Source organism: Carcharhinus amblyrhynchos, chromosome 7 (assembly GCF_965287045.1).
Source record: "Carcharhinus amblyrhynchos chromosome 7, sCarAmb.v2.hapA, whole genome shotgun sequence".
NCBI lineage: Eukaryota > Metazoa > Chordata > Chondrichthyes > Carcharhiniformes > Carcharhinidae > Carcharhinus > Carcharhinus amblyrhynchos.
The window spans coordinates 85,496,028-85,568,116 of NC_137330.1; the positions used below are offsets into that span (position 1 = coordinate 85,496,028).

At 42.6% G+C, this 72,089-nt stretch overlaps 1 protein-coding gene across 2 annotated transcripts; it reads left to right on the forward strand.

Annotated features, from left to right (window-relative positions):
* Nucleotides 1-7,003: 7,003 nt before the first annotated feature.
* Nucleotides 7,004-58,611, forward strand: LOC145345096 (interferon gamma receptor 1-like). Of its 2 annotated transcripts, XM_080192697.1 has the most exons (8): nt 7,004-7,318; nt 31,460-31,586; nt 31,673-31,851; nt 33,018-33,175; nt 34,575-34,731; nt 48,366-48,668; nt 55,771-55,883; nt 58,041-58,611. In XM_080192697.1, exons 1-8 carry the CDS (start codon nt 7,228-7,230, stop codon nt 58,455-58,457), a joined length of 1,545 nt encoding a protein of 514 aa, XP_080048823.1. In that variant the 5' UTR covers nt 7,004-7,227; the 3' UTR covers nt 58,458-58,611. The 2 variants fall into 2 exon arrangements, with proteins under 2 accessions (XP_080048823.1, XP_080048824.1); XM_080192698.1 differs by lacking the exon at nt 48,366-48,668 and having other exon boundaries at nt 7,007-7,318.
* The last annotated feature ends 13,478 nt before the right edge of the window (nt 58,612-72,089 follow it).

Genomic DNA, 72,089 nt, shown 5'->3' on the forward strand with positions numbered 1-72,089 from the left:
TGAGAACAAGAGAAGTAATGATGTGGCTGGAGTTGGACAAGAGTCAGAATCACAAGAACAGGGGTGAATTTTCAAGCATGCTGTAGCCAGGAATAGAGTTTGTGTTGACTGACTTACTGGTTTCCTCATTCCCAGAGCTGGCTGTTTTTCCCCTGTCAGCTTGTGGTAGGCAGGAGCATCCACCCCCATGAGGCAACAGCCAGTTAGGTTGATTAAGGACTTTGTTAATCACAGATTGACTAGGCTTTTTCAGTTGACTTCTAGATCCTCGACACAATGGTGGAGGTAGTTTACCCGCCTGTAAGTGGGAATCTAGACTTTCATCTTTGAGGCAGCTAGCGGGAGTCAGGTAATCTCCCGGCTCAGTGCGCCCACTTCAGGAAAAAATGACTGGAGAGGTGAGATTTTCATTGTGGGATTGCAGGTGGAGGCTGCAGCCACCTCACCTAAGAAAAGAGTTTGGAAGCAGCCACAGTGGCTGCCAAGTGCCAAGGTGGGCACTGGAAAAGGCCCACGTCGGTTCCATGCGACTTTGTCCCAATTTTAATAAAACTGAGGTTAATACTGGGGTGTAAAATAGAGGGTGCTCTACTCACACCTCCTTAACCCTCACACATTCCTCATGCCCCATCCATGCCACCTCATTTCACTCCATCCACCCTAATGACCCCTAATATCCCCGTACCAAGCTATGCCCACCACCTACTCCCAAAGTTCTTCAGCTCACCATGCCACTTCCATACCCATTCACCCAATTTATTCATATCAATTTTATAATTTTCTTTAATTCACTTATGGGATGTGGGCATCATTGATTTGACTAGCATGTGTTGTCCTTCAAAAAGTGGTGGTGGGCTGCTTTCTTGGATGCTGCACTTCCTGAGGTGTAGATATATCCACAGTAGTGAGGAGTTCCAGGATTTTGACCCAGCGCCAGTGAAGGAACAGTGATATATTTCCAAGTCAGAATGGTGAGTAACTTGGAGGGAAATCTCCAGGTGGTGGAATTCCAAGATATTTGCTGCTCTTGTCCTTCTAGTTAGTATTGTTCATGGTTTTGGAAGGTGCTGCCTCAGGAACCTTGGTGAATTCCTGCAGTGTATCTTGTAGATAGTACACACTACTGCCACTGATCATCAACGTGAAGGGATTGCATGTTTGTGGAAGGGGTAACAATCAAACTGCTTTGTCCTGGATGGTGTCAAAACTCTTGAGTTGTTGGAGTTACACTCACCCAGTCAAGTGGGGAGTATTCCATTTCATTCCTGACTTGTGCGCTGTAGGTAGTGCACAGGCTTTGAGGAGTCAGGAGATGAGTTACTCGCCGCAGGATCTCCAATCTGATTTGGTAGTCACAGTATTTATATGGCCAGTCCAGTTCAATCCCTGGTCAATGGTAACCCCTAGGATGTTGATAGTGGCGGATTCAGCAATGGTCATGCCATTCAATATTAAGGGATGATGGTTAGACCAGCTTTTATTGGAGATAGTACTTGCCTGACATTTATGTAACATAGCATAAAGTTGAGGAGCGCCTGTACTCTGGATTTTGAAAGCTCCAGGATGAACTGCAATGAGTTTTTTCAGTTCTGTCGTTCTCTCAGTTTTTAAAAATAAAACAATGTTCACTGAATTCCCCTTCTGATTCTAATGGTTCAGAGTAAACACACCAAAGGTGTGACTTTCGCTTTGTGTAATAGTGTGAATCATTGAAGTGAAAGGAGATTTGAAGAACGTTGGGAGATCAGTTGAATTGATATCACCCAATTTAAACTACTAGCCAAAGACAAATTAGAACATAAGAACATAAGAAATAGGAGCAGGAGTAGGCCATCTAGCCCCTCGAGCCTGCCCCGCCATTCAATAAGATCATGGCTGATCTGAAGTGGCTCAGTTCCACTTTCCTGCTTTCTCCCCATAACCCTTAATTCCCTTGCCTACCAAAAACCTATCTACCCGTGTCTTAAATATATTTAGCAAGGTAGCCTCCGCCACTTCAACGGGCAGAGAATTCCAGAAATTCACCACCCTTTGAGTGAAGAAGTTCCTCTTCAACTCCGTTCTAAACTGTGCCCCCCCCCGCCTTATCTTGAGGCTGTGCCCTCTAGTCCTGCTGTCCTTTCTGAGTGGGAAGAATCTCTCTACCTCTACCCTATCTATCCCCTTCATTATCTTATACAAATTATCTGCTAGCCTTCATTAATTTAACTTAACAAGTAATGTTGTTTAATTTGAATAGATAACCACATATTAGTCCAGAAAATATGGGTTGATGATGTGATTTTGCTGTCCAGTGCACTAAGATTGCCGGAGTTGCGGATCATGATGAAGATTGTCAGAGAATAGAGCAGGATAAAGATAGGCTGGAAAATTGGGCAGAGAAATGGCGGATGGAATTTAATCTGAATTAAATGCGAGGTGATGCATTTTGGTAGACCCAATTCACGTGGGAGTATAAAATAAATGGCAGAACTATCAGGCTTATAGACACACAGAAAGATCTGGGAGTATAGGCCCACAGATCCTTAAAAGTGGCAGCACGGGTGGAAAAGGTGGTGAAGAAAGCATATGGCATGCTTGCCTTCATTGGCTGGGGCATAGAGTATAAAAGTTGACAAATTATGTTACAGTTACATAAAATATTGGTTAGGCCACATTTGGAATAATGTGTCCAATTCTGGTCACTACACTACCAGAAGGATGTGATGGCTTTGGAGGGAATACAAAAAGGTTTACCAGGATGTTGCCTGGGATGGAGAGTATTTGTTAAGAGGAGAAATTGAATCAACTGGGATTGTTCTCCCTAGAAAGACGGAGGCTGAGGGGCGACCTGATAGAAGTTTATAAAATTATGAGGGGCATAGGTAAGGTGAACAGTTGGAAGCTTATTCACGGGGCAGAAATGACAATCACAAGGGGTCACAAGTTCAAGTTAAGGGCAGAAATGTTCAGTAGAGATGTGTGGGGGAAGAATTTTACACGGAAGGGCTGGGACCTGGTATGCGCTGCCAAGTGAGGTGGTTGAGGCAGATATGTTAGCGACATTTAAGACTTACCTGTGTAGGCACATGAACAGACTGAGTATAGAGGGATACATGCGGTTGATCTACGTAGACTGTGATCAGTGCAGTCTTGATGGGTTGAAGGGCCTGTTCCTGTGCTGTATTGTTCTTTGTTGTTCATGTTCATTGACTGTTGATTCTGTGTATATATTCAGCCTCCGATCTTTGTGTAAGCGTTCTCCAAGTTTCAGTCTTCACGGAGGAGGACGTGAATAATTTGCCGGGTGTTAGCGATGGAAAGGTGGTAGGACTGGAGGGTCTCAATGACATTATTGTTACTAGAGAGGCGGTGCTCGACAGACTGGAGGGGCTGATTGTGGACAAGTCCCCAGGACCGGATGGAATGCATTCGAGGGTTCTGAAAGAAATGGCGGAGGTGATAGTGGATGCCTTGGTGGTTATTTTCCAGACGTCGCTGGATTCCGGGGAAGTGCCGGAAGATTGGAAAGCGGCTAATGTTACACCGTTGTTTAAGAAGGGTGCCAGGCAAAATGCGGGGAATTATAGGCCAGTTAGTTTAACGTCTGTTGTAGGTAAAATGTTAGAATCCGTCATCAAGGAGGAAATAGCGAGACATCTTGAGGGGAATTGCTTGATAGAACAGACGCAGCACGGTTTCGTTAAGGGGAAGTCGTGTCTGACAAATTTACTGGAGTTCTATGAGGATGTGTCTAGGGCGGTGGATAGAGGAGAGCCGGTGGATGTGGTCTTTCTTGATTTTCAGAAGGCATTTGACAAGGTACCTCACAAGAGGTTATTGCAGAAGGTCAGGGGACATGGAGTTGGGAGTAGGGTGTTAGCGTGGATAGAGGACTGGTTGTCAAAAAGGAGGCAGAGAGTGGGGGTCAATGGGTGCTATTCGGATTGGCGGTTGGTGACTAGTGGAGTGCCTCAGGGGTCAGTGCTGGGGCCTCAGCTATTTACCATTTATATAGATGATCTGGAGGAAGGAACCGAGTGTATGGTGTCGAAATTTGCTGATGACACCAAGATTGGTGGAACGGCAAATTGCGCGAAGGGTGTGGAGAGTCTGCAGAAGGATCTAGATAGGCTGGGCGAATGGGCCAGGAACTGGCAAATGGAATTTAATGTTGGCAAGTGCGAGGTGGTCCACTTTGGTAGGAATAATGGTAGGAAGGATTATTACTTACATGGCGAAAAACTGCAGCAGGCGACAGTGCAGAGGGACCTCGGGGTCCTTGTGCATGAGTCGCAAAAACCCAGCTTGCAGGTGCAGCAGGTGGTCAGGAAGGCGAATGGGATGCTGGCCTTCATAGCGAGGGGGATTGAATATAAAAGTAGGGAGGTCTTGCTGCGGCTGTATAGGGCATTGGTGAGGCCGCAGCTGGAGTACTGTGTGCAGTTTTGGGCGCCGTACTTACACAAGGATATTTTGGCCTTGGAGGGAGTGCAGAGGAGGTTTACTAGGCTGATGCCGGAGTTGAGGGGGTTGAGCTATGAGGAGAGGCTGAATAAACTAGGCTTGTACTCGTTAGAGTTTAGAAGAATGAAGGGAGATCTCATTGAGACGTATAAGATGATGAATGGAATGGATAGGATAGAGGTGGAGAGACTCTTCCCGCTCAGAAAGGACAGTAGGACTAGGGGGCACAGCCTCAAGATAAAGGGGGGGCGGTTTAGAACGGAGTTGAGGAAAAACTTCTTCACTCAAAGGGTGGTGAATCTCTGGAATTCTCTGCCCGTTGAAGTGGTGGAGGCTACCTCGCTAAATATTTTTAAGACGCGGGTTGATAGGTTTTTGATAAGCGAGGGGATTGAGGGTTATGGGGAGAGGGCGGGAATGTGGAACTGAGCCACGACAGATCAGCCATGATCTTATTGAATGGCGGGGCAGGCTCGAGGGGCCAGATGGTCTACTCCTGCTCCTATTTCTTATGTTCTTATGTTCTTATGTTCTAAGACGGCCTTCAAGACACACGACAACACAGAATAGCCCAGCAGAAACTGATAGCTAACTTCCGCACACATGAGGATGGCTTCAATCAGGATCTTGGGTTCATGCTGCACTACCAGTAACCTCCATGATCTACCTGGGCTTCCAAAATCTTACTAACTGTCCTGGCTTGAAACAATTCACATCTCTTTAACCTATGCTTAACCCTCTTTCCACTCATATCATCTGCACCTGTAAAGACTTGATTATTTGTTAAGACTCACATTCCAACCATTATCTTGTAATTGAGTTTGTGTCTATATATGCCCTGCTTATGAACCCCCCCTTTCCACTCACCTGATAAAGGAGCAGCGCTCTGAAAGCTTGCGCTACCAAATAAAACTTTTGGGCTTTAATCTCATGTTGTGAGGCTTCTTACTGTGTCTACCTCAGTCCAACACTGGCATCTCCACATATGGGTCTGAGGTCTTCTCAGTTCTTTCACCTAGGATTTTGCTACGTGTTCTCAAAGACTACTTTCACATTCAAATGTAGTAACCTCCTGTGAAGCATATTCATTAAGATGCAGGTTTGACGTAAATGAGGAAGCATCCCCGGAATGCAGGTGGAGCAGCTGTGCAACACTCTGACATCAACAAAACTTACCCTCACTGCCCCAAGGCGTTTCACTAGACTGTTACGAAACAAAATTTGCCACAGTTGGGACACGCAAGCAGGTTTAAGAGAGACTATCTTGCTGATTTAATAAATAAAAGTTAACATCTCTGTAGAGCTTTCTCTTACATCTTTGATAGCTTTGTCCTCCAAAGATAAACTAAATGAATCCTTTTGATCCAATTGTTTAACATGGAAAAAGTAATAATCCTATATAGCCCTTTCATTTTCACTAACGCTGAAGAGGTAGTGGTATTGTAGTAAGCCAGCGGCCCGGCCTAATCCTGTGGGGACACCGGTTCAAATCCCATCTTGGCTGCTGATGTAACTTAAATCACTTAATAAATCTGGATTTAACAAGCCAAACTCACTAATGGTGATTCTAAAATAATTGTTGGAAAAACCCATCTGCTCCTCTCAGTGAGACAAGACCATCTGAAATGGTGGTTCCCTCACAACCCCAGAGCTTGGGGTGGTGTCAAAGCCATGGCAGCCAAGATTCAACCCCACCTCATTCCCAACCGAGGGAAAACAGGACCCTGGGTGTCTGGATTTAGAATCTGTAAAAAATAGGGTTGCCACCAAGGATTGTGGCCAAATTGAAAATCAATTTTTCCCTTCACAGGTGCAAAGTGACCTCACGTTTGCTACATATCTTAAACCAAATGTTTGGCCGCCTGCCCTAAATAGCACTTTATGTGCATTGTGTTCGATCTTACTTCATAAGCTGCTGTGAAATGTCTTGGGACGTTGGATTACACATTAAATGGGCTATCTAAAGACAAACTGTTGTTGTATTGGCTATTTCGTAAAACTATTAAAATTTTAATCTCAAATCTAGAGAGTGTCTAAACTGCTGGTTAGGCAAGGTGGCAAAGAAGGTTCTGAAGAGTGTAACGGGTGGAACGATGGCAGAATGGTTAGCCACTGCTACCTCACAGCACCAGGGACCTGGGTTTGATTCCTGGCTTGAGCCATTGTTGGTGCGGAGCCTGCATGTTCTCCGGGTGCTCCGGTTTCCTCCCACAGTCTGAAAGACGTGCTGATTAAGTGCATTGGACATGCTAAATTCTCCCTCTGTTTATCCCAAAAGATGCCGGAGGGCGTGGACTAGGGGATTTTCACAGTAAAATCATTGTGGTGTTAACGTAAGCCTTCTTGTGACAATAAAAAAAATTTAAATTTGATCCCAAATATTAACTCCTGTTTCTCTATCTCTCTCTCCACAAACCTGCTGAGAACTTCCAGCACTTGTAATTTTTATTTCAGGTTTCCAGCATTGGTAGTATTTTGCTTTTACTATGCAAATAGTCATGACGTGCTGTGGAAAGTCCACCCACTAGATCCAGTGCTCTGAATTGCTCCCGAGCCGCGGTTGGTTTCGTGTTGTGAGAGGGACTGTTGGCTTGCGGAATCATATTCAGGGGCGGCGCTGGGCAGAGGGCTGCGTCTAGGGGGTTGCTGCTGCCAGGGAGAGCGGGTCTGGACAGGACATGCTGCCGCTGCAGCTTCGGGGCGGTGGCTGAGGCTGATTCGAGTTAAGGAGCTGTGTGACCCATGAAGCGGCGGAGAGACTGAAGGAGCCCGTTGGTTACAATGTGGCGGAGCAGAACTCCAGTATCGAGCCTGCCCTTATTCTGCGCTTTTCTTCTCTATTGCTGCGACAGAAGCCCGCTCCCTGCACTGGGTAAGTGTTTCCAAACATAGCGACAGGCTGGACGGGGGTCGCTGTATACAAAAACTAACACTGATCTCTCAGCAGAGAAACAAAAACAAAGGTAGACGAATAGAACTGGAGGAAAAAAAAGTCCCTGGTGCGAGTTGGGGATTTCCAATTCCTATTTACAGTGTGTGCCTTTCTTGCTGTGGGGTGGGGGAGAGGGCGGATTGGATCTCAGGGTTAAGGGTTAAAATCCATATTGTCAAAATGACCAGTTCACCTCCACAGGGGGAGATTTTCTGGGGGACTCCAGTTGCTTTTCATATTGGAAGTCAGGCTATGCTGTTTGTCCCTTGCCTGCCAAGCCCATGTTGGCCCTGGTCACTGTCTTTGTTCAGGGAGCTACTTATTCACATCACGTCATGTACAGTAACCTGCCCAGCCTCCACATCCCCCCCGCTTCGGCTATTTACCAGCGTTTCCTTGTTCTGGTTAGTCGGTGCATTTTTCTTTTGTCTGACTGCACTAATCATTTCCAAATCTTCTCCCCAAATGCTGGAGGATTTCAGTCTTTTTTTTGCATTTTATTTTAGGGCTGCGTCTTCCCTTTTATTTAAGAGTTACAGCTTTTCAATTAAAAAAAATGTAATATCGTTTCTCGCAGCATAACCTCAGCAATCTTAGCAACAATTTCAGAAAATTGTAGTCACAAACAAAATATTTTAAAACAGCAATGCTGTTGCCCAAATGACAGCAATAATAAAAAACAAGACGGAGGAATATTACAACTACGTTTTAAAAAGGTATTGTTTTAGTAAAAAATCGTGGATAATCGAGCGCTAGTTTCTCACAAGTATAATGTTAATCAAAGCATTTAGCAAGCCATCTAATTACTATCAAGATGTCTTTGATCAGTCAAAGTCAGAAGCTGCACCAGTCGATAATGGCATGCAAGTCCTGAGCTGCAGTTTACAGACCCCGCCCTGCTCTTTGGAAAGACAAAGATATAGGCCCAAATCTCCTGGCCTGGATCATTGGAGATGGGAAGTGTGTACGTGCAAAGTAGTCAGCACTGCGGAAGTTGGAAACAGTGGGCTGATTTCCATTTCTCGGGACCCTCAGTAAAGTTTCCAGACCGTGTAATAGAACAGAGTATGGAAGGTGGCAGGAATCTAACCTCAAGCAGAGCAAAAAAGGTGACAAGTGTGAGAAGGGAGGTGGTCAATGCAGGATAGAGGGTGTTGTACCTAAATGCGCGCAGTGTAAGGAACAAGGTAAATGAACAATGTTGCGGGCATCACAGAGACATGGCTGCCAAGGGGATCAGGGCTGGGATCTAAACATCCAAGGATATGTGTCCTATCAGAAGGACAGGCAGATGGGCAAAGAGGATGGGGTTGATAAGGAATGAAGTTAAATCAATAACAAGGAGTGATACAGGATCAGAAGGTATTGAATCTTGGTGGATAGAGTTGAGGAAAAGCAAACATAAAAAGACCCTGATGAGAGTTATGTACAGCCCCCTCTAGCAGCAGTCAGGATGTGGGGCAGAAAATAAATCGGGAGATAGAAAAGACATATTTAAAAAAAGCAATATTACAGTAATCATGAGGGACTTCAATATGCAGGTGGACTGGGGAAATCAGGTAGGTAGTGGATCCCAAGGAAAGGAATTCGTGGACTGTGTAAGAGATGTTTTTTTTTGAGCAGCTTGTGACAGACCCTACTAGGGAACAGGCAATTCTGGATTTGTTGATGTATGATGAGGCAGACTTGATTAGGGAACTTAAGGTGAAGGAACCCTAGGGAGCAGTGACCACAATATGATAGAATTTACCCTGCAGTTTGAGAGGGAGAAGCTGGAATCAGATGTAATGGTATTACAATTAAATAAAAGTAACTACAAAGAAATGAGGGAGGAGTTGGCCAGAGTTGATTGGAAAGGGAGCCTAGCAGGGAAGACTGTGGAACATCATGGCAGGGTTTTTCGAGAGTTATTCAAGAGGCACAACAGAAATTCATCCCAAGGAGGAGGAAACATGCTAAGGGGAGGACAAGGCATGCATGGCTGACAAGGGAAGTCAAGGACAGCGTAAAAGCATGCAAAGTGGCAAAGATTAGTCGGAAGCCAGAGGATTGGGAAACCTTTAAAAGCAGGGATAACTAAAAAAGCAATAAAGAAGGAGAAGATGAAATATGAGTGTAAGCTAGCTGGCAATATAAAAGAAAATAGATTTTTTTTAATATGTAAAGGTAAGAGAGACAAAAATAGCCATTGGGCCACTGGAAAATGAGGCTGGAGAAGTAATTATAGGAAACAGAAATGGCAGAGGAACTGAATAGTTACTTTGCATCAGTCTTCATGGTGGAAGACACCAGTGGGGTGCCAGAGTGCTGAAGTGGAAATTTTCTTGCTTCTTGACTGTGTTAGACTCAACAAAACTACTTCTGACAAAATAACTAGTCTTTATTTACGAAAGACTGTATGCAGTATTGGCAAAAACTTGAGTTTGGAGGGCAGTCGTTATGACTTGCTAATTCCTTCTCAAGTCCATGCTTACATAAAGAATAGTTCAGTATTTGTACATAATCATTATCGGTTTGCGTGACCAGAGCTTATTCAGAAATTCGATCAATAGTAGTGTCATAAGCAATATCATAAATCATGGTACAACCTGCTGACCTCCTAGAACTCTTTGTCTCATCAGTCATACCTTTATCTTGTCCATTGATAGAACAGAAGAAGGTCGGTGACTCTTCCATCCCTGACTTTATCTTGTCGTACTCACATAGCCCTAGGTTATGCGGAGTCAGCCTTATCAGTCTTGACCTTCTCTGATCTTATTCATGTCTTAGGTTACGCAGAGTCAGTTTTCCTTATTTTGTACCAAATAGTTGACCAATTTTCCCATCATGCCATTACTTCATTCGTACAATTTCACATTCCCTCCTTTTGTCATATCTTGACAACTAATTAAATAGATATATCCATGACCCTATTAAAGATGCATTTACACAAGCAACACAGAGGTGTTGTTGTCTATCCTTACTAATTGTGGTCTGTGGGTTGGGAAGTTCAGGATCCAGGCGCAGTGGGGGGAGCCAAGGATAATGTTGTTGAAGGCTGAGCTGTAGACAGTGAATACGAGTCTGGGATAGGTGCCTTTTGTTATCTTGGTGTTCTAGGGTAGAGTGCAGGGCCAGGGAGATGGTGTCTGCTATGGACCTGCTGCGGCAGTAAGCAAACTGTAGTGGATCCAGGCAGTCCGGGAGGCTGGAATTGATTTGTGGCAGCTAGGAGAGATTGCAACAAAGGTGTAGTTGAGAAGGTGAAACTGTTCCCATTGGTGGAAGGATCAAGAACCAGAGAGCACAGACTTAAGGTCGTTGGTAAAATGGCAATACTACGAAAATCTTCAACAAGTAATTACGATGTGGAATGCACTGCCTGATAGTAAGATGGAAGTAGGTTCACTCGAGGGATCATTGTTGCGAAAGGAAAAATGTATCATGCAACTGGGAAAGGATGGGGAGTGGCTCCTGCAGAGAAGAGCCAGTTCAGACACGCTAGGTTAAATAGGGATGGGCAACAAATGCTGGCATTGTCAGCGATACCCACACTCCATGAAGGATGAAATTAAAGAAAACAATGTCCTCCTCCTGTGTTGTGAAAGGTTTATTCTATAATCATAGAATTGCTTCAGTGCAGAAGAAGGCCATTCAGCCCATTGAGTCTGCATTGACAGAGTATCCCTCCCCTGCCCCTATCCGTGTAACCCTGTGTAGTTACCATGGCTAATCCTGGTGCTGTGAGACAGCAGTGCTAACCACTGTGCAGCATTAATTTTTATGCCTTTGACTCAAGCTGAAATGTTAATTGTTTCAATTGTTTATTTTGTAAGACATATTTTACTGAGCTAGGCATTGTGATAGAATCTTACTCCAAAGTGAATAATTAAATTATGCAACATCAAAATCTCTAAAGAGGCTTCATCAGCAGTACAACTGACACTTATGTTATACAATAATGTGGAGTACCAGTAAGATGCTGTCTCCTCAAAGGAATGAGAAATACGTTTGCCAGGTTTATTCTCGTACTTTCACATATCTATTATTTCCCCATTCTGCTAACCTGATTTCTTTCATAGGATCCAAATATTTTTTTCTAGTTCTTCCTCCTACCATCTTAGCTTTAATGAAAGGTCACAAATCTGAAATACTTGACTGCATGTTGGGCTTGGCAAATGAGAGTTGGGTCATTTTCTCCAAATTTAGCCACGCATTACATACATACTTTTGACTGCGGGATATTTAGTCAAGCAGTGTCTTGGTTTCCCAACTCCTGAGATAACATCACAAGAGTTTGGGTGTCAGTAATGACAGAGAACTGCTGGATAGCTGATACCTATCTCCTTAAAAAAAGATACACACACCCAGGGAGTTACAGACCTCTCAGCTCAACTTCAGTTGTAGGGAAAGTATCAATGTCCCCACTGAAAAAAAAATAGAAAAAGGTTTAAAAGCCAAAAGTCAAAAACAAAACTAAGTAGGCAACATGAAAAATTGTAAAGGCTTATTTGACCAATCTTGGTGAATTCTTTAAGGTCATAGCAGATACAGTAAATGTACAGCACATAAACAATACTTTTCACTGTATGTTAATACATGTTGCAATAATAAATCAAATCAAAGAAATAAAAGCCAAGGGAACACAGGAGCAGGCCATTTAGACCTGTGAGGCTATTCCTCAATTCATTGAGATCATGGCTGATCTACAACATAATTCCATTTGCCCATTTTTACCTCAGTTCCTTTATTATCTTCGGTTAACAAAAATCGATCAATCTCAATTTAAAAACTTACTACTGATTTAGCATAAATTGTTATTTGTGGAAAACAGTTCCACAATTCTAGTTGAAGCATAAGATCTACTCCCTTGTATTCTAGTCTCTAGGTATAAAGACCAGAATTCTTTTAGCCTTTTTGATTCTTTTCTGAATCTTTTCATGACATTTTAGTGATCTGTGTACTTGTGCCTCCACTGTTTATAACTTTTCAACATTTAGTATATTGTTTTAGCCTTTTTTGGTCCAAAGTGATTAATCTCACATTTGCCCATTCATTTGTCACAGTTTGGCTTTTTTTTTGCAACTTTTGCTTCTATCTACACAGCTTAAAGTGTCATCTATCTGGGAATCAAATTAAAAAGCAGAACAGACAAGGTGGTTATCTCTGGATTACTACCTGAACCGCATGCAGATGGGCGTAGGGTAAATAGGATTAAGAGATGAATGGGTTGCTCAGGGATTGGTGTGGGAGGAATGGGTTTGAATTTATGGGGTATTGGGGCAGGTGGGACTTGTTCAGATGGGATGGTCTTCGTCTAAACCGTGCTGGCACCAGTGTCCTGGCGAATCGTATAACTAGGACTGTAGATGGGGCTTTAAACTAATTGGGGGGAGGAGGGTGCAGGGGTGGGAGAAATTACAATATCTAAAGTAAAAGAGAGGCTACGGGCACAGGAAAATGTTGAGGATGTCCCAATAATAAAGGGAGTAGGGGGCATGAGAAAGGTGGGTAGCGTTCCTTCAAATAGGGTACAGATAAAGGCTGAGATAAAGACACTTTACCTGAATGCACGTAGCATTCGGAACAAAGTGAATGAGCTGGTGGTGCAGATCAGCACAAATGGATGTGATCTGGTGGCCATTACAGAAATGTGGTTGCAGGGTGACAGCGACTGGGAGCTGAATGTCCAGGGGTATCAAGTGTTCAGGAAGGATAGACGGGAGGTAAAAGGGGGAGGGGTAGCTCTGCTGATTAAGGATAGCATCAGGGCGGTAGTAAGGGAAGATATAGGCTCCAAAGAGCAAAACATGGAATCGTGGGTGGAGATAAGGAACAGTAAGGGGAGGAAGATGCTGGTGGGTGTGGCCTATAGGCCCCCAAATAATAACTTGGAGATGGGGCAGGCTGTGAACAAGCAAATAAATGATGAGTGCAGAAATGGAGCGGCGATAATTCTGGGGGATTTTAATCTGCATTTTCATTGGTTGACCCAAGTCGGAGGCAGTGGGCTTGAGGAAGAGTTCTTGGAATGCTGTAGGGATACTTTCCTTGAACAGTGTGTGATGGAACCAACGAGGGAGGGAGCGAGCTATCTTAGATCTGATCTTGTTTAACGAGGCAGGTAGAATTAGGGATCTTGTTGTGAGGGATCCTCTTGGGACGAGCGATCGTTGTATGGTTGAGTTTTTGATGCAGATGGAGGATGAGAAAGTAGGATCCCGAACCTGTGTCCTCTGTTTGAGCAGAGGGGAGTACCATAGGATGAGAGAGGAATTGGCAAATGTAGATTGGGGGCACAGATTAGTTGGTAGGACTGCTGAGGAACAGTGGAGGATCTTTAAGGAGATCTTTTTCGGTGCTCAGAAGAAATATATTCCAGTGGTGGAGAAGGGATAACCAGCCGTGGTTATCGAAGGAAATAAAGGAGAGTATTAAATTAAAAGCTGATGCGTTCAGAGTGGCTAAAAGTAGTGGGCGATTAGAAGATTGGGAGAGGTTTAAAAATCAACAAAGAATGACTAAGAAGTTGATAAAGAAAGGAAAGATAGACTATGAAGCTAAACTAACACTAAATATAAAAAAAAAGACAGTAAGAGTTTTTACAGATATATAAAGAGGAGGAGGCTGGCTAGAGTGAATGTTGGACCCTTAGAGGATGAGAGGGGAGATTTAGTGGTGGGAGATGAGGAAATGGCGGAGGCCTGAAATAAGTTTTTTGCCTCAGTCTTCATGGAGGAGGACGTGCACAGTTTGCCAGATATTAAAGATAGAAGGATGGTAGGAGTTGAAGGCCTGAATGAGATTACTGTCACTAGAGAGGTAGTGCTTGATAGACTAACGGGACTGATGGTGGACAAGTCCCCAGGACCGGATGGAATGCATCCCAGGGTTCTGAAGGAAATGGCAGAGGTGATAGTGGATGCCATAGCGATTATTCACCAAACTTCGCTGGATTCCAGGGAAGTGCTGGAAGATTGGAAAATGGCTAATGTTACTCCGCAGTTTAAAAAAGGTAGCAGGCAAAAGGCAGGGAATTATAGGCCGGTTAGTTTAACGTCTGTAGTTGGAAAAATGCTTGAATACATCATCAAAGAAGAAATAGCAAGGCACCTAGAAAAGAATGGTTTGATAGAGCAGACGCAGCACAGATTCGTTAAGGGGAAGTTGTGTTTGACGAATTTATTGGAATTCTATGAGGATGTGACTAGTGTGGTAGACAGAGGGGAACCGGTGGATGTGGTGTTTCTTGATTTTTCAAAAGGCGTTTGATAAGGTGCCGCACAAAAGGTTGCTTCAGAAGGTTAGGGGGCATGGAGTTGGGGATAAGGTGTTAGCGTGGATAGAGGATTGGTTGTCTAATAGGAGGCAGAGAGTTGGTATCAATGGGTGCTATTCTGATTGGCGGTTGGTGACTAGTGGAGTGCCGCAGGGATCAGTGCTGGGGCCTCAGCTATTTACCATTTACGTAGATGATCTGGAGGAGGGGGCTGAGTGTAGGGTGACGAAATTTGCTGATGACACGAAGATGAGTGGAAAAGCAAGTTGTGTGGAGGGTGTGGAAAGACTGCAGAGGAATCTGGATAGGCTGAGCGAGTGGGCGAGGACCTGGCAAATGGAGTACAACGTTAGCAAGTGTGAGGTTATCCACTGTGGCAGAAATAATAGTCGGAGGGATTACTATTTAAAGGGCGAAAAGCTGCAGCATGCTACGGTGCAGAGGGACCTGGGGGTCCTTGTGCATGAGTCGCAAAAACCCAGTCTGCAGGTGCAGCAGGTGATCAAGAAGGCGAATGGGATGCTGGCCTTTATAGTGAGGGGGATAGAATATAAAAGCAGGGAGGTCTTGCTGCAACTATACAGGGTACTGGTGAGGCCACAGCTGGAGTTCTGTGTGCAGTTTTGGTCGCCGCACTTATGCAAGGATATTTTGGCCTTCGAGGGAGTGCAGAGGAGGTTCACTAGGCTGATACCGGAGATGAGGGGGTTAGACTATGAAGAGAGACTGAATAGACTGGGTCTGTACTCGTTGGAGTTTAGAAGGATGAGGGAGGATCTTGTAGAGACCTATAAGATAATGAAAGGGATGGATAGGGTAGAGGTAGAGAGATTCTTCCCGCTCAGAAAGGACAACAGGACTAGAAGGCACAGCCTCAAGATAAGCGGGGGGGGCGGTTTAGAACGGAGTTGAGGAGGAACTTCTTCACTCAAAGGCTGGTGAATCTCTGGAATTCTCTGTCCGTTGAAGTGGTGGAGGCTACCTCGCTAAATATGTTTAAGTCACGGGTAGGTAGGTTTTTGACAGACAAGGGAATTAAGGGTTATGGGGAGAGAGCGGGAAAGTGGATCTGATCCACTTCAGGTCAGCCATGATCTTCGTGAATGGCAGGGCAGGCTCCAAGGGCTAGATGGCCTACTCCTGCTCCTATTTCTTATGTTCTTATGCTCTATCTTTGGGTCATCAGCAAACTGAGAAAGATGGCTTCCCATTCTATCAGCTAAATCATTAGCAAATGTGCTGATTAAATTTTTTTTATCAGGGAGAGCACAAACGCAACCCCCAACTACCACACATTTTGCAATCGAGTATTCCACACTTGGCGACATTGCAGGCATGAGCAATGCCCGAAATGCATTGGGTAAGCCTTGTCCTAGGTGAACTATTTAAACATTTTTAATTCCATCCAAAAAACCAAATTCAAATTGAATCCAATTCGTGGTCTTCACGAGAGTGACAAACAAGATCCAAGCTGACAATACGTGTTCTTTCTGGATGTATCACAGCTTGGTATGGTTCCTGCTTTGTCCAAGACTACAAGAAACTACAAAGGGCCGTGAACAAGGCCCAGCCCATCATTCAAACCAGCCTCCCATCCATTGATACTGTCTACACTTCCTGCTGCCTCAGGAAAGCAGCCAGCCATAATTAGGGACCCCATGCACCCTGGACATTCTCTCTTCCACCTTCCGTTGGGAAAAAAAGTACAAAAGTCTGAGGACACGTACCAACCAACTCGAACAGCTTCTGTTCTGCTGCTGTCAGACTTATGAATGGATGTACCTTGCATTTACGTAATCTTTCTCTACACCCTAGCTATGACTGTAACACTACATTCTGCACTGCCTCCTTTCTGTCTCTATGTACAGTATGCTTTGTATAACATGCAAGAATCAATACTTGTCACTGTATATTAATACACGTGACAATAATAAATCAAATCAATAAAGGGCTCAACTGTCAACACAAAACTTTGCAACTGCAAGCCTGGGAGCCCATAGGAACTGGAAATGCCAGGCTAGGCTTTCTCTTTGGCCTTTCAATCAAAGTAGTCAGGAAAGGTGCCTTTTTTTTTCTCTAAGAGCTGCAGACTTTTAAAATCTAATTTGAAAGCACGCTGAACATTTAAGTCACTTCACATCATGACAATAGATTTCATAAACAAACTTTTCTTCAGATTTGAATGCATCACAAAACTTTTCCAAGTGAGTATAGAACTTTATATGTCACACACCACTCACGGAGCCAATTTTGGCACAGGAAGCCACCACAAACGGCTATGTGCTGTTGATTTGAGGGATGAAACCCAGAATAATGTGCTGCACTTTTCAGGTGCAACTGCTGCCTGAACTCCACTTTCCTGCCTGTCCCTTAAACCCTCGACATCCTTGCAAGATGCTAATATGTCATCCCAATGCCATGAACTCTTGACTCATCAAATGCCCTTTGAAAAACCAATTGCTGGTTCCTCTTTATCCATTGTAAGGCACTCCAATAAATTTGTCAAACACAATTTCCATTTCATCAAACCATGTTGATTTTGCTTGATTGCCATTACAATTTTCTAAATGTCATGCTGCTACCTCCTTATTGATGTACTCTCGCGTTTTCCCAATGATGGACTAATTGGGCTATCATTGTTTTTTATTTATTCGTGGGACATAGGCGTCGCTGGCTGTCATGATGTAGAGATGTTGATGTTGGACTGGGGTAAACACAGTAAGAAGTCTCACAACACCAGGTTAAAGTCCAATAGGTTTATTTGATAGTAATCCCACAAGCTTTCGGACACACACCTGATGAAGGAACAGCGTTCCGAAAGCTTGTGGGATTACTATCAAATAAACCTGTTGGACTTTAACCTGGTGTTGTGAGACTTCTTACTGTGTCGCTGGCTGGCCAGCATTTATTGCCCATTCCTAGTTGCTCTTGAGAACGTGGTGGTGAGCTGTGTTCTTGAAACGCTGCAGTCCACAATGCCATGAGGGAGGGAATTCCAGGATTTTGACCCAGCAACTGTGAAGGAATGGCAATATATTTCCAAGTCAGGTTGGTGGGTGGCTTGTAGGGCAACTTGCAAGTGGTGATGTTTCCATGTATCTGCTGCCTTTGTCCTTCAGATGGAAGTGGTCATGGGTTTGGAAGGTGCTGTCTAAGGATCTTTGGTGAATTGCTGCAGTGCATCTTGTAGATAGCACACACTGCTGCTACTGAGCGTCAGTGGTAGAAGGAGAGGGTGTTTGTAGATGTGATGTCAATCAAGTGGACTGCTTTGTCCTGGATGGTGTCAAGCTTCTTGAGTGTTGGAGCTGCACCCATCCAGGCAAGTGGGGAGTATTCCATCACACTCCTGATTTGTGCCTTGTAGAGGGTAGGTTGGCTTTGGGGAGTCAGGAGGTGAGTTACTTGCTGCAGAATTCCTAGCCTCTGGCCTGCTCTTGTAGCCACTGCATTTATAGTTCAGTTGAGATTCTGATCAATGGTAACCTCAAGGATGTTGACAGTGGGGGATTCAGTTATGGTAACACTATTGAATATCAAGGGGCAGTGGATAGAGTGTCTCTTATCGGTGATGGTCATTTCCTGGCAATTGTGTGGCACAGGTGTTAATTGCCACTTGTCAGCCCAAGCCTGGATATTGTGCAGATCTTGTTGCGTTTGAACATGAACTGCTTCAGTATCTGAGGAGTGACAAATTGTGCTGAATGTTGTACAATCATCGGCAATCATTCCCACTTCTGACTGTATGACTTTATAATCCCCTGCTTTTTGTTGCCCTCCTTTCTTGAATAGTGGTATGATATTTGAAGCATTCCCTTCTCCTGAGACCTTTTCAAAATCAAAAGAATTTTGGTAGATTACAACCAATGTATCAGCAATCTCTGCAGCCTCATTCTTTTATCAAGGATGTGGATCATTAGTTCCAGGGTACTTATTGACTTTAATCCCATTAGTTTTCCTAATACTTTATTCTCTAATAGTTTTTTAAGTTGCTTTTTTTCACTATGCTTGGAATGCTTCTTGTCTTCTACTGTGAAGACGGATACAAAATACTTTCTCCAAAGTATCTGCCATTCTCCCTTTTCCCTCTAATACTTCCCAGTCTCACTCTAAGGAATTGGCCCTTTTTTTGGCCACTCTTTTTTTCTTTTCTATAACTTGTAAAAGTTTTACTGCTTGTTTTTATATTTCTTGCTAGTTTTTTCTCTTTTTCCCTCTTTTATTGTTGAAGATTAGGGTCATTTACTTTAACAGTACATGTTACCTGTTGCATGTTGCTTATTAGCAAATATTCAGCTGGACTAGAGAAAGGAGATTAAAAGCCTCAAAATGCCACCTTCTGCAGTTAGCACACAGATGCTGTATGAGAGAATAAAATTGCTATATCCTAGCCTAAAATATCCACCCAATTGGATGTGCAGAATGCTCCTAAAATGTGGTTGCTGGGTCAAAACCCTGGAGTTCCCTCCCCAACAGCACTGTGAGCATATCTACACCTCCGGGACTGCAGTGTTTCAAGAAGTTTTTTTTAATAAGTTTTTATAAGTTTTTTTTCACTTTTTCCTCTGGGTTGCTAAAAGGGGCAAGTATGGGTGTGAGACCTGTATGTTGTTGCCAATGCAACATGTGGGAGGTCTTGGAAGCTCCTGGTCTACCAGACATCCACATCTGTGCTCGGTGTGTGGAGCTGCAGACCCTACGGAACCAGGTTAAGGAGCTGCAAATGCAGCTCGAGGACCTTCGGCTCATTCGGGAGAGTGAGGAGGTTATAGATAGGAGCTATCAGCAAGTAGTCACACCAGGGCAACGGGAAGAGGGCACTTGGGTAACTATTAGGAAGGGGAAACCTCGGGTGATGGAGAGCACACCGGTGGATGTCCCCCTTCAAAATAAGTACTCCGGCTGAGTACTACTTGGGGGGACAGCTCATCTGAGGGAGGAAGCGGTGGCCAGGTCTCTGGAGCTGAGCCAGTAAGTCAAAAAATCAAAAAAGAGAGCAGAAAGGTAGTGCTAATAGGGGACTCCACAGTGAGGGGGGCGGACAGGCGTTTTTGTGGACGTAGACGGGAGTCGCGGATGGTGGTTTGTCTCCCTGGAGCTGGGATTCGGGATGTCTCTGGGCGTGTCCCAGACATCCTGAAAGGGGAGGGTGAGGAACCAGAGGTTGTAGTGCATATAGGTACTACTGACGTAGGCAAGAAGAGGGAGGCACTCGTGAAAAGGGACTATAGGGAACTGGGTAGGCAGCTGAGGAAGAGAAAAGCGAAGGTAGTAATCTCAGGATTGCTGCCTGTGCCACAGGAGAATGAGGGCAGGAATGGAATGAGGTGGAGGCTGAAAGCGTGGCTGAGGGACTGGTGTAGAGGGCAGGGATTTTGGTTCCTAGATCACTGGGACCTCTTTAGGGGTAGGTGGGACCTGTACAGTAAGGACAGGTGGCACTTAAATCCCAGGGGGACTAATATCTTGGCGGGAAGACTGGCTAAGGCTACCGGGAGGACTTTAAACCAGAAAGGATGGGGGGAGGGAATTGTGATGGGGAGACTGGGACAGAGGAGGTTAGCTCCCAGGTAGGGGAGGACCGCAGGCAGTATGAGAGGGAGGTTAGACAGGGGGTGGAGAAGGGAAATGCCCAGACTGAGGGGCTGAAGTGTATATATTTTAATGCAAGGAGTGTAGTGAATAAGGTAGATGAGCTTAGGGCGTGGATCGCTGCTTGGGAATGTGATATGGTGGCCATTACGGAGACTTGGATGTCTCAGGGACAGGACTGGGTACTTCAGGTGCCAGGTTTCAGATGCTTCAGGAAGGACAGGGAGGGTGGCAGAAGAGGTGGTGGAGTGGCACAGTTGATCAGGGACAGTGTCATGGCTGCAGAGAAAGAGGATGCCGCGGAGGGACTATCTACAGAGTCTCTGTGGGTGGAAGTTACGAACAGCAAAGGGTCGAAAACTTTGCTGGGTGTATTCTATAGGCCGTCCAATAGTGACAGGGAAGTTGAAGTGCAGATAGGGAAACAGATTCTGGAGAGATGTATTAATAACAGAGTTGTCGTGATGGGAGACTTCAATTTCCCAAACATCGACTGGAATATCCCTAGGGTAAGGGGTTTGGATGGGGAGGAGTTTGTTAGGTGTGTTCAGGAAGGTTTCCTGACACAGTACGTGGATAAGCCTACGAGGGGAGAGGCTGTACTTGACCTGGTACTGGCGAATGAACCAGGGCAGGTGATGGATCTCTCGGTAGGAGAGCATCTTGGGAATGGTGATCATAATTCTATCTCCTTCACAATTGCATTGGAACGAGATAGGATCAGGCAGGCTAGGAAGGTGTTTGTCTGGAGTAAGGGGAGATACGAAGAAGTCAGGAAGTTACTTGGACAAATAAACTGGAAGGAGGCGTTCTTAGGGAAAAGTACCGAAGGAAGGTGGCGGATATTCAAGGAATGTTTGTCTGGAGCTCTGCATGACAACGTTCCGATGAGACAAGGGGGTTTTGGTAGGTCACGGGAACCGTGGTGCACGAAGGCTGTGTTGAACCTAGTCAGGAGGAAAGGGAAGGTGTACAAAAGGTTCAGGGAACTAGGAGAGGTTAAGGATCTTGAGGAGTATAAGGACTGTAGAAAGGTGCTTAAAAGGGAAGTTAGGAGAGCCAGAAGGGGTCATGAGAAGACCTTGGCGGGTAAGATTAAGGAGAATCCCAAGGCCTTCTATAAATATGTGAAAGGTAAAAGGATGAGAAGAGAAGGGATAGGACCTGTAAAAGGTGAAGGGGGAAAGGTCTGTGTGGAACCAGAAGAAATGGCTGAGGTGCTTAATGAGTACTTTGCCTCAGTATTCACAGTGGAAGCTGATCTGGGAGATTTTGCTACGGATTTGCAGCAGATGGAAAAGATTGAGTTTGTGGATATTAAGGTGGAGGATGTGTTAGAACTTTTGAATTCTATCAAGATAGATAAGTTGCCGGGACCAGATGGGATGTACCCCAGGATACTGTGGGAGGCGAGGGAAGTGATTGCAGAGCCCCTGGCGATGATCTTTGCGTCGTCAGTGGAGACGGGAGAGGTTCCGGAAGATTGGAGGATTGCGGATGTGGTTCCTATTTTCAAGAAAGGGAACAGAGATAGCCCGGGAAATTACCGACCGGTGAGTCTGACCTCAGTGGTTGGTAAGCTGATGGAGAGGCTTCTGAGGGACAAGATTTACGAGCATTTGGAGAGGTTTGACATGATCAGGAATAGTCAGCATGGATTTGTCAAGGGCAGGTCGTGCCTTATGAGCCTAGTTGAGTTCTTCGATAATGTGACTGAACACATTGACGAAGGAAGTGCCGTGGACGTGGTGTACATGGACTTCAGCAAGGCATTTGATAAGGTCCCCCATGCAAGACTTCTTGAGAAGGTGAGAGGGCATGGGATCCAAGGGCCTTTGGCCTTGTGGATCCAGAACTGGCTTGCCTGCAGAAGGCAGAGAGTGGTTGTGGATGGGTCTTTTTCTGAATGGAGGTCAGTCACCAGTGGAGTGCCCCAGGGATCTGTTCTAGGACCCTTGCTGTTTGTCATTTTCATAAATGACCTGGATGAGGAAGTGGAGGGATGGGTAAGTAAGTTCGCTGATGACACAAAGGTCAGTGGTGTTGTGGATGGTCTGGAAGGATGTCAAAAGTTGCAGCAGGACATAAATAGGATGCAGGACTGGGCGGAGAAGTGGCAGATGGACTTCAACGCGGATAAATGTGTAGTCGTCCATTTTGGCAGAACCAACGGGATGAACGAGTACACTATCAAGGGCAGGAGTCTTAGTAGTGTTGAAGAGCAGAAGGATCTTGGGGTCCGGGTCCACAGGACTCTTAAATCGGCCTCGCAGGTGGAGGAGGTGGTCAAGAAGGCATATGGTGTACTGGCCTTCATTAATCGAGGGATTGAGTTTAGGAGTCGGGAGGTAATGCTGCAACTTTATAAGACCCTTGTCAGGCCTCATTTGGAGTACTGTGCGCAGTTCTGGTCGCCTCACTATAGGAAAGACGTAGAAGCTATTGAGAGGGTACAGAGGAGATTTACAAGGATGTTGCCTGGACTGGGAGGCATGCCTTATGAAGTTAGGTTGAGGGAGCTGGGTCTCTTTTCCCTGGAGAGACGAAGGTTGAGAGGCGACCTGATAGAAGTTTATAAAATGTTGAGAGGAATAGATAGGGTGGACTCTCAGAGGCTATTTCCCCGGGTTGAAATGGTCGCTACGAGAGGACACAGATTTAAGGTGCAGGGAGGAAAGTACAGAAGTGATGTTAGGGGTAAGTTTTTCACTCAGAGGGTGGTGAGTGAATGGAATCGGCTGCCGTCAGTGGTGGTGGAGGCGAACTCGCTGGGGTCTTTTAAAAGACTTCTGAATGAGTATATGGGGTTTAATGGGATTGGGGGTTATAGATAGGTCCAGAGATTGGTAGGTGTTGATGTGATCGGCGCAACTCGTGGGCCGAAGGGCCTGTTTGTGCTGTAGTGTTCTATGTTCTAAGGCAGCTCACCACCACCTTCTAAAGGGCAGCTAGGCATGGGTAATAAATACTGGCCCAACCAGTAACACCCACCTCCTGCAAATTATTTTTTTAAAAAATTAAATATGTGTCTTGGCCTCAGCAGTGACAAACACTCCCCGTCCATGCCCCAAATGGGAGAATTCTGCCAGCATTTCAGGTCAATGACCTTTCACCAGAAATGATTTTGTGCCCAAGTCTCTAGGATGAGACTTGAACCCACAAGCTTGTGACTCATAGGCAAAAGTATCTGAGCCACAGCTGTTACCAAATGAGTATTACAGTAATGATTGGAAAGTAGTTGCTTTCTTCCTGTAGGTGTTTTACGGTTAAAGTGAACACATGGCAGTGAAAGATAACAATCTATACAAACATTGTGGTTATTAAAAAAATGACCTACTTAACAAAACTTAAGTAACTCAGAGAAAGAACTGAAAATTATATGTATCTCATGTTAGTTATCTTTCACGACAGGAACTGGTTTGACAAAAATATAATTCTTCAGTGAGTATGACTAAAACTATGAGCAAATTCATTACGGGTTTACTAATTCCTAACCTGAGAAATCTGAGCACTTTGCACATGTATAAATGTGCAAAGTTGCTGGTAAAGTGATCAATTCTTTTACTTGGAAGTTTTCAAAACTTAGATTTACACATAACAGCATACAGATATTGCAACATGAGAGGAAATTTACAGCACTCTCTGAAAAGAGACGTGTTGCCAAATCTTTTTGTCTCGCAGTCACCAGGGCAACTGCAAGCTTGCCACATTTCAAAGAATCACAATTTATGCTGTAGGCGAAAGGGTGCTGTGCAGTTGGCAAGTCAACTCAGTTGCCTTGGAGAAAGCAACAGAGAACAATTGGCTCCCGAATTTCTGGGTAGTTCAGAAAAAGACATGCAGCTTGAACATATTCCTTTTCGTTTGCAAAGAATGGATCCCTACAAGTGAATAAATTTCACTTCTAGCAAACGTAAATGAGTCACGTTATTAGTTAATTTCAATCAGTGCTATTAACACGCTCTGGATTAGCACTTCTGCTTTAACGTGCTTTCTTTGAGTCACAAATCTGAGAGAAACAAAGAGCTTATCTATCATTAGGTTTATTATTATTTTTCACTAATTTCATTTCCATCATTTATCCATCTCCGGTTCTAACATAGTTAATAATATTCTCTGAATATAACTCATTCCTCTCCTTGTATTTGAGTTCTTTTCTTCCTTGTTCGTTAATGAGCAGTCTAAACGTAACATCTTGCAATCCTGACTTTACCTGAAATGTGAACCTCTATCCTCTCTCTACAAATGTTGCCTGGGCTGCTGAACATTTCCAGCATTTGCTTGTTCAGCTTGCAAAGTCTTAGAAAATAAGGATGAATTTAACCACGTGTTTGTGTTGGGTTTAGTGTCAATTTAAAGCGGTGCCATTTGATCATGAGTAACCTAAAACTTACTATGCGTTCTTTAAAAGGGGGTGCAATTTTTGCAGTATAGCTCATGGTTTCTGAGGAGGAAGTAGGATTTATTTTCCACTCTTCCCATAAGCAGCAAAGTCAGTCTACCATTGTTTACTGTGTTATCTTTAAGAAAACATTTATTGTTAAAGGACGTAGAATGGCCATATATTTTTGTGTTACACACTTTAATGTTTCATATAAGCATATCCAAATTGTTTGCAGTATCATTCTAGGGATGAAGTTCCTTGTAGATGTTTCCACACCTGCAGAGATGTGGAGCAGCTCTCAAATGATTCTGATGGAAATCAGCAGTATTCGAGATGGAGAGGATATGGAGTTGAAAGCTCAATTCTGAATCATATAATGGTTACTGTGCAGGTGGTGGTTATTCGGCCCATCATATCCATGCTAGCTCCCTACAAAAGCAACTCAGGACAGTGAAGAAAGACCCAGTTTTTAACTGAAGTATGCCATGCTTATATCCAGATTTGCTTGTCTCGTTAAAACTAACCTAGCAGTGTGTGGCCATTAATTTTTCTGTCATGGGATGTGGATGTCACTGACAAAGCCAACACTTAATGGTCACCCTCTTTTTTGAACTGCTGCAACCCTTGTAGCATAGGTACACCTACAGTGCTTATAGGAAGGGAGTTTTGGATTTTCATGCAGCAAAGATGAAGGATTGGCAATCTTTTTGCAAGTCAGGTTGGTGTGTGACTTAGAAAGGAGTTTGCAATTGGCGTTGTTCCCAAATGCTTGTTTCCTTGTGCCTCAAAGCAGCAGAGGTCACTAGCTCTGTCAGAGAGGACATTTTTGAGCTGCTGGACTCATCTTTATAGTTGCTACACTCGCAGTGTACCAGTTACGGAAGGAGTAAAGGTAATAGATAAGATGCTAGTCAGATGGGATGCATTGTCCTGGATTGGGCTTTTTGTCCCGCATAGAGTTGGGCTGTTTTTTGGCTGTTGTTGGCACTCATCCAAGCAAGTGGAGAGTATTCCATCACACTTCTCACATGTGCTGTGTAGATGGTTGGCAGTTTTTGGGAAATCAGAAGATGAATGAGTCACTGCAGAACTTCCAGCACTTGGCCTGCTCTTGTAAACAGAGTACTTACGTGACTGGTTGAGTTCAGTTTCTGGTCATTGGTAACCACACCCCCTCGATGTTGATTCACAGGGATTGTGGTGCTGCTTCAATGTCTGTGGGAAACTATGAGCTGAATTTTCTTAATTTTTTTTCAGTGTTGTCATGTTTGGGAAAGCTGCCTTACCTGCTTTTCCCTCCTTATTTTTAGACTTTCTGAAAGAAAAGAGTGGTCCTACAATGTCACACAACTTAGACTTTTAAAGATCAAAAGGCCACCGTGATTTAAACAAAATAAAACCACAAACATCCCACCGGCCCCTCCCTGCTTGGCTATGCCTCAGCTCAGCACCCCCCTCCCCATCCCCACCCCCGACCTCTGCCCACTGACAGACTGTGGGGGTTTTCAAAAATCTATGCCACAAGGGCTGCAGCAGTTCAAAAAAGAGGGTGACCATTAAGTATTGGCTTTGTCAGTGACATCCACATCCCATGACAGAAAAATAAATGGCCACACACTGCTAGGTTAGTTTTAATGAGACAAGCAAATCTGACATCACATCGGGGGTGGAGATTCCCTTGGTTCTTGGTGGAGGAATGATACATATTAATGTATTTAAATGTGGTTCATATCATTGCATTGCGGGGAGCCTGTTACAAGATCGATAGGGAGAGACTAGGACAATCAAGAGGGGAAATCCCGCCAGCTTCAGTGAAACTCCTACTCGGTTCTCCATTCTGCCCACCAGAAACGGTGGAGGGGGTGCAGAAAATCTTGTTGGAGTTGTTTATTGCCTGACATTTGTGCGATATGAATGTTGTGTATTAGCTCAAGTCTGCTGCATTCAGGCACGTCACCATCTGAGGAGTGGCAATTTTTTTTATTCGTCCATGGGATGTAGGCATTGCCTGCAAAATCAGCATTTGTTGCCCATCTCTAATTGCCCTAGAATTGAGTGCCCTGCTAGGCCATTGCAGAGGGCACTTAAGATTCAAACACTTTGCTGTGGGTCTGGAATCACATGTAAACAAGACCAGGCAAGGTTGGCAGATTTCCTTCCCTGTGGAAGAAATGTTATGAAACAGATGGGTTTTACCACAATCGATGATAGTTGTCACAGTCACCATTACTGATTTCAATTCCAGATGTTGTACTAGAATTTGAACCGATGTCCCCCGAACATCATTACTCGTCCAGTGACATTACCACTCACCCTTCACCTACCACCTCTTATGGAACAAGTGGTTAGCACTGCTGTCTCACAGCGCCAGAGACCCGAGTTCGATTCCAGCCTTGGGCCACTGTCTGTGAGGAGTTTGCACATTCTCCATGTGTCTGCATGGGTTTCCTCTGGCTGCTCCGGCTTTCTCTCTCAGTCTGAAGATGTGCAGGTTAGGTTGATTGGCCGTGCCAAATTGACCCTAGTGTTGGGGATTAGCACAGTAAATATGTGGAGTTACAGGAATAGGGCCTGGGTGGGATTATGGTCGGTGCAAACTTGATGGACCAAATGGCCACCTCCTGCACTGTAGGGATTCTGACGAAACATACTGCAATCAGCAGTCAGCCCTAATTCTGACATTTTAACATAGAAGAAAGGTAATTGATGAAACAGGTAAAGATGGTTGGGCCTTGGACACTACCCTGTGGAACTCTTGCAGCGATGATTAGTGATCTTTGTGCTGGGTATGAATCTTGCCAGTGACAGGTTCCCCTCCCCTTGATTCCAACTGATTTTAAATATGATATCCCAATTGGTGAATAAGTACCACTTGATGATGATGCTTTTCTGATGATTAAGGCCAGACTGAAGGGGGCCATAAGAACATAAGAACATAAGAAATAGGAGCAGGAGTAGGCCAACTAGCCCTTCGAGCCTGCCCCGCCATTCAATAAGATCATGGCTGATCTGTCGTGGCTCAGTTCCACATTCCCGCCCTCTCCCCATAACCCTTAATCCCCTCTCTTATCAAAAACCCATCAACCCGCGTCTTAAAAATATTTAGCGAGGCAGCCTCCACCACTTCAACGGGCAGAGAATTCCAGAGATTCACCACCCTTTGAGTGAAGAAGTTCCTCCTCAACTCTGTTCTAAACCGCCCCCCCTTTATCTTGAGGCTATGCCCCCAGTCCTACTATCCTATCTGAGCGGGAAGAGCCTCTCCACCTCTATCCTATCCATCCCATTCATCATCTTATACGTCTCAATGAGATCTCCCCTCATTCTTCTAAACTCTAACGAGTACAAGCCTAATCTATTCAGCCTCTCCTCATAGCTCAACCCCCTCAACTCCGGCATCAGCCTAGTAAACCTCCTCTGCACTCCCTCCAAGGCCAAAATATCCTTGCATAAGTGCGGCGACCAAAACTGCACACAGTACTCCAGCTGCGGCCTCACCAATGCCCTATACAGCCGCAGCAAGACCTCCCTACTTTTATATTCAATCCCCCTCGCTATGAAGGCCAGCATCCCATTCGCCTTCCTGACCACCTGCTGTACCTGCAAGCTGGGTTTTTGCGACTCATGCACAAGGACCCCGAGGTCCCTCTGCACCATTGCATTTGTTCTGCGTCCTGGAATAATATGCAAATACGGACAGGTGAAAACTCAGGAACCCATGTAAATTGTTCCCATCAATTTTGTGCGCTTCTCAAGATTCATCACACTGTGGAAGAAAAGGCACAAGTATACCCATTCTCATTGCTGGTTCCAGTTCTACATGTACACTCAAAATGAAAGACATTCTAGAAAAAAAATGTGTTATCTGTTTTTACAAATTACAAATCAATGTTACTCCTGGTTCAAGTGCAGAATGGCGGGAGTGGACCATTTCCACCAGTCGGTGGAAATATGCCTGATCTGTATCCTAACTTCACCTATCAACTTTGGCTCCTTATCCTTTAATATCCTGGCTTGCTTAAAATTAGTAATTGGGCCAGCATCTACTGCTTTTGCTGATGCAGAGTTTCACACTTATTGTACCCTCTTTGAATGTCTCAGCTCTGATTTTTAAGGTTATAACTCCTTGTCCTAGACTCCAATACCAGTGAGAAAGGTTTCTTTGAAATGAATTAGTAAGATTCAGTCTGGAAAACAGCACACTCAAATCATCCCTTAACCTTTATACTCCAGATACAAGCGCAGTTTATCTCATTTCTCCTTATAACATAACCTTTGGAACCGTGATAAAGCGATGATGGATCTTCACTGCACTCCCACTCGTTCCAGTATACCATGTCTAAAACTGTGTGCAGTACCTTAGCTGCAGCCTCAATAGAGCTTATATTTATCACAAAGATCCTCCTTTTTATATTCTCGTCCTCTTGTTATAAAGGCTAAGATTCCATTAGTCTTTTTGACTGGCTTTTGGATCTAACCACTTTATGTTTATGGTCTGTGCACATGGAGCCCTGAAACTTTATGGGGTGCCACTCTTCTGAGCTTTTCAATGACTTTTTGTCATTATTATTATAAATCAGCTTACTGCATTACTCAGCACTAGGAGAGGCAAAGGTACATCAAAAGCTGGTAATAAAGGAATGGATAGGGTAATTGGTTGGCACTTGTATGCAATTTGCCATGGTTTGATTGATTAATTGGTTTGGAATGTTTGTTTTATGAAAGCTTTTATTTTTGCATTGATGCTAAGCAAAATGGTCACGGTCAGGGATGGGGTGGGGGAGGAAATGGAATGTGGGAGTGTTGGTGAATGGAAAATTACTGTGATGTTTATATAAGTGCAGTATAAGGAAATAGTTATTTTAGATTGAGCTGGGAAAGTGCTTCACTAAAGAGGGCTCCGAACTTCTTGAATTCTTTACCCAAGGGGCTGTGGATTCTCAGTCAGTGATTAAATTCAGGGTTGAGTGCGATAAGATTTTGGCAGGGTGGCACAGTGCTTAGTACTGCTGCCTCTCAGCACCAGGGATCCAGGTTCGATTCCCAGATTGGGTCACTGTGCGCAGTATGCACATTCTCCCTGTGTCTGCATGGATTTCCTTCGGGTGCCCCTGTTCCCTCCCACAGTTCAAAAGACGAGCTGGTTCGGTGCACTGGCCATGCTAAATTCTCCCTCAGCATACCCAAACAGGTGTCAGAGTGTGGAGACTAGGGGATTTTCAACAGTAACTTCATTGCAGTAAGCCTACTTGTGATACTAATAAATAAAGGTTTAAACGCTAAGGGAAATGAGCAATATGGATATTGGGTGGGAAAATAAAGCTGAGGTTTTGTAAGATCAGCCATGATCTTATTAAATGGCAGAGACATGAAGGGTGGAATCTTACTAAGATTTTTCTGAGTGTCAGACTCGGACAGAAAACTAAATTCTAGCTCTCTAGCTGGACCGACTAGATTTCTCGCCTGATCTTGAGCTTCTCTGACTATATTAAAAGAGTAGGTGGGGTTTACTCCACCATTCTGAAGGAGCGGGACCTGATGGAGCCAGCAAGGCTGACTCCAGGGAGATCGGGGCCCCATGTTTAAAGGATGCCCAAATCACAACTAAAAATAAACCACGTTTCCGTGCTCCACACACACACACACACACACACACACACACACACACACACACACACACACACACACACACACACACCAGGCCCCTCGCTGGTCCCTGTGCCTGCCAGCTCACTGTCACTGCCGCTCTCCCCACAACCCCATAATATAAAATTGGATCCCACTCCCCACTGGTCTCCCACCCCTGGCACATGCACTTGGAGACAATGCTAGGGCACTGCCTGAGCATCTCCCTCTTCCCCCAGGGGATAAGCTTTCCACCCCCAGGGGGATCCCCTTGTCTGAATCTAAATTTTTTGAAATGTTGTTTGTAAACCTCGCAGTGTGATGTCACATTGGTGAGGTTTGAATATTCGATGAGGCGGGGAATCACCTGGTCGGGATGCTGGATAATAACATTAAAATTTATGCTAATCAATTAAAATGACGTTCCCTCCCTTTGTGAGCGAAAACTCTGTGATGTCACCATTGAAAGGTGTGGAAAATCTGGAATCACAATAGCTGGAGTTTTACTGCTTTGCCTGCCCCAGAATCGGGGTGGGCGAGGCTCGCAGAACAGCATCCTCTGTTGGCCTCAGGTGGGATCTTACGAGCCTCAGGTGGGCGAAGCGGTAAAATTACGGCAGCAGTCTTTTCACAGAGAATCATGTGTCTGAGTCTCCCTGGACTTTCCGCCCACATCGCTTTTCTTTTAGGTGGCAAACGCAAGCTGAAAATTTCTCCCACCACAGCCCACCACCCCCCCCCCCCCCCCCCCCAGTCTGCCACACCCAATAGCCAAAGCAAACCATTGAGGTACAGAAACAATGCTTTCATTGCCCAGACTACTCTGAAGGAGCCCTGACATGTTCAGCGGAGTGCATACCCTCCTCACCATGGGGGCACAGCCCTTACTACCAGCTAGATGATGCCTGCAGGGCAATAGACAGAGAGAGGAAGAGGAACAGGAAAAAGGGGAAAGAAGAATTAGTGCAAGGAAACTAAAACTTCTTTCTGACTGCAAACAGGAAAGTGCTAGAAGCAGCAATAGGTCATACACACTCTGGAGCTATCCTTGCCAAAATGACATCAGGTGCATCTAGCACCAGAAACGTTTGCACATGTGCCACAAACGCCCTTTCAGTGGAAAATTGGCATTGTGCCTAAATCTTGGGAGCTACAGAACTGAATTTTGCAGCCTTTGTTCTTATTCAAAGCAAGTAATTTTTTCAAAATTATTTTTGACCAGGGCACTCTGAACTCCATCCTCCAGAGAACGTCTCTATAGTGTCCCATGATTTCCACACGGTTTTGACATGGGATGTCCCTGCTACATCTAGATCGTCATTGTTTAATGTAGAAATTTGTAACTACAGGTAAGTTTCTATTGTGCTTGTCACATGTATTTTAATTCAGAGGATTAAGGTGTACTATGAATTAGCAAAAACTCCTTGTTTTACAGTTCTGGAAAATGGAAGCCTTTATTGCCTTGTTCAAATATTTCCAAGCATCAGTGTGATCTCAGTGCGGTTTTTATACCTGACAAATGTGGGATTGGTTGTTATGCCAAAGTTAATGCAGTTGCGAGATCGCGAAAGTCAAACTTTTCTTACACTTCCCGATTCACTTTTGGCTATAATGGTAAGTTAGAATTTTTTTAAAAACTTAAATCTTTTAACCTGAATTTGCTACCATGGCTAAGTGTGGGTTTCTTTTGAGATAATGCTGTGTATATTCATTTATTTTTAAGCTCCAAAACACAATGCCAGAAATGGTTGTTAGCTTTGACTGCTTTAAAAAAAAATCCCTTTCCATTCTCAATGTTTATAATTATCTTAGGTTCTGTACTTTTTTTTCCTTAAGGTATTTATAAAACAGTGGTCTATTGAGCTATTCTGCATTTAGCAATCCAAATGTGTTCCTAAATAAAGCATGCCAAATAAAAAGTACTTACCCTGTAATCAGGACAGATAACAACATTCTGGGCCTATCATTTTTACATTAAAAACCTGTTGACTGCTTTGAACCTAAATGACCCAAAAATCATCTTATTAACTTGTCCACTTGTTTCCCTGGCCCTCCTACTCACCATTTCCATCCCCAAGCATCCTGCCCACCATGTACTCTGCTACTCCTTCTCACTCCAACCTTCACAATCAATTTCTTTTATGCTAGCTATTGCTTGAATCATGGAGGGTTTTCTCCCTGGATTCCCATTGCCTTGAGTTTCCCAAGGACTCCTTTGTGTTTGTGGTGTTATCATGCTATATAAACATTGCAATTAGGGCATAGGCAAGATGTGTTAAAGGGCAATAACCATCTCCATCAAGTCAAGAGCATATAGACAAGCCCCAAATCTTATACCAATTGGTAACATAAATCTTGCTCACTGAAACTATGGACTGGTTGTTAAAGAGAATAGAAAGTTCCACTTTCAGATAAGAAAACTTTTCCAAGGAAGGATTAAAACGTGCAAAGGCCAGAATAAAGCAAAATTTAGCTGCATCTTCCTTGTTTATGTCTGAGTGATTTTCCACTGCTGAAATTCTTCCAAAAATCTAACTTCATGTATGTTGTTCATTTATTTTAACTCTTAAAATGTATTGACTAATGAAGTTGCAATTCAATCTGAATTTGGGAGACTTCTACAAAATCAGCCAAACCTTTAACGCAGTTATCCTACTCCTCAAAACACTGTGTAATTGTCTCATTGTTCTTATAAAACATGTAGTGATACTTGTTGTTTAGTATTTATTAAATATATCATGAGGGTGTGCTTTTAATTATAAATTTGATGTCTCATACAGCCACTTTAGGTCCTCCTACTGTGCACCTTATGGCTGATAATGATGAATTAACAGTGGAACTAAATTACACAGTCCGTCCTTCCGCAAAAAACAAGATACAAAAGATTTTGAAGAGTTTATCGTACAATATTTACCTCAGGAATCCTAAAACCTCTGAGGTAAGTTTGTTAATGCTAGTTTTTTCCCTTCCCCAATATTGCTACAAAAGTATAGTTTTCTTCAAAGTAACTCTTGTGTATTGGATAGATGGGTATATATTATTTTAATGTGCTTTTAGTGAAGAAAATCAATTGATCTACAAAAAACAATACAGCACAGGAACAGGCCCTTTGGTCCTCCAAGCCTGCACCTATCGTGCGTTCCCAACTAGACCATTTGTTTGTATCCCTCTATTCCCAGTCTGCTCATGTGGCTATCTTGATAAGTCTTAAACAATCCCAGCCTGGTCTAGTCTATAAGGTGACTTCAACCCCGCATCGATATGGTTGATTTAAATGCCTTTTAGCAAACCACTCAAAAAATCATGCTTGATAAATCTACTGGAATTCTTTGAGGATGTAACTAGTAGAGTTGACCGAGGAAAAGCGGTGGATGTGGACTGCTTAGACTTTCAGAAGGCTTTTGACAAGGTCACACATAGCAGCCTGCTGTGTAAAGTTAAAGCGCTTGGGATTGTGGTTCGTCTCTTGAGATGATCGGAAAGCTGGTTTGCAGACAGGAAGCAAAGAATTCATGGAATCCCTATAACGCAGAGGGAGGCCATCGGCCCATCGAGCCTGCACCCACACCCAGACCCTATTCCCATAATCCCACATTTTTACCCTGCTAGTTCTCCTGATAGTAAGGGGCAATTTAGCAAGGCCAGTCCACCTAACCTGCACGTCTTGGGAGGAGACCATAGCACCAGGAGGAAACCCATGCAGATAAGGGAGAATGTGCAGACTCCACATGGACAGTCACCCAAGGCTGGTATTGAACATGAATCCCTGGCACTGTGAGGCAGCAGTGCAAACCACTGTGCCACCATGCTGACATAATCCACTAATTCGCGTAAATGGGCCTTTTTCCGATTGACAGGCAGTAACTATTGGGGTTCCGCAGGGATCTGTGCAATGATCTCAAATGTTCACAATATATATTAGTGATTTGGAAGAGAGAACCAAATGCATTTTTTCTAAATTTGCCGATGATACAAACTTGTGTGGGAGGGTGAGCTGTAAGGAGGATGCAGAGATGCCTCAGCATGATCTGGACAGGCTGAATGAGTGGGCATATGCATGGCAGATACAGTATGATGTGGATAAATGAACCCATACACTTCTTGAACATTGCTAGAAAATCTCAGCAGATCTGCCAGTATCTGTGGGAAGAGAACAGATCTGTACAAAGAGTCTTTCTAGCTCTGTTATGTAGCTAGAGTCATGCAATTTAAAATTAAATGGCTACACCCGGTAGCTTATTTATAGTACACTAGATTCAGTGCTGTTAAATCGGAAGCTCTTGCCAGAAAGATACATTACTATTTGACTATCTGATCATGTATTTCATTTGTTACAGATATGGAAGAAGTGCGAAAATCAGGATCCGATTATAACAATGAAAGTGCCAGTGGGAGACATTTGCGTATCTGCTGAAGTACATATAAACACCTTAAAACTAAAGGGAAAAAGATCGCAAGAAACTTGTTTGCTAATTCAATCAAATGATTCATCAGGTAATCCTTCTGATCTGAAATGGTTACTTGCTCAAATCCAAAAAGTATGCCTCTAATATGTGTGATTATAGAAATTGGCAGATGCTGCTTTGTGAAAACTTGCTGTAAACAATTTATGGGATTTATTAAACATATTAATCCTACAGCAAATGTACTGAATGGGCCCTATTTTACCATTTTGATTCTAAGTGCTGAGCGGACTTGAAACTAAGAGTGTTTCAGATCCAATTTTTAGACCCTGCTCACAGCTACCCCCGTACGCACTCTGCCTGAAAGAATCGCAGCAAGTTCCAATATCTCTCTTCAATTAGTTCTATTCAACAGTGCTGGTTTTCTTGAATAGTGTTGGTACTTTTCAAGGAATAATTATACCTAACTCTAGGGACTAAAGGAATCAAACGGTATGGAGGAAAGCAGGAACAAGTCATTGATTTGAATGATCATAATGAAAGGCGGAGCCAACTCAAAGGGCCGAATGGCCTACTGCTTTTAGCTTCTTTGTTTACTCAAGTAACTGTTCCTGCCTTTTGTTCTTGTAATATTCCTACTAAGTTGATATTTTAATCAAATTTAATTGTTGCTGCTTGCTGACCGTTGTTCCGAAAAGCCTGCCAGAAGCCTCTCTGTGCCAATAGTCACTTTTCATTGTGCCTTCTCAATATCTTTTCCAAAGATTGTTGTTTGTGTGCTGATTGTAACTCTTAAAATGTTGTAGCTTTGCCACCTTTCTTACCATTGATATCAAGGGGCAGCTGTGGTGATTCAAGCAGAGTTAGTTTTTAATGGGATTTGATCAAACTTCAAATTAGGTTGACATCTTAAACGTGTATGCCATACGTGTTGTAGTTCACTTACAATGCTTGATGTACGGCAAGCTTCTTAATTATGGCATTGAAATCTGAAAGCAGGAAATGCTTCTACACTCAAAATGTTATCAGTGTACGGAATAGACTTCCAGGATGGAATTTTCTGGCTCTCCCAGGGCCAGAAAATGTGGTGGCAGTTTATATGTGCGTTGACTGCGGCGAGTTGGGAAGGTCCAACTAGCTAATTGGATGTTGGAATTTAAGAGCTTTCTGGTACTAAGAGGATGCGGTAAGATAGTGAATGGCAATTTCAGAGACATTAAAATCACCCTGCATTATTACCAACCTTTTCTATCTCATGACAGAGAGGTTGGTTAATTTCCAAGTAAATTATCTCAGCATATTATTACAAATTCCATTATTGTTCAGAAAATATTGCTAATCTTAGCAGCTAATTACTTGGCTAGCCAATAGAGAAAATGCAGAAAAATTCAATTCTGCACAAATGATTGTGACAATTCCCACCAGAAATCTTTGTGTGGACTGAAGCACCCCAGCAAATTGGCCAGTTTATACTGGCGTGGATGGATTCAAGCTGTGAGCGGATCACCCAGGCAGAATTTCTGTGCTAGCGATGCTCTGCGCCCTCCTGCCAGCACTTCAATGCTTCACCCATCATCTTCAGAGGGATGTGGTTATCTTGCCTCAGCAGAGGAAGCTGCACCATCACTGCAAGTTGTAAATGCCAGATCAGCTCGTCATAGCATTAAGTGGAAATTAGAGCACAAGAAATATGGCATTCCTTCTATGCCTCCTCCTCCGCCGTTTTATCCAACCATGTTCTTCTATTCCTTTCTCGTGGAAGCCTGCAGCATAGGACTGGTTGGCATATGCTGCTATGTTAACAGACAGCCGTGACCTAAAGCAGTGCGACCTGGACTTAAACTTCCTCCAAAGGAAGTCATAACTTGTATAAATATGTGCCTAAGTTTCCCTTTAACTTCATCCTTTCTTCCTGCCACCTCTTAATACCTCATTCTTGTAGCCTTGATGCAGGCAAGAGTTGAGGTCTCTTTTCAATTGCTCCAGATTTTTAGGAATGTTGTTTCTTCTTTATCAAATTATCCTTATCCTTTTCAAGTTTAACTTGTAGAATCATGGAATGATTGGCTCATTGCGCCTGTGGGGTTTTTTGAGCTTCCTAAAATGCACCAGTAATAGCAAGACAATAACACAGTGACAGTTGAGGGAGTTGAAACAATCTTGTGGACTAAATTGCAATAAAGGATATTTGTCAACAATGTGTTTCTATTCCACATGTGGACCTGGTGTGCAATCGCAAAAAGATATTTCTGTATGTGTGCGCCAGATTCCTGGGAAGCTGCCTGTGTTTTGCTAACTAAATTTAAAGAGGGGATTTAAGTCTAAGAATTTTGTTTGAATTGGAATTCAGCAATAGGTTAGCAATTAAGAAATGTATCTTGTCATGTTTTTTGTCATGCAGTTGTAAATGCGCCTAGTTTGGGGGCGTTTAAGAGATTGGTGGATAGGTTTATGGACGAAAAGGGATTGGTTTAGATTAGTGGGTCAATGTTTTTTTTTAAAAAATAAGACTGGTCAGCGCAACATTGTGGGCCGAAGGGCCTGTTCCGCGCTGTAATGTTCTATGTTCTATGTTCTATGTTTATGTGCTGCTCAATTATTAAAAGTTCAGCAAATTAATTTATTATTGTTAACTGTGTTGCTAAAAAGTTCTGTTTGCTAAAAGCTCCCCAGTGTGTCAGTAGAATAGCGTCTGGAGTGAAACAACTTAATCTCACGCTAATGCCAAGATAGAAAAATGTTGGGCTGTGGTCTAGCTTCTTTAATACACCTTGGGGTTTCTGATCTGGTACCCTAATGATAGTTGCCTGTTTGCTGCTTCCATTCCTGAGATTTCAGCATTTCTTTATCTTTTACAGATGGCCGCTTCCATTTGGGGGTCTTCAGTCTTCAGTTTATCCACAGTTTATGCAGTGTGTTTCCACATCTCCATCTGCACTTTTTTTTACCCAAGAGAGGCTTAGGCTTTGCATCTTGAGCATCCTCTGAGTTACAGCCACTTTGCTTCTGACTTCTATATGTCTTTTACTAGTAAAGACCCCTGCACAGAGCTGATGGCCGTGACACAAAACAATTGCTCCAAACTGTATCCTCTTCCTTGTACATTTCCACATTTCTAGTTCAAATTCCCGTTTGACTTTTCTGCTAAAGTTTGGAGTTTGCACTTTATTCTGCTTAGCTACACCTGGCTTGTAATTCAGTTCCACGTGTTCCTCTGCTTTTCTGCCATTGTGGCCAAGACAAAATGTGTTTGATATTGACTATTAATACAACTCTTGCTTGGATTGCTTCACCCTTTCCCGGTCTGCACCTTGCAGTGCTTCAATATACGTTATCTTGGAAAGTTTTTCATTTTCCTTTAACTTGGGGTTTTCACCCATAAGCCCTTCTCCCTGCAAGAACCTTTTGCAAGAGTTAGTTAACTTCTCCCAGCAGCTGGTTTATGACTATTTCTGTATGGTGCTGATACCCAGTAATCTCCATGGAGACCTTTCCATTGGAACCTTGTTGGTTTCACAGAGCGGAATGGTAATTCACCGCTGGTGTAGCTGTTCTCTGGGAGTCTCTTGAATTTCCACAGCTGATGGTGTCAAAAGCAGATGGAGAAGGTAGTTAAGAAGGTATATGGCATACTTACCTTCATCAGCAGGGGCATTGAGTTTAAAAATTGGCAAGCCATGTTACAGCTTTATAGAATCTTAGTTAGGCTGCACTTGGAATATAGTGTTCAATTCTGGTCGCCACATTATCAGAAAGATGTGGAGTCTTTGGAGAGGGTACAGAAAAGATTTACCAGGATGGTGCCTGGTATGGAGGGCATTAGCTATGAAGAGAAACTTTGTTTGTTCCCACTGGAGTGATGGAGTTTGAAGGGCGATCTGATAGAAGCCCACAAGATTATGAAAGGCATGGACAGATTGGATAGTAAGAAGCTTTTTCCCAGGGTAGAAGAGTCAATTACTAGGGGGCACAGGTTTAAGGTGCAAGGGACAAGGTTTAAAGGAGATGTAGGAGGCAAGCTTTTTTTACATAGAGGATGATGGTGCCTGGATTCCACTGTCAGGGGAGGTAGTCGAAGCAGATATGATGGTGAATTTTAAGGGGCATCTGGACAAATACATGAATAGGATGAGAATAGAAGAATATGGTTCCATTTAGGGTAGGGGGTTTTAGTTCAGTCAGGCAGCATGGTCTAGCTGATTAGTTCTTCACAGTGGGCCTTTCTTCTGTGACCAGTCCCTTTTCAGATGTTCCCTGGAAAGATGGCCTATTTTCTTCTTGCACCAACACCCTAAAGATGATCCAGCTTGGGTTTCAACACACATGTTTATCACTCCAATACATTTGTCAACATGCCTCAGGATTGATTCCCTTTACAGCAGTTTTCTGGTCTTCCAGTTGCTGCTTAAGAACACTGTAAAGCACTCAGTTTATCAGTTTTATTTTGATATTGTTCCACCAATTTCTCTTCCATTTCCACTCAAACTGCTTCAGCTTTCTGATTTTTAATTGTAGCCTGTATATAAAATAGTGATTCAGATGGAAACTGGCTTTTTGTTTTCCTTAATTTCTCAACCTCAACGCACCCTGTCCTTGTTCATCACTGTCTTTGCTTCTTTTCTTCAAAATCGTGAGGGGGCTGGACAGGGTAGATAAAGGGAAAATGTGACATAAAAGCAGAGCACAGATTGAAGGTGATTTTCAAAAGAAGTCAATGTGATGTGAGGGGAAGAAACATTTCCTCACAACGAGTAATTCAGGTCTGGAAGTGTGGTGGAGGCAGGTCCGATTGAGGCATTCAAGAGGGCATTAGATGGTCATTTGAATAGAAATAATTTACAGAGGTACAGGAAAACGGCAGGGGAATGGCACTAAGCTAGAATGCTCACTTAGAGAATTGGTGCAGACACAATGGACTAAATCACCTCCTCCCATAACAATTCTGTGATCTTATTTCTTCTTTTCATTAAGTTATTCTCAAAAATTTGCTACAGAATAATCAAGGTTTTCCAATTGTACTGTTGATTTTGTTTTCCTTTAACTGTATATGTTGCTCTGACATCTGTCAGAGACTGTGCACATTTCTAGCTTTTTTGTCTACATATTTCTGAATAACGCTGACTGAACTTTCTGTCACATCACCTAATCCCAGTAATCAACTTGTTACCAAGCAACTATTCACTAATTTATTTCACTTGGTCACAAGCCTTTCATTTTCATAGCATGAAAGTTGCAAATTTAATACTTCAAATTACCTAAGCGGCACTCCGTTAATTTATTGCATTTAGTCACAAACCATACCCCATTCATTGGAACTATACCTGGAATACAACTTGCTTTTCGTTCAATAGTTCAACTCAAGGCAACCCTGGGATACCATTGTGTAAAGAATTCTTTTATTAGTTGAATCATTTTTCATGGTGTGTTGCCTAAGCGTAGGTTTATTTCTCAGATAAAGGCTGTAAATTATTATGGTTACTCTTTACTAATCATAGAATCTACAGTGTAGAAGGAGGCCATTTGGCTCATCGAGCCTGCACCAATAACAATCCCACTTAGGTCCGATCCCCGTAACCCCTCATATTTACAGTCCACTGACATGAAGGGGCAGCTCATCATGGCCAATCAAACCAACCCGCACATTTTTGAACTTTGGGAGGAAATTGAGCACCCGGAGGAAACCTGCACAGACAGGGGGAGAACGTGCAGAAACCACACAGACAGTGACCCGAGGCCGGAATTCAACCCAGGTCCTTGCTACTGAGGCAGCAGTGCTAACCACTGTGCCACCTATTTTCTCAAAGATCCAAGATGATTAGGCTTGGCTTCTGCAGGAGCTTTTCTTCTGACACTCTGTGAGCTCGCTCAAGAAGGGCCCTGACACTGTTCTATGGCAGGCTTAGTTATCCCTCCCACTAATGTCCATAATGTTCACTGTAAAAAGCTCCAAGTTGTAACATAATAGCTGTTTTTATGATGCAGAAGAACAGAACAGGAAACACCTTGGCTTGGCTTATCCATAAATATCTGACACCTGCCCCCCTCCCCCAAACCCTATTTCACTCCCACCTATCTTTGTTGTACTGAAAAATGGGTGGTACACACCTGACGAAATAAGTGTTTCCGAAAGCTTGTGGGTTTACTATCAAGTAATCTGGTTGAACTTTAACCTGGTGACTTCTTACTGTGTACACACTGTAAAGTCAGGGTTACAGCAGCTATTTAAGATGATAATCATGTTGTTATCCAGAGTCAGCATGGTCAAGTTGTGCTTGGGCTATTTTGATTTGGAGTGTTTGAAGTTCCAAGGAGCACTCTTCTGCTTTGTGAAACAATGGTTTCACTCCTGTAGAGGAGTGCACTGGGGAGACAGGCTTGGCAGATTCACAGTTCGGTATTCTCAGATAGGCTGCTGTTATTCCACAGTCTCTTACTTGGCTTGGACACAGCTGCAGTTTTTGCTTTCCCTGTGTTGAATGCAGCATCAAGTGTCAGATTGCTGGTGATTGTGGAGCCTCAGTCTGTGAAACTATTGTTGTACAGTTTTCATTTAAACACTTTCCAAGCATTCCAGTTTTAAAGAGACAAACAAGGACAGTAATTCAATTATTTCTTGATTTAACACATCTTGTACCAATTTAAACATAAACAGTTGCAACTCATTAACTCTTTACCGAACTTTAACTGCACACCGATTTAAACTATTTAACTGAAAATAGATCCTACTGAGTTAGGAAAACCTTGGCCAAGAAATATCCTCGCTGTAGAATCAATTTCCTTCTCTCTGAAGCATTCTTCAGGGTACAAGCTTTGTTATGACGGGTGGTCTCTTCAAGTTATCACTGCCAAACAAAACTCGCATATCTTTTATCCACAATTCTCCACTTGCTTCCAGAAGATTCTCTGTCATCCAGCCAACTGTGTAACCAGAAATCGATCACGTAACTTGAACATCCAGTGAAATAACTTTTTACTGATGCCATGACGCTTAGCTCATTTTACATGGCCCATGCATAGCAGCCATTAAAATCAGCCATGATGTCCTGGTTTATGTAAACAACTTCCCTGATGTGACCAACACAGGAAGCTTCAGATCACAGCTCCAGACCAGAGCTACTTTATGACCTGTATCTGGTTTTAATCTATAAGTTGACCAAAACTCCCAGCATGCTTCACTCTCAGCCAGAAAAGCCATTTTAATGACATTATTGCCATTATTGTTGTTAAATCATTGTTGTAGCCATTCTTTCTGTCCACGTTCCCCCCTCTTGTTCCTGGAGCAAAATGGATCACAAACCATGACCAAACTCTTTCCCAACCAAGTTGTATCAAAATCTAGCCAAACTATTAACATGTTACAAACATTATATTTACAATTAACAGAATCTTTTTGTTTTGTAACAACATTTTCAAATGCAACTGTTGCATAATGTTTCCTTTCCAGTTTACAAATTAAACAGTAAGCAGGTATCTACTTCAGTAATGTCTGTACCTGGATGCTTAACTTCCATTGCACAAATCTAATTATCTTAACCCACCTGGTTAATGTTTGAAGTTCAGTATTCAGATTTGTGAAATCAACAGTATTAACCGTAAACGCTACTGCACTACAGCAGTTGCTAAATCATTAACCTCCTCTGGCAACCTTAAACCAGCAAACCATTTTTACTCCTTATTTGTCGTTCTTGATTTAAGGACTTTAGTGTTAAATAAAAAATATAACTCCCGAAGTTGAGAGGGACACCAATCAGGTAAATGTAATTTTGTGAAATCCAATAAAACTGGTACCCATTCATTGGAAACATTGTTATATAACATCTTGTTCAAATTTGTTATGATTATACATTTTAGGTTCAGAGTTATGCATAGGATAATAATAAGTCATTGGTACAATTGAAAGAGGAATAAAGTTTAAATTTTGGTGTAGGAGGATCATGTACCAAAAGTACTGAAGTAGGTTTAACTCTCCAAAGTATTTGATATTTAAAACTCTTCAAATTTGCATAATTACTTTTTGTCACAATTACCATTTTAAATTTAAACTTCCCCAATCAGAGCTCAAAATCTATCTCCCTCTAGCATACACATGCTATGTTCTTTTATGACCCAATTTACAACTGTATCCAAAGTACAAGCAAGACGTAATTCAAATAATTTTCTACCAGTTTAACAAATTATAGAGGAAACTCCTCCATCATTTTATCTACTTTCAGCAAAATTTATTTATGAATAAGATAATTTGCACAAATGGTTTATTTGTTCCTCTTCTAAGCATTTTAACCCCTGTAACCCCAAATAAAGAGATACTAGGCAAAAATCCTGTCATCTGTTGTAGTGTCATTGACACTCTCCAGAGCCCTTCACTTTTGCAGAAAATTAATTCCCAACTTATAGCATTTAGGTACATTGAATCAAACAAACTTTACATGTGAACATGAGCATGATCATAGATAACATTTACTCGGTACAGGAAACTCACAAAACAAACAGATATTACTTTGTAAGATTATCCCAGATTCAAATGATAACATCATGAACTGAGAATATATTTCAATGTATCCCTCCTTGAAATGCAAAACCCATTCAGACACTCTTTTCATTAGCCTTTATTTGTCAAAATTAAAACTACTTTACCCTTTTAGAATTTAGGTAACTTCCCATTGATATGATTTGGCTATTTTATGCACTCAATTTATTCAATCAATTAAATATCAGAAACGGTAATGTTTAAGTATAACCAATCACTTTAATTCAAAGGTAACACTAAGAAAATCTGAATGAGTCAAACTCTGCAGGTCTCAATTATCAGTGGATTATGACAAACAATCTTGAACAAAAAAACAAAGAAAATTACAGCGCAGGAACAGGCCCTTTGGCCCTCCAAGCCTGCACTGACCATGTTGCCCAACTTAACTGAAGCCCTGTACCCTTCCAGGGACCATATTCCTCTATTCCCATCCTATTCATGTATTTGTCAAGATGCCCCTTAAAAATCTGCTTCCATTACCTCCTCTGGCAATGAGTTCCAGACACCCACCACCTTTGAAGTCTTGAAACTGCTAGATTTTGTTACTCATGAGCCATCTACTTAAAATAAAAACACAAAAAATATATATTCGGCTTGGAGCCAAATGAGTTAATTTGGTCTCGAAACCTCTATCAAATTTAAAAACAAAACAAAAGTAAAATTCATAATCTCCAATGTATATCAATTCTTAATTGCCGAGTTAGGAACTGAAGATGATGAAATCACTGCCAGTTAAGAAAGGCTCAAGAAATAAAACACATTCCAATGTGATGATGTAGCAATTTCTTCAAGACAAAGGAAAAAGTACATGGTTCTCTCCAAACCTTAAACCCTCTCATCACAATTGGAACCCAGGGTTAGTCAAAATTCAAATTAGTTATTTAAAACTGCAATTTATGCGCTTTGATTTTAAAATTTCGATTTGCTTTCCAAAAATTGTGTTCAAAGTAACTTTCCACATATATATTATGTACGTATTTATATCCTATATCACTTCAGCACAATCATGGCCATTGATTACACCTAAAAGGTCACAGAATTCCAAAAATTTATTTCGCTTTAGTCCAATCTAATTTCCATTTAATTTTAAACTCTGTATCAAACCCACCATTGTAAAATCACAATTAGGAGAAGAACATTAAAACATTAAAGCAAACAACAACAAAAATTATCTACACAATAGCTTTATTTAACACGTAGACCCACCTGGAAGCTTTCAACGTTCATTCCACAGCATTTTCCCTTTCGTTCAAATTCAACACTTTAAACTGGGATGAAGAAAAACGTTTAAAGAAAATGTAGAAAATTCATTCTTTTTTCAAAACTGTAATCAAACTCAGAAGTAAATTCAAGAAATCGTAAACTTAAATTTTAACACTTTCTCAGCCCCTTTTGAAATTAAACCAAAATGTAACGCATTGCATTTATTGCCCACAATAAATACTCCACAGGAATAAACAGGCTTTACCAACTCCTGTTCTCAACCTAATGCAACAATAACCACCTACATTTAACAAGCAACCAGACTGCACAAACACATTGAAATACAAAAACTACTCTAATATTAACTCAACTTCAGATTTCCTCTAATCAATTTTTTCATCTTGCCAATTAATTTACAATATTTTGCAAGTAAGGTGAGGGAACATAGTTCCTTTCTCTCTCAATTCTGTGACATCACATTGCACACTTCCCCCTTTTAAAAAAACAAAAGGACCCCTTAGGGTTCTTTGTGATGTCAGTGAGGGTTTAATTTCCTTACCTCACATGGTCTCTCTTAATGGGGTTCATGGGCTTCCTTCTCAATCAAAATCTCCTGGTAATTCTGTGCCCTCTTTGCGACTAAAAATCACAAGATTCATCAGACCAGGGGCAAATTCTGAACTCGCTGATGAATTAGGGGCCTCTGGAAAAAGAGGTGGGGGTCCCCAGACAATGCCACTTGCAAAGCGGGCATTCTTTTTCCAGATACAATCTAAACCCAATCCATAATCATTATTTCCCTCAGACTCAACTCTCCCAAATACAGACAACATCCATATCTGCATTTAATTTATTAATCTCCTACTGGAACTTGGGGTACCAGAGCTTCAATTCACCTCACTTACTTGATATACTTTAACCTGACTCATAGATGATATATTTACTTCATTCTTTTGTTTCTGCTTTCTACTTTTTCACAAAATTGCTCATTTTCTTCTCTTAAGTTCTCAACTACTTCATAATTTCTAACTCATCTTTTAACTTCATTTTCTTGGCTTTTCACTTTGTAACTCTTCTAAACTAATAATCACAATAACTACTCAGTTTCAACAAACATTTTCCTTTATTTCTGTTTCTGTCATTAAAACATCTCTGACTCATGGATCCCAGATCCAAAAACTCACTGTAGTATTCTACCCATTTGTCTAGGTGTAGTCCCAGGAGAACAAGAAGTGACTGAAAGGGTACAGCGCCTGCTAATTTACCAATCAGTCCCAGTAAGTCAGTTGTTATCAAGAGTATGATGAACACCCCTTCTCTACTCCAGAGTTAGGTTTGAGCCTTGTCTCATGGTCAACAATGGAGTTCATCCTTCCCCCTGACTAATCTTACTTCAAAATCTAGATTAACTAAGGAAGGAAGACAGGCACTTAGCCCAGGAACAATACTGACACTACAAAAATTAATTCCTACTCCCCCTATGACTGGCATATCAGGAACATGAGTCAATCCACTCCCCAAAATACTACCAAAAAATAGGTCTTTAATCCTATTTGTGGCCAGCTATAGGGTTACCACCTCCCCTGTTCAAACGAGTTCTGACGTTATTTCGTCACATTAAATGAAATGCCTGGATCGCTTTTAACCACTTAACAAATAAAAGGTTCAATCTTGGGGTAACAGTACTTACCTCTTATCGAGTACCATCTGGGGTGCCATTCTGTTATACATCTTTAATTTAAACACTTTCTAAGCATTCAAATTTTATGAGACAAACAAGAACAGTAATTCAATTAATTATTTAACACTTCTAGTGCCAGCTCAAACACAAACAGTTGCAACTCATTAACTCTTTACTGAACTTTAACCCTAACTAAACATCAACTTTCAACTGCACTTTAACTCTAACTGAACATCAAATTAAACTATTTAACTGAAAATAGAGTTAAGAAAACCTTAGCCAAGAAATATCCCTGCTGTAGAATCAATTTTCTTCTCTCTGAAGCATTCTTCAGGGTACAATCTTTGTTGCAATGGTTAGTCTCTTCCGAGTTGTCGCTGCCAAACAAAGAACTCTCATGTCTTTTATCCATAATCTTCCAGAAGATTCTCTGTCATTCAGTCAACTGTTGTAACCAGAAATCGATCACATGACTCGAATATCTAGTGAAATTACTTTTGAATGAAGCCATGATGCTTAGTTCATTTTACATATCCCATGCATTAGCAGGCATAAAAATCAGAGCCACGATGTCTCAGTTAATGGAAACAACTTCCCTTATTTTGGTAGAAATAATAATAGTAGGAGGGATTACTATTTAAAGGGTGAAAAGCTGCAGCATGCTGCGGTGCAGAGGGACCTGGGGGTCCTTGTGCACGAATCACAAAAACCCAGTCTGCAGGTGCAGCAGGTGATCAAGAAGGCGAATGGAATGTTGGCCTTTATAGCGAGGGGGATAGAATATAAAAGTAGGGAGGTCTTGCTGCAACTGTACAGGGCACTGGTGAGGCTGCAGCTGGAGTACTGAGTGCAGTTTCGATTGCCGCATTTGCGGAAGGATATATTGGCCTTGGAGGGAGTGCAGAGGAGGTTCACTAGGCTGATACTGGAGATGAGGGGGTTGGCCTATGAGGAGAGATTGAATAGACTGGGTCTGTACTCATCAGAGTTTAGAAGGCTGAGGGGGGGATCTTATAGAGACATATAATGAAGGGGATAGATAGGGTAGAGGTAGAGAGATTCTTCCCGCTTAGAAAGGATAGCAGAACTAGAGGGCACAGCCTCAAAATAAGTGGGGGGGGGGGGGTGCCCATTAGGATCGGAGTTGAGGAGGAATTTCTTCACTCAAAGGGTGGTGAGTCTCTGGAATTCTCTGCCCATTGAACTGGTGGAGGCTACCTCGCTGAATATATTTAAGTCACAGGTAGATAGGTTTCTGATAGACAAGGGAATTATGGGTTGTGGGGAGAAGGCAGGAAAGTGGAACTGATCGACTTCAGATCAGCCATGATCTTGTTGAATGGCAAGGCAGGCTCAAAGGGCTAGATGGCCTACTCCTGCTCCTATTTCTTACGTTCTTATTTGGCCACCACAAGAAGCTTCAAATCACAGCTCCCAGATCAGAGCCTCTTTATGACCTGCATCTGGTTTTAATCTATAAGTTGACCAAAATTCCCTGCATGCTTCACTCTCAGCCAGAATAGCCATTTTAAAGTCACTGTTGCCATTATTGTTGTTAAATCATTGTTGTAGCCATACTTTGTCCACATTATCAACAAGTGTCGCGTGCCATATTATCGGTGCTAATCGATGGCAGTGTGGTAACATCCTAGACACCCAGTGGGTACGTGAACACATTATTGCAATGTTCTGTGATATTAACCCACTCGTGCTTGTAATTGTATCCTCCATTCTTTCTGCATTCTTGGTCAGTATGCTTGGCATGTCTGTCAGTGCTTTGCACATTGCTTCTGCTCAGTGATACTCCTGTGATGAAGAAAGGAATAGATATGAGTGTGATGGTATGCTTTTGCCTGATAGTTATCCTCATCAAATGCCATTCCAAAGCATGAAATTTCCTTGACTATGGTTGGCAGTAGTGGATGAATAGATGGGATGTGAAAAAATGCAGAGAAAGAGAAGGAAGTGTCAAAGTATATGAATGAGAGCTATGCCATCATAGAGGAGGCGGGATAAAGCAGGATGAGGGGATTGATGTAGTGCATGAGAGTAGGATGTAGTTGAATGTGTCACTATGCTTTGGCCTTTCCTGACCATGTCAGACTATTAAATTACACCCTGAAATATTCTAGAAGTTCTATTTTTCTGCTCCCACTGAGCTGAGTGTCCTTTTGGAAGGAAGATATGAGTCAACCTTGGTGAGCAATAACAAAGAAAGTATCGTGCTGGCAAAGCATGAATTTCACGTGGCCAACACTTGACTAACTGTGTGGAGGCAAGCATCATTCATGAATGCCATGCAATATTTTGACAGATTCAAGGAAGTTGCCTTGGTCACCAACCCCAAGGAAAGAGGACCACATTGTTCCACTGAATGAAAAGCTAAGTTGCCCTTTTAAAGAAGGAGACACAGAATTGGAAGGGTACTTGGAGGATGGGTACTTGGAGGATGGGTACTCGGAGGATGGGTACCCAGAGTTTGATTACTATGATGATGATGATGATGATGATTACGCGGAGAATGGACAGCATCCACTGAATTCGGAGAATATCACGGATGAGTTGGAATCTGAAACTGTTTCCAAATCACAACAAGCTAATACTGATCCCGTCAAAGGTATGTATACCCTGTTGGGCTATGTGCATAGTATATTAACTAACACAAAGCAAAGAGTGGCGGTAAATGGGTGTTTTTCTGGTTGGCAATCAGTGGTGTGCCTCAGGATCACTGTTGGGATCACAATTGTTTGCGATTTACATAGATGATTTGGAGTTGGGGACCAAGTGTGCAAAATTCATAGATGACACAAAGATGAGTGGCAGGGCAAAGTGTGCAGAAGATGCTGAAAGTCTGCATAGGGATGTAGATTGTCTAAGTGAGTGGGCGAGGGACTGACAGATGGAGTACAATGTTGGTAAATGTGAGATCATCCAATTTGTTAGGAATTACAACAAAATGGACTATTATTTAAATGGTAAAAAATTGCAGCATGCAATTGTGCAGGGGAACCTGGGTGTCCTTGCGCGTGAATCTCAGTTGATTTGCAGGTGCAGTTGGTAATTAAGGCGGCAAATGGAATTTTGTCCTTCATTGCTAGAGGGATGGAGTTTAAAAACAGCGAGGTTATGTTGCAGCTGTATAATGTGTTGGTGAGGCCACACCTGGAGTACTGTATACAGTTTTGGTCTCCTTATTTGGGAAAGGATATACTAGGACTGGAGGGGATGCAGAGGAAATTCACTAGTTGATTCCAGAGCTGAGAGGGATGGCTTATGAGGAGAGACTGAGTAGACTGGGGTATACTCATTGGAATTCCGAAGAACGAGGGGAGATCCTATAGAGTCATATAAGGTTATGAAGGGAATAGATAAGGTAGAAACAGGGAAGTTGTTTCCACTAGCAGGTGAAACTAGAACTAGGGGGCATGGCCTCAAAATAAGGGGAAGCAGATTTAGGACTGAGTTGAGGAGGAACTTCTTTACACAAAGGGTTGTGAATCTGTGGAATTCTCTGCCTGGTGAAGCAATTGAGGCTACCTCATTTCATGTTTTAAAGGCAAGGATAGATAAATTTTTGAGCAGTAAAGGAGTTGAGGGTTATGGTGAGCAGGTGGGCAAGTAGAGCTGAGACCACGAAAAGATCAGCCATGATCTTAATGAATGGCGGAGCAGGCTCAAGAGGCCAAATGGCCTACTCGGGCTCCTAGTTCTTACGTTGCCTGATCAAAGCTTGTATTTTGTTTCTTGCACAGATAGTTAGTCTTGATGCCTAGCAGCTAAATTGTAGCTGCTGAAGTATATGAGAGGAGGTTTCCCTTTCTTCTTTTATAATGAAATTCTGAATTATGCTTCACTTAAGTTTATGATTTTGTTACAAATAGCAAAAAAATTAAATTATGAAAAGGATCAAAATACTACGTTCAGTACAACAAATTAGTGTACATTTATGTTGTACTAATTCCCATCCATGGCAGTTTTTTAATTCTTTCTTTCTCTCAAAAGTTCCATCAGATGCAGGTCCAGTCCATTTTTAAAAAAAGATTGCCGATTCTGCCCATCTTATGAGGGCAGTCAAGCTTACATTCTAGATAAGGGTTTGGGAGACAATAAAAAGCCTGCTTTGCCTCTACATATGTAACTGTGATATATGGCGAGCTGGTTTCTTGCCAGGAGGGAAAGCATCCTCTAAACTTTGAGATAACATCGTTCTTGGTTGCAATGCACCTTCATTCCCTTCTCTCTGTGCCATCTGCTCTGAGCCACTTGTTTTTTAAAGATTGTTCAATGTTCCCCAGCCATAAGAGTGCTTTTGGTACATTGGCCTTTATAAATTGGAGTATCGAGTATAAAAGTTGGAGTGTTATGGTAAGGTTATATAAGGCATTGGTGAGGCCGAATTTAGAGTATTGTGTACAGTTTTGGTCACCTAGTTACAGGAAGGATGTAAATGAGATTGAAAGACTGCAGAGAAGGTTCACGAGGATGTTGCCAGGACTTGAGAAGCTGAGTTACAGAGAGAGATTGAATAGGTTAGGGCTTTATTCCCTGGAGCGTAGAAGAATGAGGGTTGATTTGATAGAGGTGTGTAAGATTTTGATGGGTATAGATAGAGTGAATGCAAGCAGGCTTTTTCCACTGAGGCTGGGGGAGAAAAAAACCAGAGGGCATGGGTTAAAGGTGAAAGGAGAAAAGTTTAAAGGGAATATTAGAGGGGCTTCTTCACTTAGAGAGTGGTGGGAGTGTGGAATGAGTTGCTGGATAAAGTAGTAAATGCGGGGTCACATTCAACATTTAAGAAAAACTTGGACAGGTTCATGCGTGAGAGGGGTGTGGAGGGATATGGTTCAAATGCAGGTCAGTGGGACTCGGCAAAAAATGGTTTTGGCGCTGACAAGAAGGGCCAAAAGGCCTGTTTCTGAACTGTAATTTTCTATGGTTTCTGTATAAAAACCTTAACAGAATGGACCTTTTTTCTGAGAGAGTGCTTCATCCATCTCCACCACAGAAGATACCTCTCATCCTTTCTCCCCTTTGAGACTAGCAGAATTAAGACACTCCCAGCATCCTATTAACCATCTAAGCTCCACTGCGGTCAAATGCTGCACAGGGTACATCTCTTCCAGTGCTAAACCTCAGCAGCTGTACTCGAAAACCTTTACTGCAGTCCTCCAGTTCTTCTGCTGCTTTTGTGTTTGCATTGTTTATGTTGACTTCAGCATGAGTTGCTTGAGAAGTAACGTCTCTTTTTGGGGGGCGGGAGTGGGAGAACATCTTTAGATAACTTTCCCACACCTTTTGCTTGCAACTGAGTCATCTATCATGCGCTAAAAATAATTCTAAGCAAAAAGTAAATACTTTGTGCAAATTGATAACATTTGAATGAGTAACAGAAACAATGGGATCAGCGTAGAATGCACAAAAACTACAAAGAATTTCACAAAATATACTATAAGGTAGAAAAATGACAGATGAAGTTTAAAATATTTTACGTGAGAAGATTTAAGTGGTGTATATTCCGTAAGTAGTAAAATAGCTAATGATGAAGTTGAAAAATACCTAGAAGTACTCATAGACTGAGCATTCATCATGCATAATTAATGCAAAGTAACGGTCAACAAAACCAATGATCCTGAGCTGTGATTCTAATCCCACATCCTCATCAGCATAAACAATGTCGGCTTCCACTTGTATCACATTACCTGTCTACGCCTTTACCCCAACCTCCCTCCTGCCAAAACCCTCATCCATGCCTTTGCTACCTCCAGACTTGATTATTCCACTACATATCTGGCCAGCTTTCCATTTTCTATCCCTGCGAAACTTGAGCTCATCGGAAACTCTGCTGCTCATAATCCAAATCTCACCCAGCATTGCTCGCCTATTTTTATGTTTGTTGATCTCCACTGGTCCACAGTCTGGCAGTGTTTTGCTATTAAAACTCTGATTTGTTTTCAAAATTCATCATGATCACTTCTCATTATTTTCTCTAACCCTCTCCAGCCAAAAAAAAGTTTCCTTTTGTACTTTTGTTTTTGTTCGGGCTGTTCCCCTTCCTTTTGGGGAGCTGCCCCTTTTACTTTGTCCTATTTAGTTTGAGTTTGTCTATTTGGTTTGACCTTAAAAGAGGACAAGCATCCAAGAATAATTTGTTCATCCAATTCTAACCTCTTGGGAGTCTTCCGTTATCTGTTTCTCCGTGCTAATGTTTTCAGCCATCCAGTCATAATCTCTGTAATTCCCTCCCTAAAGTTTTCCATTTTTGTTTCCTTTGATGAAGGTTTGAGTCAGCTCTCCTAACATGCTATCTCCTTCCTCGGCTCGCTGACAATTTTTGTCTTGCTGTGCTCCTGTGAAGCACTTTAACTGTTTTATTCATTAAAAATACTGTATAAATGCAAGTTGTTGGTGATTTTTGGATAAGGTTGTCTAACCTAAGAAAAACAAATTCCATTTTATAACCCATTACCGAACTGGTGTGACTAGAATGGAACAATACATAATGAGTAGTTAAGTAGGTCTCAATTGATTAGAGTAAGTATGGATTTGTCAAGCATAGATCGTGTGACTCATCATATTTTTAGTAGATGGGGAACTGTCTAAGGTATATAGATTTTTTTGACCGTTTTTCCACACAGATTAATGGCAAAAATATAATTGGAAGTAACTTTGTCACACACGTTTGCAAATGGGAGGCAAGAGACAGAGTCAAAATGATTTGCTCTCTGAAATTATGCAGTCAAAGGTTGGGGCAGCACAGTGGTTAGCACTGCTGCCTCACAGCACCAGGGACCTGGGTTCAATTCCAGCCCCGGGTCACAGTCTGTGTGGAGTTTGCACATTCTCCATATGTCTGCCTGCGTTTCCTCCGGGTGCTTTTGTTTCCTCCCACAGTCCAATGATATGTGGGTTAGCTTGATTTCACCATGCTAAATTTACCATAGTGCCAGGGAATTAGCAGGGTAAATATATGGGATAATGGAAATTGGGCCTGGGTGGGATTGTGGTCGGTGCTGACTTGATGGGCCAAATGGCGGTCTCCTGCACTGTATGGTCTCTATGATTCTCAAAAATCTCAAGTGGGACATTTAGGTTTTCACCATATATATTAGTGACTTAGATGAAGGAATAAAGAGTTTATCCAAGTTTGCAGATGACATAGAGAGTTAGGAAGCACAGAAAGTCATATTCTAGGGGACAACAATCGTGATTGTACAAAACTATAGTCAATGATGTGAGGTCATCGATGTTGGATCTAAAAAAAGAAAGGAGAAACATTATCTAATAGTGAGGAGAAGTAAACTAATTCTGATTTCCAAGAGCATGCCACTAAAGGTCAGTGTTCAGGTGAAAACAGAAGAGAGAGGCATCATTATAGTCTTGATATCTCAAGATGTTTGGAATGCAAAAGCATAATGGTTTGGCTGTACGCAGTTTTGGCGTGATCTCATCTAAAGGCTGACCTTCAGTTCTGTCATGGAACCTCAAGATATTATTGAATATGGGCGGCATAGCAGTCAGCACTGCAGCCTCAGAATGCACGGGACCCAAGTTCGATTCCCGGCTTCTGAGCAAGAGTTTTCCCTGGGTATGTTTTCCCCGTATCTGCGTGTGTTTCCTCCAGGTGCTCTGGCTTTCTCCCACTATCAGATTGTTGGTTGGGTGCATTAGCCATGCTAAGTTCTTCCTTGATATAACCAAACAGGGCTGGAGTGTGACTTGAGGATTTTCGCAGTAACTTCATTGCAGTGTTAATGTAAGCCTACTTGTGACACTGGTAAATAAACTTAAAAACTTGAAAACTTAAAAACTGGATACGTTGTCCAGATTTGTCAGAATTATGCTGGACTTAAAGCATGACATTACAAGGACTTTGTATCAACTTAAATTAATTTCCTTGCAATTTGGAAGATAAAGTTTTATGTATTAGTCACAAGTAAGGCTTACATTAACACTGCAATGAAGTTACTGTGAAACTCCCCCAGTCTCCACATTCCGACGCCTGTTCGGGTCAATGCACCTAACCAGCACGTCTTTTTTAGATGTGGGAGGAAACCCGTGCGCCCGGAGGAAACCCACGCAGACACGGAGAACGTTCAGGCTCCGCACAGTCACCCAAGATGGGAATCTAACCCAGGTCCTTGGTGCTGTGAGGCAGCAGTGCTGACTGCTGTGCCACCGTGTCGCCCCACTTAAATAGTACTTAAAATGATTAAGGGATTTAGTTTATTAGGAGATAGAAAGTAACTATTTGTGTTGGTGGAGAGAATCCTAGGTCATTTAACAGTTAAGTCAGGAAGTTCTTTTTGACATAAGCAATTGTCTGTGCAGGCTTGGAGGGCCGAAGGGCCTGTCCTGTGCTGTAATTTTCTTTGTTCTTTGTTCTTTAAATTGTTGAAAGCCGAAAGTCAGTTCCTAAAATGACTGAATGCAAGTTTATTTCAATTTTTTTTAAGGCTGAGATGAACTGAGGTGAATAGAATATTTTATCAAACTTATTGAGATATGGAACAAAGGTGAAAAATGAAGTTAAGAGTAAGAATGGCCATGATCAAGTTTGTTCCAAAAATGGCTCACTCACGATTCACACGTTTTCAGAGTATAACTTTTAGTTTGGAGATTAAAAGTAAGATGAATGGAAACCCATGGTGAGAAGCTGGTAAACAAAACCTGAAGTAATTGCCTTTCAAAGGGTGGCCTATGTTTATTTAGTAAACTCACTGTTGAAAGTAAGAAAGCTCTGAACAATGGATGGGCCCATTCTGAGTTTCTAGGTGTAGGTGAAATGTCTGCAGTTCTCTGTATGAAGGTTTTAAATCATTATATATAATTTCCAAGGCTAAAGCGAAGTTGCAAAACTAGTAAACAAGGGAAAGCCTCAAAGTGTCCACAGTATCCATATATTTTTCAGATCAAGTATCAGCTTTGGGAATTGAAGTTAATTAGATGGAATCTCTAGCCAGGACACCCTAAGGGTGCCACTTTCCCATGGGGGCAGATTGCAGGGAGATGCTCTCTTTTAGCTGTAGGTTTTCTCACAGGTACTGGCAGTTTTTTTTTGTCTGGAGCTGGAACAGCTTGGAAATAGATAGAGAGAGAAAACTGCCAATCGTTGATACTGTGTAAGAAGCTGAGACCAAAGGATATTTTCTGATTTTTTGGAGCCACCGAGTAAGAAAGCAGTGAGGCCCCTTGCTTGATCTGGGGTGCACACAATCACAAGGTGCTCAAGAAGAATTGGACGGTCACATAGCCTGATATCAATGGAAGCAAGAACACTTTTTTTGAAACATGAAATCTTGCTATATAATTATTTCAGTTAATAACTGGGAGTTAAAATCTATTTTTCAAAGTAAGTGTCTCCCTCAAGATTGTAAATTGAACAGGGGCAAGGGGTTGATTTAGCTGCTATAATTTCTATAATACTGAAAATTTTCCTCATTTGTTTTCAGTTGGTTCATTTTAGAAATGTTTTGCAAATATCTCATGATCATACGACACTGGAAATTCCATCTTCTGTTTGAAATTGGCATCTGATGCCTCTAAGGGAATGTTTTCCCATTGGAAGCCAATAATTAAATGTAGTTTGGATTATAGAAGATGGTAGTTGAGTGTTGGATGTGAATATTTCATTTTATTTTGTTATATTGTGCACTTTGTAAAATTGTTTGACACATTGGTTACAATATTGATTTAACATGTAATCATTTTTTGCTTATCAGTCCTTGCAGTTAAAATAGTGGGAGGAATTTTGGCTGTCATTTTCGTGGGGCTGCTTGCAACAGTATTAATCTGCTTCTTTGTGAAGAAGAAGCAAGCCTTACCCAAGGTTTTGGTGAGTTCACAATATTTTATGCTGGGGAAAGAAGCAACTTGATTGTTTTTAATAATGAGTAAAGCCAAACTTAACATACGCTGAATTTGCCAATTCAGATTTTATTGATTAATGTACAGTGTCATTGTACGTGCCTTTTAAATGTTCAGATATTATTAGTACTGTGTCCATTTAAGAATATGTTAGGAAAGGCTATCTCAGAGCAGGAAAATTGCTGCTGATAGAACAGTAATTTTAGTTTATACATAGACAGCAAGATTAAGAAGATTGTAAACAATTTTAAAAATTGGTTGTGTTGTCGACGTGAGAAAGAAAGCTGCAGGATTCGGGAAGATATCAATGGACTAGTTACGTGGGCAAAAAGATGGCAAAATTTAAATCAATCCAGCAAAGTGTGAAGTGATGCATTTGTGACAAACAAGGCAGAGGAACACACAATAAATGGTAGGCTACCGTAAGGTGTGACGAAACGGAGAGATTTTAGTGTGCATGTCTGCAAATCCTTGAAGTTAAAAGGACAGGCAGATCGAGTAGTTGACAAGACATGCTTTCCTTTTTTAGCTGAGTCATCTGTCCACAAACAGCAGGAGGGTTATGCTACAATTGTATAAAAGTTCAGTCACAGCTGGAGTGCTGCTTGCAATTCTAGTCACCACATTACAGTAAGAATGTGATAACACTAGAGAGGGTACAAAGATTTTTAAGAATGCAATACAGAAGCAGCTCATTTAAAATGCTGGAAATAATCAACAAATTTTACATAGAAAGACGATGGCCTAGTGGTAATATCACTAGAAACTCAGCTAATGTTCTGGAGACCTGGGTTCAAATCCCACCACAGCAGGTGGTAGAACTTGAATTCAATAAAAATATCTGGAATTAAGAATCTACTGATGACTGTGAAACCATTGTCAATTTTTGGAAAAAACCCATTGAATTCACTGATCTCCTACAGGAAAGGAAATATGTTGTCCTTACTTGATCTGGCCTACATGTGACTCCAGATCCACAGCAATGTGGTTGACTCTCAACTGCCTTCCAAGGGCAACTAGGGATGGGCAATAAATGCTTGACAGCCAGCGATGCCCATGTCCCATGAATGAATAAAAAAAAACTCTGGTTTGCCATCAATCTGAAGTAAAAACATTGGGAATATTAAGCAGTAATGGAAGATTGAATTGAAAAATCATCAGCCCGAAACATTAATTCACTTTCTGTTCCTATAGATGCTATAATATTTGTTGATTATTTCCACTTTGTTTCAGATTTCTGGGAGTGTTGCTAGGAATGGAGAACTTTCAACTATGAGGAAAGATTGGATAAACTGGGATTGTTTTCTTTGGAACAGAGAGCTGGTTTGGGAGGGGGGGGAGCTGCTGTTTGGATTTTGTTGCGTTAATGTTAAAGAGAGGCCTAGATAGAATGGGAGTGGATGAGAGGGACCTATAACCGAGTTTAGAATTAAAATAATTGGCAGACAGATTTGAAAGAAGTTGAGAAATGATTCCAGCGTGTGCGTGATCCCTGAAAAGGATGATGGCGACAGGAACTCTCATCATATTTAAAAAGTGATTGGATGTGCATTTAAAATGCATCATCCTACAAAGTGACCAGCCGAGAGCTAGAAAGTAGAATTAAGCCGGCGCATTCTTTCAGTTGGGCACACACACACTGGGCTGAAATGATCTCCCATGCTGTGAATTTTCCCTATTTCTGTTTAAACTAGGATGGAGTGATTGGAGAAAACTAAAAATGTGAGGCTAAGTTAATAGAGATCAGAAAAATAAATGAAGAAAATTGTGTGGGAAAACAAGAGCAATATGAATAGAGTAGTAAAATCAAATGAGATACTTTGCACATGGGGAAAGAATGAAATAAAGGTAGAGGGACTTAAAAAAAAATTAGAAAAGCAATACTGTCCACTTCTTTAAAAATGTCACAAAGTTAATGCGTCTACTAAAATACATAGTTTGGTAAATTACAACAGGTGAATGGCCAATTTGTGTTGTAACTTGTCTACCTTTGCAAAAACGTTTTTTTTTAGAAGTATAAGCATTTTATTTCAAAGGAAAATGTACTTAAAATGGAGAAGATGAATCTGACACTTGTTACCTAACTCATTTAAATTTTATGTTGTGATTGAATTTCTATCCTCAGCACGTTATGGGTGGAAAACGATATAGCAATATAAGCTCCATGAAGCCCGAGGAAAGCAACGTAAGTGTACTGACAACATTGGAGACAGTGCCTGATGTTTGTGAAGTTGACCAGAAGGACGAGACACAAGTGGAAATGATCAAAAATTCTTCAGACCTCGTTGCTGCTGACCCAGTTATTGTTGATGTAGATGACAGTGAACCAGTAAATTCTGACTTGAAGGATCCATATGCGGCTAAGATTGATGTCAGTGGCACAGGCCAGAAGAGCATTAGCGAGGACAATATTGAAGATGGCAGCGGTGACCTGGAGAAAACTGACGATTTGTGCAAGACTAGCTCTGACTTTGAGAAGCAAATCTGTGCTAATAACTGGGGTTATGACAAACCTCAAGTTCTATTAATTTTGAATAATTGAACAGTTCTGGAGAACTATTATATGCACTCGTTCCAGAACACCTCCAAGCCACGTACAGTCCAGACTTGGAAATATATCACTGTGCTTCACTGTCATTGGGTCAAAATCCTGCAAATCCCTCCCTAACAGCACTGTGGGGTGGTGGTGGGGGGGGGGGGGGGAGGTTACTTACATCTTGGGGAGTGCAGTAGTTTAAAAAGGTGTCTTACTACCACCTTCTTGAGAGCAATTAGGAGTAGACAGTAAATGCCAGCCTAGCCAGTGAAGCCCACGTTCCAAGAACAAATACATTATAAAACTCCTCCTGTGATGGAATCTGGCATCTTGCTACTTAGTACTAAGCATTATCCTTGCTGAACAAGTTGGAAAGCTATTTTGTTACCAGAACGGTCTGGTGATTGGCCCACCAGAGGTTCCAATATAACTGTTCCAAAGTATCTGCGATGACTATTTTGAAGCTTGCCAGTTCTTGAGTGGCTGTCAGTTGTGTCAGCCACTCAAAGAAATAATGAAACACTAGCCTGGCAGTTGTGGCTGAACATTCACAAAGAGCTCAGTGTATTGAAAGCTCTGTTCTGTTTTACTGTTCCGGGAGTTGGGGGAACATATTCCAGCTAACAGTGCTGGACGTGGCACAATGACCACGTTCTCAACTCTGAGACAGAATGTGTTGGACACAATTCCTACTCTGGGGATTTGAGCACATAACCTAAACAGACACTTCACTGGCAGACTGAAGGCAGAGGTGAGATGTTGGGATGTAAATTAATCTTGGGTAATAGCACAAAATTAGTGACAGCCAATCAGAAACCAGTTCAGGTGAGTTAAAAAAAATTAGAAAGTACAATTTGGTAGAGTTCAAAATGCCATGGCTCATTGTGCATTATTTCCCAAGACAACTTTATGCCCCCTTGCCCCTTAACCCAGGCCTCTTTTGCCTCATTGGGAGGATATCAAAGATCCTTTGGCATTATTCTAACAAGAACAGGAAAGATTTTCTGCCCAAAATTTATCTCTGAACCATGAAACATATATAAAGTGCTGCAAATGCTGGAAATACTCAGTAGGTGTCACAGCATCTGTGAGGAGTGAAAGAGTTAAGCTTTCAAGCTGCTAATCTTTTCGTCCATCGTATGGCCAGTCCTTGTTCATTAATATCAGTGTATTTGTGCTCTCTTCTAAGTCTGATATCTTTGCTGAGGTTCAATGCCCAAAACTAAGCACGTATTCCATGGAGAGCCTGACCGAATCTCTGTTTTCAGAGCAAATCTGAAAACAGTGCATGGCATTGCATCTTTAAGCAATGCCTCAAGGAAGATGCAGTTTCAAACAATACTGTTTATTATGTCGTTGAGATTTTTTTTAAAATTAAGCGCACGAGCAGCGTCTCAAATCCGAATTCTTATTTTATGTTTTGGGGATATCTCGATCTCAACCCAAATAAATACTTTGAGAATATCTCAAAACTAAAGCTCGAATGCACTGCAGAGTTGACTGAAGTGTATTCTGAAATGGAAGGCAGTTAGGGATGAGTAATAAATGCCAGCCTAGCCAGTGACACCCAGGACCCAATAAATGAATTTTAAAAAGTTGTTTATGAAACTGCTGCCAATTAACAACGAGCTTGCTCACTTGACTTTGCCTGCCACGTTAATTAGTTAGGTATTAACTAGGAGATAACTATTAAAATATTAGCAAACCAGTACTTGATATACCAATAAAGTTGCCAAATCTTGCCAATCTTCTGGGACATGACATCTTTACGCCAAGGGTAGTGGACGTTTGGAATTCGCTGCCCGAGTTGGTGGTGGAGGCAGAGATCCTAAACTCTTTTTTTAAAAAAAGTACCTGGATCTGTTCCTTAAGTGCTGTAAGGTATAGGGCTATGGCTTGCAGGATGTGTGATTGGAAAGGGCACCCGGGTTGGCAAGGACAAGATGGGATGAATAGCCTCCTTCTGTGCTGTAGCTTTTCTATGGTTCTAAACTTCTTTCTTTTGTACTCTGTAAATTCACGTGTATATTGACTTCATGAAATGTGCCCTTAACTTTGGCAAATCAATGCTTTCCTAGTGTTCTGTTGTAGTGCTGCTGCATATTGTAGTCATATTTGGATGGGAAGGATGGAGGAATACATGTTTTCCATTGAGGATTGTGACTTTGAGAAGTCTACAGTTCTTGGTCTTGGCACAGGAAGACACAAAATTTACAACCTGCAGAAAGTACAGGTGCCAGTAGTTCTCAGCAGACTGGCCTTAATTCGAAGTTTGATCATCTATAGTTAAATCAGACAGTAATAATACCTCTAGGGAAAAAAGGCTTCTTAAAACTTCAAAACTAGTGTAGCGCAATCTTTGGAATTATGACCTTTTTTGAGATATATTCAATAGGAGAATTGGGTTGTAAGATAGGAGAAATAATTTCATACTTACAGAGGAGGGAAGATGTACAAGAGGAACACGGTTGGACTTGAGAGAAAAATTTATTGAACAAGAGATTTGAATTAAATTCTTTAAGCAGTGTAAATACTACAAACAGCTTTTGGAGTAATTAGCTGGAAATGTCTTTCCTTCAGCCTAGCACTTTAAACTGGATTGTTGATTTACAATGAACATTTCACATAACCCATAACACAGCATACCTGCTGATTTGTGGCAGCACTGCAGGAGATCTGTTAGTTCAAGATGTTTTGAAAACATCATTTTTGTTTTAAATGTCCTTCTGTTCATTAATTATCTATGATCTGTGTGGAAAGTTGTAACATGTTGCAACATGTACTGTTCTGCGATTGCTATTTTGATAGAACTTGTGGCAAAACTACAAATGTATGAAATTGAGTATCAGGAAGAGATGTGGTCGATCACACCTACAGCTAATGTTGAAATGTGATAATTGCTGAAATTTGGTTGTGAACAAATTAAATTAAAAATGATTTAATGTTAATACTGAATATGGGTTACAATTGTGAAGTTTGTGAAGTCTGAATTAATTTATTCAGTGAAATCTGAACAGCTGAACTTTGTTTAATCATTTTGTATTTTTATTTATGGTGTGACTTTTCTTTTAAACATGTCACCTATGGTTATGGTAGTCCTCTTCCCCTCTGAATCACAGGTTGTGTTCAAACCCCAATCCAAAGACATGACCATGACTTCTCGCTTAACAATTTATCACCATTCTGTGGGAGTGTAGCACTGTATGAGGGTGCTAATTTCTGGATAAGGCACTAAACTAAGTCCATGCTTGCCCTCTCAGGTGGAGTTGATCAGTCCTGTGGCATTATTTCAAAGGAGAACAGGAGCTTGTCATAGAGGTTTACAGCATGGAAACAGGCCCCTCGGCCAAACTTGTCCAAACCGCCCAATTTTTACCACTAAGCTAGCCCAATTGCTCACATTTGGCCCATATACCTCTATACCCATCTTACCCATGTAACTATCTAAATGCTTTTTAAAAGACAAAATTGTCTTCTTTATTGTCTCTGGCAGTTTGTTCCAGATACCACCTCTGAGTGAAAAAATTGCCCCTCTGCACCCTTTTCTATCTCTCTCCTCTCACCTTAAACTGATGACCTCTAGTTTTAGGCTCCCCTATCTTTGGAAAAAGATGGTGACTACTACTTGATCTATGCCCCTCATTATTTTATAAACTTCTATAAGATCATCCTTAAGTTTTCTATACCCCTGGGAAAAAAGTCCCAATCAATCCAGCCTCTCCTTAGAACTCAAACTATTAAGTCCTGGTAGCATCCTAGTAAATCTTCTCTGTACTCTTTCTAGCTTAATAATATAATTTCTACATTAGGGTGATCAGATCTGTACAAAGTATTCCAAGTGTGGCCTTACCAATGTCTCTTACAAATTTAATAAGACGTTCCAACTTCTGTATTCAATGTTCTGACCAATGAAACCGAGCATGCCAAATGCCCTCGTCAACACCCTGTTCATAGCTCCTTTCAAGAAGCTATGAACCTGTATTCCGAAATCTTCTTGTTCGATAACTCTCCCCAACACCATACCGTTAATTGAATAAGTCCTGCCCCGATTCGATCTACCAAAATGCATCACCTCACATTTAGAACATAGAACATTACAGCGCAGAACAGGCCCTTCGGCCCACGATGTTGCGCCGACCAGTTAAAAAACAATGACCCTCTAATCTAAACCAATCCCTTTTCGTCCATAAGGTTAAATCTCACATTTATCTAAAGTAAACCCCATCTGCCATGCATCAGCCCACTGGCCCAATTGACCAAGATCCCATTGCAATCCTAGATAACCTTCTTCCCTGTCTACTATGCCACCAATCTTGCTGTCATCTGCAAACTTATTAACCATGCCTCCTAAATTCTCACCCAAATCATTAATATAAATAACAAATAACAGTGCACAGATCCCTGAGGCACACCACTGGTCATAGGTCTCCAGTTTGAAAAACAGCCCTCTAAAACCACCCCCTGTCTTTTGTCGTCAAGCCAATTTTGTATCCAGTTGGCCTGCCTCACCTGGATTCTGTGAACTTAGATTTATATCACACCTTAAACTTCTGCTGGCCTTCATAGCGAGGGGGATTGAATATAAAAGTAGGGAGGTCTTGCTGCAGCTGTATAGGGCACTGGTGAGGCCGCAGCTGGAGTACTGTGTGCAGTTTTGGTCGCTGCACTGTCACAAGGATATTTTGGCCTTGGAGGGAGTGCAGAGGAGGTTTACTAGGCTGATACCGGAGTTGAGGGGGTTGAGCTATGAGGAGAGGCTGAATAAACTAGGCTTGTAGTCGTTAGAGTTTAGAAGAATGAGGGGAGATCTCACTGAGACATATAAGATGATGAATGGGATGGATAGGATAGAGGTGGAGAGACTCTTCCTGCTCAAAGGACAGTAGGACTAGGGGGCACAGCCTCAAGATAAAGGGGGGGCGGTTTAGAACAGAGTTGAGGAGGAACTTCTTCACTCAAAGGGTGGTGAATCTCTGGAATTCTCTGCCAGTGGTGGAGGCTGCGTCGCTAAATATTTTTAAGACGCGGGTTGATGGGTTTTTGATGAGAGAGGGGATTAAGGGTAATGGGGAGAGGGCGGGAATGTGGAACTGAGCCACGACAGATCAGCCATGATCTTATTGAATGGCGGGGCAGGCTCGAAGGGCTAGATGGCCTACTCCTGCTCCTATTATGTTCTTAATGAAAAATCCAAACGTGCTTCAGAAGAGCTTTATAAAGCAAAATTTGTCATTGAGCCACATCATGGGATGTTGGACGATGACCAAAATCTTAGTCAATGAGGTAAGTTTTGAGGAGTGTCTTCAAGGAATTAAGAGAAGCAGAATTCAGAGCACTGGTAGTCGAAGGTGCAGCCACCTATTATTAGAACATAGAACACTACAGCACAAACAGGCCCTTCGGCCCACGAGTTGTGCCGATCACATCAACACCTACCAACCTATAGACCTACCTATAACCCCCAATCCCACTAAACCCCATATACCCATCCAGAAGTCTTTTAAAAGACCCCAGCGAGTTCGCCTCCACCACCACTGACGGCAGCCGATTCCATTCACTCACCACCCTCTGAGTGAAAAACTTACCCCTAACATCACTTCTGTACTTTCCTCCCCGCACCTTAAATCTGTGTCCTCTTGTAGCGACCATTTCAACCCGGGGAAATAGCCTCTGAGAATCCACCCTATCTATTCCTCTCAACATTTTATAAACTTCTATCAGGTCGCCTCTCAACCTTCGTCTCTCCAGGGAAAAGAGTCCCAGCTCCCTCAACCTAACTTCATAAGGCATGCCTCCCAGTCCAGGCAACATCCTTGTAAATCTCCTCTGTACCCTTTCAATAGCTTCTATGTCTTTCCTATGGTGAGGCAACCAGAACTGCGCACAGTACTCCAAATGAGGCCTGACAAGGGTCTTATAAAGTTGCAGCATTACCTCCCGACTCCTAAACTCAATCCCTCGATTAATGAAGGCCAGTACACCATATGCCTTCTTGACCACCTCCTCCACCTGCGAGGCCGATTTAAGAGTCCTGTGGACCCGGACCCCAAGATCCTTCTGCTCTTCAACACTACTAAGACTCCTGCCCTTGATAGTGTACTCGTTCATCCCATTGGTTCTGCCAAAATGGACGACTACACATTTATCCGCGTTGAAGTCCATCTGCCACTTCTCCGCCCAGTCCTGCATCCTATTTATGTCCTGCTGCAACTTTTGACATCCTTCCAGACCATCCACAACACCACCGACCTTTGTGTCATCAGCGAACTTACTTACCCATCCCTCCACTTCCTCATCCAGGTCATTTATGAAAATGACAAACAGCAAGGGCCCTAGAACAGATCCCTGGGGCACTCCACTGGTGACTGACCTCCATTCAGAAAAAGACCCATCCACAACCACTCTCTGCCTTCTGCAGGCAAGCCAGTTCTGGAGCCACAAGGCCAAAGGCCCTTGGATCCCATGCCCTCTCACCTTCTCAAGAAGTCTTGCATGGGGGACCTTATCAAACGCCTTGCTGAAGTCCATGTACACCACGTCCACGGCACTTCCTTCGTCAATGTGTTCAGTCACATTATCGAAGAACTCAACTAGGCTCGTAAGGCACGACCTGCCCTTGACAAATCCATGCTGACTATTCCTGATCATGTCAAACCTCTCCAAACGCTCAAAACCCAAATTAAAGGATCACAAACACCCGAAGGTTGTGGACCTGGAGGAGATTACAGAGATGGGAAGGCACAAGATTGTTTACACATTTGTCAATGAGAGTAAGAATTTTAAAATTGAGGTATGGTTTAGTCAGGGAGCCAGCATAGGGATGATGGGTGTTTTACCCCAATGTGGATTAGGATAAGAGCATCTGTCTTTTGGATGACAGAAGTTTACAAAGAGAGAACATAGGAGACTGCAAAGTACATTGGCATCACAAGTGTGGAGGTAACAAAGACATGGATGAGGGTATCAGCAATTGATGGACTGAGGCAAGGACAGCCAGGAAATGTTACAGAGGAGAAAGCAGATTGTCTTAGTGATGGTGTGGATATGTGGTTAACAACTAATATAACATCAAGATTGTGAGCAGTATGGGGTTGGAGACCAGGGAATGGACAAAGAGGTGAGACCAAAGACAATAGCTTCAGTGTTCCCAATAATTTATTTGAGTAAATTTCTGCTCATCCAATACTAGATGAGGGCAAGGTGGAGTGGGTGTGTGCAAGGGTGAGGTGGAGTGGATGTTGTTGCTGTTGCCGTAAATGTGGAACCTGATGCTGTGGTTTTGGATGATGTTGCTGTGATCCAGCATGCAGATGTCAAGTGTGGAATTGGGAAGCAAACCTATTGCAGCTGATTCTGGCTAAAGTTCAAATAGAATGGTAGTTCAGTTCCACCTGGCTGGACAGTTGTTGGGCGAGGATAACATCAGCCTATGTCAAAGGCTACAGACTAGTTGACAAGGAATAGTTTATCTTTGTCATAAGGTGCCATTTGTGACTTTGATAAGAGCTGCTTTGGTACTGTGGAAGGAGTAGTAGGCTGGAGTTATTCAAATATTAACTTGCAGAAAAGAAGGGCGCGGGTTTGGGAGAGGGCAACACGTTTGAGTCTTGGTGAAGATTCCCTGGCCTGGAAAGTTAGTGATCAGAGTATGATGGACAGTTGGGTTATTACATAGCTGCTTATGGGATCTTGCTGTATACATTTTCCCCTGCTGCCTTTCCTACATTACAGCAGAGACTACTTCATTGTGTATAAATACTATGGAACATACTGAGGTTCTGAAAGGTGCTGTATAACTAAGCACCTTACTAAAGGTTTTATGTTTAAAATAATTAAAAGTAAACATTAAGGGCATTTAAATGGTCATTGGATAAACATATGGATGATATTGGAGTAATGTAGGTTAGATGGGCTTTAGATTGGTTTCACAGGTTGGCACAACATCGAGGGCCGAAGGGCCTGTACTGCGCTGTAATGTTCTATGTAAAGTTGCTGCTGATTTAAATCAAAATGTTCTACAGAATGTCATTGTGTTTGGCAATGAAGAAAATAAATGAGATGTTTTCTGCTTAGCATGTGGTACACAATATTAGATTTCATAAAGAAGCTGTATTTGCAATCTGTTCCACTTTTTTTAATACAAATGTATGCTTGAATTTCAACACAGCACATTACACAGGGGTTTGTGTTCCAAGACCATGACTCAGTAAAAATCCCCAGACTGAAATTGTTTTAGAAACTTAAGCAAAGTTTGCCAGATTGAGTCATGGTGAAAACAGGAAACGATCAGTAGGTTTATCAAGGCTGCCCCATGCAGTCATGTCGTAATTAAGTTCCATGATTCCCAATGCTCCCTCTTGCCAACAGCCATGTTTTTCCTGTGAGAGGTAAAATGATCAGCTGGGATCGCCTCGAGCGTGACCGTGCTGTTACTTAATGTAAGTTCTGAGAATCAGGAGAATGAAATTCATAGAATCCCTACAGTTCAGGAAGAGGCTATTTGGGCCTATGAGCCTTCACCAATAACGATCCCACCCTAGACCATAACCCAACGTATTTACTCTTCTAGTTCCCCAATACAAATGGTCAATTTAGCTTAGCCAATCCACCTAATCCGCACATCTTTGGAATGTGGGAGGAAACTGGAGCACCCGGAGGAAATGCTTGCAGGCACGAGGATAAAGTGCAAATTCTGCACAGACACACAGTGACTTGAGGTCAGAATTGAACTGGGGTCCCTGGCACTGAGAGGCAGCAGTGCTAACCACTATGCCACTCTCACTGAAAAGGAAATCTTTTAAAAGAAAGGTCAAAGGAGGACCAGCCAGGTTTGTGCCAAAACTTCAAAAGCCGTGTGCAGAGCACATAGAGGGAACAGGCAGCTGATGGCAGTTAATGATATGATGACAGCTAATGATGTGATCCTTGCACATGTGAGTGGGAGAAACCCTGAGTGAGGCAGCCAGAGTTGGATTGATATTTGGTAATTTAGAGCAGTGTGGTAATTAAGGAGGTAAGTGGTAAATATAATTTTCCTCTATTTTTCAGTTCTAAATTTAATGGTCTAGTTAGTTGGTATAAAGGAGCTGCCCCCACCCAAATACCAGAGTGGCAGTTATCTGTCAATCACCTGAAGCTTGATTAGAGGCAAAAGATGTAAATTGCACTCTTCTGTTTGAAGCCGAATTGGTGCACGAGTCATCTCAGCCCAGCTAAACTATATAAAAGAGGGGCACTGTCTGTGAGCTCTGCGCATGTGAAGTGGGAGATGGCCTGAATGAGGCAGCCAAAGTGGGATTGTAACTTGGTGACTTGGTGCAGTATGGTAATTCAGTGCAGAGTGGGAGGAGTTGTTTTTTCCCTTTTTGTTTGTTTTCTTGCTTTGTAAATGTTAATCTGCAGGGAGAGATCTAGAGACCATCCTGGGAAGGTAAGTGATATAAAAACCTATCTCAGATATCTGTAGAGATATGTGAAGGTAAGAGTTTAATAAATTTTCTGAAATAATTTAATTGGTGTTAGAAATGTCAGTTGGTGGGGTTAAGTGCTGCGCTCGTAAGATTTGGGAGATCCGTGACACTTCCAGCATCTTGGACGAATACTTCTGCAGGAAAAATGCGAACTGAGGATCTGGGGAGGGAGTATGAAAAGCTGGGAATGGAATTAAAAAGTAGAACCGACAAAGTGGTTATCTCTGGGCTACTGCCTGAACCGAGTGCAGACGGGCGTAAGGTTGATAAGATTAAGGAAGTGAATGGGTGGCTCAGGGATTGGTGTGGGAGGAACGGGTTTGAATTTATGGGGCATTGGCATCAGTATTGGGGTAGGTGGGACCTGTTCGGGTGGGATGGGGTTGGTCTGAACCGTGCTGGGACCAGAGTCCTGGCGAATCGTGTAAATAAGACTGTAGACAGGGCTTTAAACTAATTACGGGGGGAGGGTGCGAGGGTTGGTGACATTACGGGGGCTAAAGTTAAGGAGAGGGTACAGGTAAGGGAAGAGGCCGAGGATGTCCCAATAATAAACGAAGTAGGGGGCGTGAGTATGGTTGGTGGCATTCTGGCAAATAGGGTCCAGGTGAAGGCTGGGATGAAGGCACTTTATCTGAATGCACGAAGCATTTGGAACAAAGTGGATGAGCTGGTGGCGCAGATCAGCACAAATGGATATGATCTGGTGGCCATTACAGAGACGTGGCTGCAAGGTGACAGGGACTGGGAGCTGAATGTCCAGGGGTATCAAGTGTTTCTCCTTAAAGATCCTCCACTGCTCCTCAGCAGACCTACCTTCCAACGCGCTCCCCCAGTCAACATTCGCCAATTCCTCTCTCATCCTACCGTACTCCCCTCTGTTCAAACAAAGGACGCGTGTCCGGGAACCCACTTTCTCCTCCTCCATCTGCACCAGAAACTCCACCATACAATGATCACTCTCCCCAAGAGGATCCTTCACAACAAGGTCCCTAATTCTTCCCGCCTCATTACATAACACCAGATCCAAGATAGCTCGCTCCCTCGTCGGCTCCAACACACACTGTTCAAGGAAACTATCCTGACAGCATTCCAAGAACAACTCCTCGAGCCCACCGCGTCCAACATGGGTCAACCAATCAATATGTGGATTGAAATCCCCCATAATTATCGCTGTTCCATTCCTGCACGCCGCACTTATTTGCACGTTAACAGCCTGCCCCACCTCCAGATCATTATTCGGGGGCCTATAGACGACACCCTCCTCCCTTTGCTGTTCCTAATCTCCACCCACAACGATTCCACTTTCTGCTCTTTGGCTCCAATATCATCCCTTGCTACCACCCTGATGCTATCCTCAATCAGCAGAGCTACGCCCCTTGGTGCTCAGCAGAAATTTATTCCAATGGTTAAAAAGGACCGTAGGAGGAGAGGTAATAAGCCGTGGATAACGAAGGAGGTGAAGGAAAGTGTTAAATTAAAAGCGGAGGCGTTTAGAGTAGCTAAGAGTAGTGGGCGAGAAGAGGATTGGGAGAGGTTTAAATGTCAACAAAGATTGACAAAGAAGTTGATAAAGAAGGGTAGGAGAAACTATGAAGCTGGGCTAGCGCTTAATATAAAAAAGGATAGCAAGAGTTTTAGAGGCTGGCTAGGGTGAACGTTGGACCCTTGGAGGATGAGAGGGGGGACTTAGTGGTAGGGGATGGGGAAATGGCTGAGGTCTTGAATAACTTTTTTGTTTCGGTCTTCACGGAGGAGGATGTGAATAATTTGCCAGGTGTTAGCGATGGAAAGGTGGTAGGACTGGAGGGTCTCAATGACATTATTGTTACTAGAGAGGCAGTGCTCAACAGACTGGAGGGACTGATTGTGGACAAGTCCCCAGGACCGGATGGAATGCATCCGAGGGTTCTGAAAGAAATGGCGGAGGTGATAGTGGATGCCTTGGTGGTTATTTTCCAGACGTCGCTGGATTCCGGGGAAGTGCCGGAAGATTGGAAAACGGCTAATGTTACGCCGTTGTTTAAGAAGGGTGGCAGGCAAAAGGCAGGGAATTATAGGCCAGTTAGTTTAACGTCTGTTGTAGATAAAATGTTAGAATCCGTCATCAAGGAGGAAATAGCGAGGCATCTTGAGGGGAATTGCTTGATAGAGCAGACGCAGCACGGTTTCGTTAAGGGGAAGTCGTGTCTGACAAATTTATTAGAGTTCTATGAGGATGAGTCTAGGGCGGTGGATAGAGGAGAGCCGGTGGATGCGGTCTTTCTTGATTTTCAGAAGGCGTTTGACAAGGTACCTCACAAGAGATTATTGCAGAAGGTAAGGGGGCATGGAGTTGGGGGTAGGGTGTTAGCGTGGATAGAGGATTGGTTGTCAAATAGGAGACAGAGAGTGGGGGTTAATGGGTGCTATTCGGATTGGCGGCTGGTGACTAGTGGAGTGCCCCAGGGTTCGGTGCTGGGACCTCAGCTATTTACCATTTATATAGATGATCTGGAGGAGGGAATCGAGTGTATGGTGTCGAAATTTGCTGATGATACCAAGATTGGTGGAATGGCAAATTGGGCGGAGGGTGTGGAGAGTCTGCAGAAGGATCTAGATAGGCTGGGCGAATGGGCCAGGAACTGGCAAATGGAATTTAATGTTGGCAAATGCGAGGTGGTCCACTTTCGTAGGATTAATGGTAGGAAAGACTATTACTTATGTGGCGAAAAACTGCAGCAGGCGACAGTGCAGAGGGACCTCGGGGTCCTTGTGCATGAGTCGCAAAAACCCAGCCTGCAGGTGCAGCAGGTGGTCAGGAAGGCTAATGGGATGCTGGCCTTCATAGCGAGGGGGATTGAATATAAAAGTAGGGAGGTCTTGCTGCAGCTGGAGTGTTGTGTGCAGTTTTGGTCGCCGTACTTACGCAAGGATATTTTGGCCTTGGAGGGAGTGCAGAGGAGGTTTACTAGGCTGATATCGGAGTTGAGGGGGTTGAGCTATGAGGAGAGGCTGAATAAAGTAGGCTTGTGCTCGTTACAGTTTAGAAGAATGAAGGGAGATCTCATTGAGACGTATAAGATGATGAATGGGATGGATAGGATAGAGGTGGAGAGACTCTTCCCGCTCAGAAAGGACAGTAGGACTAGGGGGCACAGCCTCAAGATAAAGGGGGGGCAGTTTAGAACGAAGTTGAGGAGGAACTTCTTCACTCAAAAGGTGGTGAATCTCTGGAATTCTCTGCCCGTTGAAGTGGTGGAGGCTGCCTCGCTAAATATTTTTAAGACGCGGGTTGATGGGTTTTTGATAAGAGAGGGGATTAAGGGTTATGGGGAGAGGGCGGGAATGTGGAACTGAGCCACGACAGATCAGCCATGATCTTATTGAATGGCGGGGCAGGCTCGAGGGGCTAGATGGCCTACTCCTGCTCCTATTTCTTATGTTCTTATGTTAAGTGCATCCAATTGCAGCTCCTCATAGACCGCATGGATAGGTTGGGGCACCATTTGGATGTACTTAGGAGCATGGAGGTGGCAGAAAGCATCATAGGAGTTTAGAGATGTGGTACCCAAGCTTCAGGCAGATAGATGGGGGACTGCTAGAAGGGGCAGGCAGTCAGTGCAGGAATCCCCTGTGGCTGACCCCCTCTCTAACAAGTTTTCCATCCCCTCTCTAACAAGTATACCGTTTTGGTTACTGTTGGGGAGGATGGCCTATCGGGATAACAGCAGCAGCAGCCAGCACCATGGCTGGCACTGTTGATAAGCAGGGAAGGACAAAGAGAATAGTCATAGGGAACTCTATAGTTGGGGATACAGATAAACAGTTCTGTGGATGTGAAAGAGACTCCAGGATGGCATGTTGCCTCCCTGGTGCCAGGGTCCAGGATGTGTTTGAATGGACAGAAAGCATTCTGAAGGGAGACGGTGAACAGCCAGAGGTTGTGGTACGAATTGGTACTAATGACAGGTAGGAAGAGTGACGAGGTCCTGCAGCAGACATTTAGGGAGTTAGTAGAAAGTTAAAAAGCAGGATTTCTGGGTCGTAATTTCAAGATTAATCCCTGTACCACGTGCCAGTGAGGCTAGAAATAGGAAGAGGTATAGATCTCAACAAATAGCTAAACAGCTGGTGTAGGAGAGAGGGTTTCAGATATCTGGACTATTGGGATCTCTTTCAGGGCAGT

Coding starts and splice junctions, on each gene's coding strand:
- LOC145345096 (XM_080192697.1), top strand. CDS start 7,228: ATGTGGCGGAGCAGAACTCCAGTATCGAGCCTGCCCTTATTCTGCGCT. Junction 31,587..31,672: donor GTAGAAATTTGTAACTACAG/GTAAGTTTCTAT, acceptor CTTGTTTTACAG/TTCTGGAAAATGGAAGCCTT. Junction 31,852..33,017: donor ATTCACTTTTGGCTATAATG/GTAAGTTAGAAT, acceptor TGTCTCATACAG/CCACTTTAGGTCCTCCTACT.